General features: G+C 43.8%; 2 protein-coding genes across 5 annotated transcripts; one reads left to right on the top strand and one right to left on the bottom strand.

Annotated features, from left to right (window-relative positions):
* Window positions 1-26,008: 26,008 nt before the first annotated feature.
* LOC115393134 (G protein-activated inward rectifier potassium channel 1-like) lies at window positions 26,009-36,277 on the bottom strand. Of its 2 annotated transcripts, XM_030097982.1 has the most exons (3): window positions 35,609-36,277; window positions 27,019-27,235; window positions 26,009-26,676 (listed from the first exon to the last, which is right to left on the bottom strand). In XM_030097982.1, exons 1-3 carry the CDS (start codon window positions 36,275-36,277, stop codon window positions 26,009-26,011), a joined length of 1,554 nt encoding a protein of 517 aa, XP_029953842.1. The 2 variants fall into 2 exon arrangements, with proteins under 2 accessions (XP_029953842.1, XP_029953843.1); XM_030097983.1 differs by lacking the exons at window positions 26,009-26,676; window positions 27,019-27,235 and adding an exon at window positions 30,080-30,210.
* A 3,151-nt stretch (window positions 36,278-39,428) lies between these two features.
* znf281b (zinc finger protein 281b) lies at window positions 39,429-46,721 on the top strand. 3 transcript variants are annotated; one of them, XM_030097981.1, is made up of 7 exons: window positions 39,429-39,542; window positions 41,513-42,031; window positions 42,910-43,023; window positions 43,393-43,516; window positions 44,007-44,090; window positions 44,191-44,309; window positions 44,467-46,721. In XM_030097981.1, the coding sequence occupies exons 2-7, from the start codon at window positions 41,585-41,587 to the stop codon at window positions 46,084-46,086; spliced, it is 2,508 nt and encodes an 835-aa protein (XP_029953841.1). In that variant the 5' UTR covers window positions 39,429-39,542; window positions 41,513-41,584; the 3' UTR covers window positions 46,087-46,721. The 3 variants fall into 3 exon arrangements, with proteins under 3 accessions (XP_029953841.1, XP_029953839.1, XP_029953840.1); XM_030097979.1 differs by having other exon boundaries at window positions 43,998-44,090; XM_030097980.1 differs by lacking the exon at window positions 39,429-39,542 and adding an exon at window positions 40,356-40,901 and having other exon boundaries at window positions 43,998-44,090.
* Window positions 46,722-71,849: the final 25,128 nt, after the last annotated feature.

Raw genomic sequence — 71,849 nt, 5'->3', positions numbered from 1 at the left:
GTTTTCATCTGAAATCTCATTCCTGCAGGAACGCAGACGACATTTTAAGATCACAGCATCAGTGATTCCATCAGAGTCGGGTTTTTTTGGGTGCATAATGAGCGGTTTAGCCGCCATCTGCTTGCTGGAGATGTAAATAGACGGTACGAGCAGGAGTTAGTCTCTCCCAGCTCTTGGCAGGTGGGTTGTTTTGAGCATCTTGAAGCGCCTGTCACACGTCGCCTGTGGATTTAGGCTGCCTCGGCGTCTCCTGTCCCGACGATGTTGAGATCAGGGCCTTGCGGGGGGGGGGGGGGCGGCGCCATCTGTTGCAGGGCTCCTCGCAGACCGAAGACGCTCTGGGATCGTCGTCGTGCCGCCGCTTGAATTTGGGACGTATCAGACGTCTCGCTGATGCTGACAACGGCCTATTTTAGTGACATTAATGTATTCTGTTTTCATAAACTTTCCGTCACATCGATAGCAGCCTTTGAGCGGTTTTGAGGGTTTGCTGAGCGCCACATGAAATCGTTTCTGTGAAGCGCCTCGTGAAAATACCCCAAGGTAAAAACTGTCACTGCTGCAGGTGGAAGAAAGCGAACAGGACTGAAGAGCGGGACGAGTCAAACAAACGGGGACGCCGGCAAACACTTTGTTGTCGAGCCGTATATAAAAATATATTTTTGGGGCATTTTGATGTTTGTTTGTTTTTTTTTGTTTTTTTTTCTTGACAGAAGCTGGAAATGATAAAAATAAGAACAAAAGCAGAAATTTGTCTCTTTTTTTGTTTTTTCAAATGCTTTTCAGGAAACCTGCACTCGTGTAACAAACAGGTGAAGAAAGACAGAAAAAAGTGCAGAAGCCTCAAATTTTCAAACTTTTTTTAAACCTTACTGCACTGCAAGAGTCTGCCGAATTCTTGTAGATCCTCATGAATATCTTGAAATGTATCAAGCTGCAATATCACAAATTTGATTAAGGCTGTTTAGTTCCAAGAATCATCCACACGTGAGCAAAATGATACGGAGCAGTTTATTTCAAGAAAATGAACTATGTTTTTATCACATGAACTATTTTCCTCTCTGTATTATACAGTGAATAAGGTGATGAGGATTTCAATACCGATGAAGAAATGTGTCTATTACACATCAGAACAACAAGTTACGTTCAGTTCCATCTACATGAGGCCAAATGTTTCATGCTTTTCAAGATGTAAACAGTGTAGTGATGCCGAAGTGAGGCCTAAAATCGTTGAAATTACAGCTCTTTTATTTAAATTTCATCTTTGTTGTGTGTTTCAAAAGGGGAAAGTTCACCAAAATTAACTTCTTAATTATGCGTTGAGCACTACAACAAAGACAAAGGTTTAAGGTCTAGTTATTTATATCTGAGAATGTATTTAATTACTGGTCCATCCCACATGAGATCAAATCACCTGAATGAGAGCCCTGAAGAAGTTACTGGTTTTTTCAGTTACTTTTTGACAGGAGTTGATTTCGGTCCGTTTTTAATGTGTGAAAATGTTTTGTCTGAGCTTTACAGCTGATTGTGTGTAGATCATGAAAGTCCTCATATTTTCCTCAAGTTATAAAGTTAATGCGATTCAGTTTCTTCTCTAATCCGTTCTAACTGAACAGACTCAGACTTTCAGAGGATTCAATCAAGCATCAAATGAACGGACGTTTTCATCGCGGCTGCATCTCTGAGCGAGAATTCTGTCTTCATGTTCGTGTCTTTAATAACTCATGTATTGAAATTATATCTTTTTTTTCTGCTTCACAGCAATTACCAGGCAGAAATAGAGGTAGAGTCAATTCTTCAGTGCTCAGCGTGTTCATGGCTTCCCCTCACCACTGGACACGTTTTCATTATCAGCTCCTGAATGATTCTCCGGTTCTGCTGGACGGCACGGTGAGATTAATCACTTTCACTCCAGAAAAACATGATTAAAGAACACATTTTCTCTGATGACGTCTGGAAATGAGGATTTAATCGAAATCATCAAACTGCCCAACTCTCTGACGCTGACTTTTTCAGAGCCGTGAATTGGATTTTCGAAGCAATTTGGAACCGCTCCATGCACCAGAATGTGTCCATTAGGGCTCGATTCGGTATGACTGCAGGGGAAATGAGCCTCGCCGGAGTGGGAGTGCGGGACGCGACTCCCGGCGCTGAAGAGCCGCGAGGGACCGGCGTTCGGCGGAGGAGACCGGTCGGAGCCAGCCGGGAGGGTCGAGTTATGAAAGCGGCTCTGAAATGGAAGCTGGTGGGCGTCGAGAGCCTCCTCCAACTCCTGCTTATCTAATTGCATGTCGAGAAGTAGGGGGGAGCGAGGGAAAATTAGCTGTGTGCAGGCACGTGTTTTGTGGATGTAAATGTATCTGTGTGTGTGTGTGTGTGTGTGTGTGTGTGTGTGTGTGTGTTTGCGCTTCCCATGCCTGTTGTTAATCCCATCATATGAAATCCATATTATTGCCTCTGTGTTTTGGGGTTTCCAGCGTCAGCTCACGCATCGATGCCAGTTGCTTTGAAGAGGTAATTAGGTTATTTATCCGTCCAGTTTGTGTGTGTTTTTTCTTCTGCTTGAGCGAGTTCCTTCTTCTTCCAGTCCCGGACTGTGAATCCGGGATAATGGGAGAGTTCACACACACACACACACACACACACACACACACAAGCGCACACACACAGGTCAGCGCTGCTGACGTGAGCTTTGTGAGGAGTTGTTAAGCTTTTTCCAGTGCCAAAGCCAGAGCAGATTACTCCACACAATCTGGAGGAATCAGGAATCCATTTTCCGTTCTCGCTCTCTGGTTTGTGGCGAGCTGGAGCCGATCCAAGCTGACTTTGGGAGGAAGTGCCGTGCATCGCCTGGAGCAGGCTGCTCGTCTATCACAGGGCCAACGCAGAAACACACTCTCACACTCATCTAGATCGATTGAGAGACACCAAATAGCATTAAATAGATCGTTTTAGAGGAAAGTAGAGTCCGGCAACAGAAAAACATGCATGCGTCGAGAGGAACATGCAGACTCCAAACTCTCTGAACCCCAAACCGAGAGAGTACAAACCAGAACCAATTCAGTTCACTTACATCTTATTTTTATAGTGCCGACTGGAACGCAGAGAAAAGCCCGGCTACTCCCCTTCAGCGAGGACGGAATGGTCGCTGGTTTAATGGAATAAAACTAAAGTAATTTACCGTTTCAATTTTCACATGGAATTCAAGCTGCGTCTAATTATTACACTCCGAAAGAGCAGCTACAGTAAAAATCCGGCATGAATCAAAGTTGGCAGCAGTGTTCACAGTATGAAACATGTACGCATGAAGTCTGAAAGCTTTAAGATGTTTCTGCGTTTCGGTCTGAGAGCCAAGTGTGAAGGTTGGTCAGATTTAGAGCGGCGAGAAAAAGCTGACTGAAAAAGAAGAGAAATTCTCCTGTTTCTGTGTTTTTCACAGATATCGATCTGGTCCAGTTCATGGTTTTGAGCCAGTGAATAACTCAGCGTCTGATTCAGTTTTCATAGAAAAGTTTTGTGAACTTCACTTTGTGTGAGCGATGTGTCTGGGTCTGCCCTGAGGACTTGGATTAATATATCAAGCGCTCGTAATTTCACTCCAGGATTGATTAATGTTGTCCACGCATTGATTTTCAGAGCTTTTCGATCCAGTTTCCTTTATTCGTCATTTTATGACATTTGTTCATATTTTACCTAAAATGTTAAATAGGTGATAACACATGATCTTAATCAGAGTAATTGCGATAAAATAACATTTATGGTTACACAATTTGGGCCGTTTTTAAGTGTTTCCTGCTGTTCTCGGCTCTCATCAATTTTTTTTTTTACTCACATGTGAATCAACTTCTGTTCCTTACACCGTTGGACTGACTCAATACACCATCTTGTGGTATAAAGTGGTATTACAAGGCTAATCAGGCTGTGACAAGCTTTCAAATCTTTAACAAAATTCTCTTTTTTGATGATTTTCAATGAAAACATGATTAAACCTTCAATTTTAGCATTTTCAATACAGATTTTAATCTTTTTTATTATTATTCATAAAGGAAGTGTTGGGTCCCTTGTTAAGAACAGGAATGTTAATATGCAGTGGAAACAAACACAGAGTGACACATGCATGCGGCGACGGCCTCAGTGTCCGTCGAAAATAAAGCTAAGCAGTTGTGACAAGCATGAAAATGGGAGATGTGCGTACCGCTGGCTGGCAGGTCAGAGAACATCGGCATGTGTGCATGTACTCCTGCACCTCCATATGTATTAGAACCAACATGAATATGAGACATTTAAAGTGAATTCCCCTGGTGAAAGGCAGTGAATGTGTTGACCGGGTTAAGGATGAAAGGTAATTGGCTTCGGGTTGGAAATCAGACCCGTCTTCTATTATTAAAGTTCGGGTTATGAGGAGAGGTTAAGAGAAAACCCTCCTGAGACCGTAAATCCAAACACGCACTGGTGAAGTAGTTCATCTGTGCAATATTAACAATTCTGTATATGCTATGAGCCCTCTGCTGTGATCAGTATGGATGACACACTGTGCACCTGCTGCATTATTAATGAGCGCCGTGTGTGCGCGCGTGTGTGTGTACATGTACTGCACACATGAAAGAGATGAAAGAGGGATTCCGACACATGCCTTTTCCAACCCTCACTCCTCTTTGAGCCAAACTTCAGTAATGAGTGACGTGGAAGGTCAGTCTGACTCCTCCGTTTTCACCCAACCAATTACCCCGGCATGTAAACCATGCAGACGGAGGTGGTGGAAGCAGCCGCGAACGGCTGGTTCAGTCAGTGAAATTAAGGACGGGCTGGAACAAAGCAACGTTCATGTTTCATTCATTACCGCTTGGAGCCGCGGACGGGAAGCAACATGAGATCAGGTGCTCGTCTGTGAGCGCTCGGAGTTCGAGCTGAACGCATGTGCGCCGTGCCCTGGAGAAATCGCACCGCTTCGTGCGCACATGGATGAGCAGTGGTCGACGGGCGCCGTCCCCTGGGAGGAAGGCCTGTGTGTGTTTGTGTGTGTGTGTGTGTACTGTATGTGTTTTGCATGAGTGAGCATTTGCGTGTGTTGCTGCATCCTCAAACATACATGCACGAAGGCAGTTTGTTTACCGCCGCTGCGCTGAGGAACAGATCCATGCCGACTCGGGGATCCCGCCGTGCGAGTGGCCGAGCTCAGCCCCCACATTACGAGCGATACAGACTCTGATTCTTTTGTTTAATTAATCGCCGAAGGATTCATCTGGAACCAAAACTCGACATCAAGGCTTCAAAACCTCCTCCGAGCAAAAACCGCTGGATCAGAATTAACGTCTTAAGTCTTTCTGGCTGTAAAAGCTTAAAATCTGAAGGTTTAACAATTTATAGTTTTCGCTGTTGTGAAGATTGAAAACCAAACAAATCCACCTCAGCTGACTAAGATGGACCGTGCCGATTAATAATTTACCTTCCCTGTGCCCATCCTTGTTAACGTCAAGTCAAGAAAGGGCTGGAATATTAAAAAAACAAAAGCTTGGCATGCTCTCTGCATGTCATTTAACCGTCTGCAATCAGATTTCTCGCACTCACCTCATTATGAAACCACAGGAAGGGACAGCCTCTCCAGTTGAGGGAACCTGGTGGGATTTCTGCTCATGTGTGTCAAATCGCAGCCAAATTCTGCTGATCGTATAACACCTAAGCCACATTCTTGCATAAAACCGATGTCTAACAGGCATTTCTGGAACAGCATGCATGTTACCTGCCACGCATGTTGAATCAGTAATGAAAATGCATGGTCTGACAGCCGTTAATGACTTGATGGAAAGAAAAAAAATCATTTGGCACCACTGTGTGCTGGGTCTTCGGTTTTTTTTCCGGTTTTTCCGGGTTTTTGGGTTTTCAGCTTTGAACCAGTGTTTGGCCACTTTTCCCGCTCAGTGCTTGTTGATCTGAAATGATGTAATGGGACATATAAAGCACTCACTGATACGTCTTTTATGTTTCTTTCTCTTGAATTTATGCGATCCTCTCCCTGTCGGGACATATAAAGTCCTAATAAAGCCTACCCTTATTTATTGCTTGTTGCTGCAGTTTGTTTTTGCTGTGATTTTCCTGAAACTGCAATTATTCTCAGTGTTGCATTGCAGGATGTGTCTGTTTCGTCACCTGCAAGCTGATAGAAAGTTCCGTGTGAATTTTCTAAGTTTCTCAGTGTGTTTCTCGTGGGACGTTCGAGATATCAGTTGCAAATGTTTAAGTCATATATTCGAATGTGTGTCACTGCATTTCTGCATTTCTGTCTCAAGTGTAACAAGAAGGAGGAAACTTAGTTTCTACTGAAAAGGGTTTCCCAAATGGATTTATGGAAACTTCACATATTGTTGGTTTCTGCCCTGGAGCAAATAAAAGTTTAAAATAAAACTCATTTTTCCCCCATTATTATTATTGCTTGTTGTTGAGGTTGTCATCCAAATTGATTAAATTACATTTTTTAAACAAAATGGGCAAAGATTGATGATAGCAGTGAACACGCCACTTTGCAAATAATTTGTCATTCGAGTCAGCGTCACACCATCCTGCACATTTATCATCTGGTGAGCCGTTTCCAGGACAGAAAGCTTTGTTCTGAAGCAGAAGAAGACCAACTGTTGTGATTGCTGCAACCTGCAGAAGAGTGAGGGAAAACACCGGATGGATGCTGGATGCTGGATGCTGGATGCTGCCGCCATCCTCAGCACGTCTTCCTAAACCGTGTCCCAGTTCCTCCCCGTAATCCCTCGGAGTCTCGTACTGTAAACAGTTTCCACCAGAAGCATCTCCTCATCCGGTGAAAAGTGTTGACACGGTGCTTTGTGGATTATGCAGAGTAAAAGAAAAACACCCCTGCCGTTGTGTATTAAGTGTCATTTTCATTGCTGTGAGATGAAACTCCTCTCTGGTGTACTGATATGAGTGCAGTGAAGGGGGGGAGACAGGAAGTGACACCGCCCGTCTTTCAGCTTAATAACAAACTGGTGAGAGAACAGAATGAGCTGCTGTTATGTAATTCCCCTGAAATGAAGCAAAGCGAATGCCTCGGTTTACCTGATCTCCACATATCAGAGTATAACAGACTCACAATAAAATATATCGAATAATAAAGTAATTAATGGTAACTAGAACTGGGGGATTTGGGGGGAATATTTCTTGCAGAAGAGCCGATGATGTCCAGGGTGAGTGAGTGAACGTCTCTGAGGTGCACACTCATCTGTTCTCTTTGCCAACTTCAGCCGAGCCTGCAGGTCCTTCCTGTCCTCCGCAGGGCAGCAGGCGGTCGGGAGGCTTTCTCTGGCCGACCGGTAGAAATCAGACCTCATACACGCATTGAGTCATACATGAAGTTACCGATCTTTGGTTTCGAGCCTCGTCAAACTGCATTGTGTTGCCTATTTATCATATTCTACCTTCTCTCCTCTCTCTGCAGCCCTGAAAGCTCTGACACGTCTGCCCTGTTCTCCACTTTACCGCCTCGCAGAAACACAACTCTGGGCTCACAAACACATCTGACGGAATGAGACAGAAACCACTGTCGGCTGAAATTCTCCCGATTCACTCGAGCGCTCCTCTTTTATCTCCTACATGGCCGGAGCGCGACTGGAAGCTCTCGGCGACGCTACAGAAGAACATGTTTTACTTTAATGGCTCATGCATTTTTAAGCGGCGCCTCTCGTAGCGAGTGCAGGAGTCACCAAATGTATTTGTCTTTTTCTTTTTCTCGGGACTCATCTGCGGCCCGAAGCTCGGCTCAGACGCTACATTCCCCGAAGGGAGGCAGGAAAGCACAGAGCGCTCCGTCCTGTGTCCACTCTGTGCTCCAAGTATTGTGTAAAAAGCACATGTGTCTGTGTTGATATATTCATGCGTCATGTTTTAAAGTGCCGTGCTTTCTTATTTCATTGCACAATTATTCCGATCAGTCCGGTATGTTCAGAGATCAGGTGATAGATGCCAAGTCACCGTCAAAGCAGCTTTTTCTCAAGGATGTCAGAAGGTCTGCGCGCTCCTGCCGGCGTGCTGATCGCTATATTAGCATGCTGCGGCGTGCCGGCGTGGCTCCGGGGGTAATGGATAGCCGACAGAAAACACCAACTGCCTCCTGGCCCGGGGCTGAGAAGCACGACCTTTCATTCTTTTTAGCTGAAACGGGAGAATTTATTTGGACCGGTAACAGAAATGTGCTACGCGAGCAGCTCTGGAAGGTCAGCCGAGGCGCTAAATTCACCGCGGGCAAAAATTCAGAGAGCGTCCCCTGACAGTGGGAGTTTTATTTAGAAAGGGGCTGTTTTGGAAATGAGACAGCGGAGGAACACCTTGGGAAATCAGGAAACACAAAAGGAAGATAACCGTTGGGCTGATTCTGCCGCTGCACATAATAGAAATATAAAATGACAGTGCTGAAGTAGATGAAAAGTTTTGTTGGCGGATCGGTGACGCAGCGTAACGTCCAGACATGAGAGCGGAGGATTTGACAGCCAGGAAGCCAGAAGGAAGCGTTTGTAATTCCCTCTGCGATTGAGGCTCCTTCATTAAAACTTTGTGTGCTGGGTTGATCTGGCCTGACCTTGTAGATCAGAGCTTGAATAAGTCAGCGTGATATAACGTACCTGCAGGCGGTGGAGGGACTCACTGGATTTCTGGAGATACGTGGCTGCAGACTGACTTCGGAGGCTGCCCTCATTTTATTTATTTAGTCCCTCGGACTCCCATTGTTTCTGGGGTTGTGACTCCGTTTGCCTCTGCACTCATAAAAAAAGTTTTCTCAATCGCAAAAAACAAAAAAACCTTCAAAGGCAGCACACCTGAAATACTGTTTTATCCCCCTTCACCAGTTTCTTACAGCTGATGTTTGTTAGTGCTTGTTGTTTTGATCATCTTGGTTCTGAACCAGTTTCTCCAGCAGATGAAAGCGCTGTAATGATTGACGGCTCCTCGGAGCGCAGAAGCCAGCAGGACCGCCACACTGCGGATACGCAGCAGCCGGCGCCGCGCGGGATCTGGTTTCAAATCACATTACAGCAGCGCGATGGCTGAGCTCCCCCTCTGACACGTCTTGACTTTACTTTTAAACCATGTAAACCTACAGCACTGCATGCCAGAGAATGTCATTTTACACTCTGGATCATGGAGCGGTTAGCGCTTTCACCCAGCAGCAGGAATTAGTCTGTTTTCCTAAAGTTATGTGACAGTCTTTAACCTTCAGACGCTGCTGAACGTCTGACCTGCTCTGGGATTGAAGAGCATTTTCTGTGCTTTGAGGATGTGCTTCACTCTGAGTGCGACACTGTTAGCGAAGGTAACCTCCGGTCTGCTCTCTGTACTTAAGTGCTCCAAATCTTGACCTCTGTGACCCCCTTCAGATCAAACATTCACATTTTGATGAAGCTGTGACACAAACCCAACAAAGACTCAAACACCGCCCGAGTTTCTGTGTTTAGAAGGACTGTCCTTCACAAAGAAGCTGCAGATTTCTCTAACACCAGATATGAAACACACTGGCAGCATTCCAGAATCAAGACACACTTTATTTCTTTTCTAAATACAAAATTAAGTTGAATATGTGCACTTTATGACACATAAACATGACACAAGCAGAATTACAGTGTGTGTTATTAGTGCCTGTGTTGGTTTTTACTAAAGAGGTTCAAGCCGACTTTATTCTCTGATATTTTTGATGTTATTCTTTAACTAATCTCCTCCCATATTGCGTGTTTATCCTCTGGCTCCGTTCTCCATTCAGTCACTCCAACGCATACAAACACGGCAGCGATACTGTCGGAGGCGCATCGTCCCTCATTTGAATACTCTTGTTTGCACATGATTTCACTCACGCTGCTGATCATATGCAAAACCCTCTGAAACCCAAAGCGTAATGTGTTTGCTTCAGCGTGCAATCTGACGAAACGTATGCATAAATCAGACCGTTTGTATCAAAACCTCACATTCAGCACCTTCTAGAAATATCTGAACGTTTCTTGTCAGAGAAACACATCTGCACAGAGAAATGCCTAATAAAAAGACAAATACTTAATAATAAAAGTGTAGTTTAATGTTGAATCAGGCAGAGAACGAGTACAAGTTGCTCTTGGCATGAAAAGCCTGGCGTTGTGATGTATCGAGAGCATTTTTACAGTAAGAACAGACTCAAGGTAAAAGTCCTTTGAGGACAAAGAAATCAACAGCAATCCAATCATCCTGCTCATAAAAACAAACACAAATCTTCCCCGTTGTTGCTCCGGAACTTTCACAAGCACTCCATTGTCAGTATGTTTTAATAAAGTTCCTCTGATTTATATTTGATGACGATTCTCGGCGTGATCAATTATTGAAGTATAATTCAAGACTAACAAGTGCTATTTAAAAAGAAATGACATGAATTATGAAAACATAAATGTCATAAATATGTGATAGCAGAATGTACAGTATATTGTGCGGCTGTGTAGGAAGCGCTCACGAGTTTCTCGTCGCGCTCGTGCGGATGTGGCGCACGTGGTTCGGTTACCTGGTCGAATCAAGGACAGTCGCAATGAGCCGAGCAAGTGTGCCAGTTTCTTCGTGGTTACTCTGTTGATTAAATCAGAGTAATCAAATCAATCGAGTAATCAAATCTGGAAATTTTCCCCCAACTGATGGAGCACAAGGTTGAATAAGGAACCACAGACCTGCACAGTACACACAATCTGATTAAACCCCCCCACCCCCCCAAACACAATTTGCCCTCCGTTAATGAAAATGAATGTAACCTGCGTCCACTCGCCGCCGGAGCGGAGGCAAACCGAGGATCCACAGCCGTCTAATCACTTCTGCGATCGCTTAACCTCATTCCCACTCAAGTGTTTAACTGTCAACATCATCTCATTTTTTTGGCCATCGGGGGGGCTTCGGCTTCTACACGCTGGCTAACAAGGAGCCTCGCGCTCGAGAATATCCGCCACCGAAGGAATGAAAGCCGTGGTGAGATCCATCCTAAAAGGTGAAACGCAGCGAGCGTCACCGGCCGACGTGCGTGACACTGTTGACGGCACACCTGCCAGTCATAAGGTGACGACTCCGACTCGCTCCGATTCTCTCGACTCTCTGCTGAGCTGTGAAGCCCTGACGTGAGGGATTACCGCCGAAAATAGAGGCCAATAGGAAACATCCTGCACCTCCTTATGAAACATCATCAGCTTTAATCTGCACGTTTCCACTGGGGTTAAGTTAGTTCTAGATTTTCATAAAAGAATGAATTCTTTATGTTCCAGCAGCCATGAGGATGAAGTTTGCTGTTATTAATGTCTTGAAGCACATGCTTGATGTGAATTCACTCACAGGCCGCTGGCCTTTTCTGGACGCGTTTCCAGACGTCGTCGCTCTCAGAAGATCATGTCAGGCGAATGAATCGCCTCTAAGCACAATATGCGATAGCTTTAACCAAATGGGCCTCACACATTTAGAAACAGTACAGTTCAAAAGGTCACCCCGAGGTAACAAAAAAATAAAAAAGATAAATCACACAACCAACTTTTTAGTGGGTTATCGATTCGTCATGGGAATGATATTCCGAGGAGCAATTTCATCTGCCTGTTTCCCCTCTATGGTACATTAGAGCGTGGCAAGTCTTATCAAGTGCATTTCAGAACAAAGTACTCAGTCTGAATACTGATGAGAGAGAAGGAGGCGCAAGTTTTCCACCCTAAAAGTGGAGCCAAGTCAATTAAAGAGTAAATCCTCTCATTGTGGAAAATCAATTCCAACGGAATACAGTCAGTTCTCACTCGGTGTGCTCCATTTTTGCAAGCTTATGAGCAATTTTTACCTTTGATTCGTGCATTAAAAAAAAAGAAAAAAAAAAAACAAAAGCTCCATGACATGCACATAATGCACGGATGTTGTTGAATTGAACTCCACCAGTAAAACAGTGGGAGCTGCAAACATCTGCAATGAAGTCGATAGGCAATGAGCCACAGCTCATTCCTGCCAATTAGCTGCCTGAATCCAAAGCACATGTTTGATCTCTGAGAGACAATTCAATCTAAAGTAAATGACCTCAGTGACCTTTGTTGCTGCAAATCAAACACTCAGTGCAAGCTTCCTTTCATGCATTCAGGATGATTTTTTTTTTTTCAGTTGTACCTTGTTGGTCATGGTTACACAATCCAACCCATCCAAGCCAGCGTCTGCTCCTGCTAATTACACAAAGCTGCATCTCCGAAACAATTAGCTCACAGTCCGATAGAGCCAGATGGCAAAGGGGCACTCGCTGGAAATGCATGAAAAAGATATTTTCTAACCTAAAACAACATCAAAGCTGCCATAGCGTCTTGTTAAGAGCTCACATGAGAACATATGGCGCACGCCGCCTCTCTTTCTCAAGGGCATTCGAACATATGAACCACACTCCTCGGATAATGATTACCTCGAAACAAGACGTGAAAAATGAAGCAAGCGCCTTTCTTTTTTTCCTGATGCGAGGAGATGACCTGAACTTTGCTGCTGTAAGACATTGGACATTTTTTAGAGAAGGTCATTTGTTTTCCTACATTAAAACCAACGTGATAAAGGAAAATGATCGCACATTGAAAACAGTACGTGGATATTAGGCCCACAAGTAAATTAGTCACAAATGCTCCTTAATGCAAACGGCGGATAAACACTAAAGCCTGCTTTGTAATCACAGATGGCCACAGCTCCTCTCTAACTGGAGACTATTAGTATTCCCTTAAGTACAGGCCTTGTTACTGCGATAGCTGGCAGATGGTCAATGCACAATGTTTACAGGAGGAATGGTGAATAATAAAGATAAGATTAATTCAATTTTCAGGGTTTTTTTTTTAAATGTATTTACTTGTTATTACTCTGGATGTTTATTTTTGCTGCATTCCCTGAAAGAACACTGTGAGTAACAGATTCCTGGTGGGAATCCTGTGTATGTAGATCAGCCTGCGATCGGTTTTCCTGCAGGAGCTCCTGGAAGCGGACGGGAGATGCTGTAATTGCTGTTGTCTGAGTGATTCCCACGGGGGACTTGGCTGGGTAAATAATGCAGAGAAAATTGATTGGAACTACTCGCAATTGATTGGGATACTGGAGCCGGCGTAATAAAGTAGTGAAGTCTTTGCCACTACTGAGCGAGTGGAGGACCTGAGGTTGAAGCTGTTAAACTCTTGACCGAGAGGGGTAACATAATCAAAAAATATGAAGTGTTTCCACACATTTTAAGTGATTTTTTTCCCCCTCTGTTAACATGAATTTTGAACTGAGCCAAAAAATAATCATAAAAAAATCAGATTACTTGTTATTTGTGGTCCCAGCTTTCACCCTGAAAAGCAAATAATCTGCTTGTCAAGTAGGAAGGAGAGTTCAGCATATACACTGCAAATGACTCACTTTCCAGCCTTAGCAGTTTGTCCGCAAACCGTACCGCGATTAACCTCACACAGCGGCTGTAAATCAACCAGGGGTAGCGCTCACGGCCGATGTGCATGCAGCTTTTGAGTCCCGCCTCTCACTGCATCCATTCCCCATGAGACAGGCTGACATTGTGGGCAGTTTAGTTTGGAACATGCTTCATAATTTGTGTGTTTGCCAGACTAGTGAGCTTGTTTGCTCAGCTGCCTTTTTTTTTTTTTCCTTCTTCAAACTGGCAAAGTGCAAGACAACATTTTTTTTTTTTCTGTTGCCAGTTTGGCAGTCAAACATTTGCAGTTGTGACAAGTACAACATGCAAAAACCCTCAGCGATAAGTGAGTGACCTCAATATCACTCTGTTTGTTGTTTTCCTCACTGTCATGTCGGTGACTTTCAACTGAGCTGGTAGAGAAAGACCGAGGCGTCCAGCTGGTCTCATGAAGCTACATTTATATCAGCCATATTTATAACAACGAGACACTGGAAAAACAGATGAACCAACAACCGCAACACACAGAAGACGATTGCACACTCAGACACAGGTGAAACATGTCACTGCAGGGAGAAGCAATCAGATATGAAGAGGGGAGACGAGGAGCGTGAAATAAGAGACGGAGTCCGAATGTCAAAATAAGACAAGAAACAAGATGTGACAGTAATGGCCACTTAAGGTTCAAGTCCTTGAGACGTTGGATCAGTAGATTGAAGAACAGGCTTCATTCTGTTAGATCTCTGCACTCCTGCACAAAGTCAATCAATGTGCCAGTTGTAGCAGTTTTATCAAGTTTTACTTCTTGGATATTTTATCCCAGGCTTTGCATTTAATTCACAGTAATAATTAAATTAAATATGATTCACTTCAGCTGGTCAGCCTCAAAGAAAATCTGCAAACCACCCAGCGCCTCAGGAGTGGAAAGCAGGTCTCCATTTACAGTGTCTGCAGTGGAGGTGGGGAGCTGCTGACCTCAACTAGGGATATTATCAGACAGTGGAAGGAATACTTCGAGGACCGAGGTGGGGGGACGGTACCTCTAGATTGGTAGACTGGGTGGTGGTTCCCCTGTTTAAAAAGGGGGCCCAAAGGGTGTGTTCCAACTATAGGGGATCACACTCCTCAGCCTCCCTGGTGAAGTCTGTTCCAGGGTACTGGAGAGGAGGATTCCACCGATAGTCGAACCTCAGATCCAGGAGGAACAATGCGGTTTTTGTTCTGATTGCAGAACACTGGACCAACTCTATACCCTCCATAGGGTGCTTCAGGGTTCATGGAAGTTCGCCCGACCAGTTCACAATTGTTTTGTGGACTTGGAGAAGGTGTTCGACCGCGTCCCTCGTGGTGTCTTGTGGGAAGTGCTCCAGGAATACGGAGTCCGGGACGCCTTTTTAAGGGCCGTCCGGTCTCTGTATGACCGGAGTCGGAGTCTGGTCCGCATTGCCGGCAGTAAGTCGGACCTGTTCACGGTGCATGTTGGACTCCGGCAGGGCTGCCCTTTGTCACCGGTTCTGTTTATAATCTTTAAGAACAGAATTTCTAGGCACATCCAGGGGCCGGAGGGGGTCAGGTTTGGTAGCCACCGGATTTCGTCTTTGCTTTTTGCAGATGATGCTGTCCTGTTGGCTTCATTGAACTCAGACCTACAGCATGCACTGGGGCAGTTAGCCAAGTGTGAAGCGATGGAGATGAAGATCAGCACCTCCAAATCCGAGGCCGGGGTCCTCGACCGGAAGAAGGTGGTCTGCCCTCTCCAGGTCAGTGGCTCAAGTGGAAGAGTGCTAGTATCTTGGGGTTTTGTTCAAGAGTGGGGGAAGGACGTTCGCACCCTCACCTATGGTTGTGAGCTTTGGGTCATGACCGAAAGGAAAAGATCCCGGATACAAGCAGCTGGAATGAGCTTCCTCCGTAGGGTAGCTGAGCTTGGTTTTTCTTCTGCCAGAGTCCAATGAGATGGTCAGCCGGTCATATTCACCTTATGGTTGTATTATATTTTACACTTGCATGTTGATCCATACACTGTCCGATCACACAAATCGACTTGTGTTTGCTGTTTGTGTGTATTTAGCAGGTTATCAACCGAATCTGAATGTGGAAAAAAACTGAAAGTAGACAAATGCAGTATGGCAGATGCATTGTCACAAAGTTAAATCTGTGTGAAAAAGATAAGCAACTGAATAAATAAAAAAAAAAGATTGCAAAACCCAAGAAAGGGTACAACAGAAAATCTATGAGAAAAAGTTGAAAAGATGTCAGGAGGAAACGCCTCCCACAGCACCAGCATCGCTGCAGTGTCAGTTTTCACCTCCAATTCAAACATAATGGAAAACTTAAATATTGCAGATATTTTCATTGCATTTCAAAACACATTGCACGTTGTAAATTAATCTATTAGCACATACGCTTCTCAGTTTTTTTTTTTTGCACAAGCTGGTACATATAACAGATTTTACATATTCATGGACGTAAATGTCCTTCGTCAGCGGTGTGCATCATTTTCAATGTCTGCCAGCTTCTGTGTGTGCGTGTGTGTGTGTGTGTGTGTGTGTGTGTGTGTGTGTGTGTGTGTGTGTGTGTGTGTGTGTGTGTGTGTGTGTGTGTGTGTGTGGCGGTCTATCACTCTGTTTGCCCTGTGATGTTTGCGATTATACTGGAATTGTATGTTTTTCTTTGCCTTTGTGAAGCACTTTGAATCAACTTGTTTTAGCAAGAAATTAGCTTGCCTTTCCTTAAAATTGTGCATCTCTGGTCAGTAGAAAAATGAATTTGCTGCTTTTTTTTTTTTTGCAGAAAAAGTTGTAATTACACTGAATTTGAACCTTAAGATTCTCGCAGGTCCTTTGCTGTCACTGTTAGTTTGGTTTGAACTCAACGTGAACATATAAAACATGAGGCATGGCGCTCAGGAACACATCCCACTGACATGCATGCGGTGTAGGAATGTACATTAAGTGAGAACCACAGCCTGTTTTTTTAAAATATTTTTTTATTTTTCATAAATCTTTAATGCTTAAAAAAGAACTCGGGTCTGCCTTCAAGCAGAATAAGGTCGCTGGAGGTCAAAACATACATGTTATTTGTTGCAGTTCTGCTCCTCGAAGAAGCACTCAGCTGCATCTCCGACCATCTCCGTCGTATTTTATCTTTAATGGAAAATGTTTCCGGGCATCTGGATGATGAAAGTTTGATTATTCGTCAAATCGAGGCGCTTGAAGCATCCACTGCTCAATCAGCTGTCAGCACAATGCGACCGAGAGGAGTGTGGGCTCCAGTAATCACATTTGTTTGTGTTGGAGGAAGTATAATTTGATAGAATGCACCTGTACAATGCTGGGAAAAGCTGACCGGGTTCAGAATGCTGACAGCAGCGAACAAGTAAATCTGGATGTTCAGTTCAGATAAGAAACTCTCTGTGTTTCTATTGGATCTTACTCATAACGGATGTTTGTTTGCGTGTCTTACAGTAATGTACTTCCAACTAGAAAACAATGATTAAGCGCGATCGAATGAGTCACGGTCGAGACAAACCTCTCCCGTCTGAAAGTTGTGAGGATGATGGAAATCAAGACGAAGAGCCGAGACGCGCTCGTGTCCCAGAAAATATGCAAATAGTCTGAAAATATGCAAATTTTCTGGGACATGAACAAGTCTCCTTTCTCAAGCCTCTCTTTGAAGATTACTAAATTATCCCACATGGTATTTTCTGAATGTGTTACTTAGGTAATCCAGAGGGAGAAGATAAATTAATGTGATGAGGACTGCAAATTGTGTGTGAGCGATGCAAGGCCTTTTGATTGATCAAAGGTTTAAGTGTTTCATGGCTGAGGTGCTCGAGCTTCATTTGTTTTCCCATATCAAAGACAAAAAAAAGAGGAAGACGGGATTGAAACCTTTGTCATCCTCTGAAGGCCTCTCCTCTATTGACGCTGTGCGGGAGCAGAACAGAGTTCAGCGTTACTTGATTAGAAGTAGAACAACATGCACCTTGATTAAAATGAGTTGTCAAGCTTTGCACAGATCAGAAGCAGACAAAGGACCAAACCAAATCCCTGAGTTTGCCACAGAGGAAGCAGCCGCGAATCTGATACCTGAACATGAAAATGGCTTTCAGGCATTGTGGCAGATGTAAAATATTTAGGTCATCTTTCCGTCTCCTGCTCATCGGGAACCAGACGAAGTCGCGCGTTTAAGCCAGAACGTCTTCCCCGTTCCCCTTTCACTTATTAAAAGATCAATCAAATATTTATAATACAGACGCGCTTTTCACGAAGGAGTCAGACGCGCTCATGAATCTTCCGTCTTGTAGCCGTTCGGCTCGGACCATAAATGATTCCGTCTGCTCCGCTGACTCCTCGACAATTCAGCGCTCTTTCTGTTCCTAAAGCAAAGAGAAGCGGCGGCGAAGGCGATTACTCATTCAAAGCAGGGCGCGCTCCCGAGGTGCAGCGCCCGCTAATGTGCGCTGAGCGATTTAGTATTCACAGAGGTAGGACTGTAATTCAGAAGGTTCCAAAAAGTCTTGGTGGGGAAACCCAATTAGGACGCCGAGAAGGGATGTAATCAGATTCTGTCGCTGTGTAATGGAGTGACGGGGCGGGTAATAAGGCGGGCGCGTGGTGAGCCCTCAATCCGAACACATTTCAATCAGGGTCGACCCGGGAAGCACGTCCTGCTGCTTTTAACAGGGAAATTCACACTAACTCATTTACCAAGCTTATCATTTGTTCTACAGATGACGTAATGTTCGAGAAGAACTGAGCAGCTGATCTATGATGGCTTTAGCCCCACACAGCGAGATTATTAAGGGTTTTCTTTGGTAAATATATGATTCACAATATATGACTCTCTGCTTCTTTTCACATGACGGTTGTCGACTGGAATTGGCATCATTTTTACATTTCCATTTCAGAAAAGTTGGTCATTCAGACTGCAACATCTTGAAAACCGTTGCTGTTCAGTCAGAAACTCCAGAAAAACATAGATGGCATGTCAAGCCACTATGTTTTTCATAAAGCAACATTCATGCAGCCAACATTTCATTGTGAACACTGATATTAAATGTCCACTTTATTGAAGGAATGCTTTTAAATTCAAATGAGAGAGCAGCACAAACACTCTGGAAACCTCCATTATTGTTGTTGTTGTTGATTATTACTGCCTGCGACTGTGGCGCACATGTGTGAAACTGTGTTTCAGCAGGTTTCCAGTGAAAACAGACAGCGAACAATAATCATTAAATCTGAGCGTTCACACACATACGAGGAGCCCGTCTGAAGCTGAGGAAGAGAGCTTCAATCAATCCTTTATGGACTTGGAGAGAAATTCCCTCAGAAGATTCTGTATCCACTCCTCAAAGAACGCAGGAAAAACAACAAGTGAACGTCCTTGGTGGTGGATGAATATGTCCAGGTATTCCTTAAATTTTGTTCCATTTGTCAAGTGTTAGCATCACTTCGTTTAATATTTCCACCACAGCATCGCCCCATGAGCTCTATTTACATTCCAACAGGCAGTTCCTCTCTTTATCTGTTGAGGTAATCTAACTTAACGCCACTCAACGCAAACACTCAGCCTGATAATGTGGAGCGTACGTGACTTCCATACTCAAACTGCGAGGAATCAATTCTCTCGCAAAATCGCAAAGTAAATCGAGAAGTGTTTCGATTCTATTAGAAAACATAGGTAGACCCATACCAAAGATTTATTCTGTAGCCAGTGCTACAATTAACAACATATGCTTCACATTTTCCAACATTTGTGGTGATCGATCCTTTTTTCATAGCTTCTCCTCAGTCAGAGACGAAACTTCAACACCGTCATCGACCCTACAACGAACCGCTCCAGCTTTACTTTTAACTCAAGAACTTGGCACTCGAATAATAAAACAGCAGATGAATAGTCTGAGTGATAGCTGGAGGATAAGAGATCCATATATTTTTCCTCCATCCTTTATTTTCTAGTAAATAACTCACTCTCCTGTCTCAGCCTTGAAAACACACTGATCACACTTCCACCTCACGATGGATAAAAACGCAGTCACAGTATAAAATAATTCAGTTTAATGCGTCGTTTCCAGAAGATCCACATTTTAATTAGATTCTAATTAGAAAGAGAGCAGCCAACCTGCAGGGGAAACAATCTCCCCATCAGTTATGGAACTCTGGGAAAGGAGTATTGAGAGATCATGTCCTACGTCACATAGAAATATATAAATACGTATGTATTATAAATAATTTTGGAATATTTTATCAGCTTGTAATCATCCTTCTATTAAACCCGATAAAGACTCCATTCAGCCCTCGGGCTACTGTCAGCACTGATCGCAAAATCATTAGAGTAGAAACAGTCACTCAATAATTCCCCCGATCAAACAGGATTCATAAAAACTTCACATGCTTCAGATTGGATGTGTAAGACTTTTGATTCTATTAATATATCACAAAAAGAAGAAGCAAAAAAACACAAAACCATTATGTCTTTAGGTGATATTGGATCAGTCATTGGATGAAAACATTTTATGCCTCAAATTGAGGAATTATTGCCAACAGGAGCAAAGATAAATCAAAGTTCACAAGCAGAAGCATTAGTCAGGGTTTTTTTCTTTGCAGAGGGCATCTGGTTATAGGCGATAAAGGAGTCAGATCCACATCTCTGAAGGACAAAAAGAAAGTTGCACTCTGGAAGCAATTTTTAATAAAGTGCCTTTTCAATGACCCTCAAAGCAAAAACCCTTTTTTTAACAGAAAAAAATGCAACAAACGAGAAGACTGCAGGGAACCGTGATGATGAAACCCTTTTTTTTTTTTTGCAGATATTTCCAAAGGGAAGAGCGTTTGTTTTCATCTCTGCAAAAAAGGACTGAAACCATCATTATTCCTATTTTAGTCTGCAGCAAGTGGAGAAAACCTGAATTTCTGATCATTTAGTGATTTGATAACTCAACAGTGAAATTTCACTGTTACTGTGCATGCACACCATCGTTTTCAGCGTTCCCGCCGTTGCCGTGTAAACAGACATGGTTTTCAAAATGTCGCGTTGACGTGAAACTTCTCGGAAACGAAAAAACAAAAATCACACGCTTTCACTTGAAACGCTGCAATGATGGGCCCTGACAAGTTCAGACAAACGAAACACGGACAAAGCAACAACCAGAGCACACAGAAGAGTCCCGGTATGTACCGGAGCCACCGGGTGACGACAATCACACACTCTGGCACAGCTCTCTGCTCCTCAAATAAAGGCTGCATAAACTCACAGTGCGCTTTACTCCTGAAGAATGTGCTTCATGTTCTTCTATATGCACTGAGCAGAAAGAAAAAGCTGGAGAGACGCAGAGGACCGACAGGAAGCATGCACCGTGATGATCAAAGGTCCCGTTTGACACCGGTTAATTCTTGTGCAATTCGTAATGATCTTTGCAGCAGCTTTTGAAGATGTGAAGACTCTCCTTGAGCTGCAGCACACTCCAAACTTCAAAACAAAGCAGAAAAAGAAAATTAAAATACATTCCTTTTGAGTTTGTTTATTTAAAAAAAGAAAGAAGGAAAGAAAAAAACTTTCTCTTCATTCATTCTCATCATGTCTGCAAATATATCCCAGATTTTCTGCCAGTAGCTTGTAATGTATACAGTTTTTCTAATGGAGGTCAAAGATCTCACAGTGGTAATTCATCAATTTGAGAATGCTGACTTTATAGGGTTACTGAAGTAAATCGTGCATTCCTCCATCTGGAATTTTAATTGGAAGGACGCCGCAGCAGTTGAAAAAGTGCCTGAACTGATGCACACTGGCTCACGGAGGAAGCAGAGAAAGGAACAACCGATTGAGATTCTGCAGGAGAGCGCTCGGCGCTATTTACCTGGGCTGCCCAGAGCGAGCCCGTGGGCGCTCGCAGATGCCACCGCGAATAAATGAGGCCCCGTGGCCATCGGAGGGAAATGCTTTAAAATGTGGTTGATTTTCTCATTACCATGAGGACAATATCTGATGAATAAAATATCTCGCGCTGCTTGAAAAGTCTCCCGTGAAGCAGTTTAAAATTTGAACGTAAAACATCGCATAATCTGTGACCTTTCTTTGTGTTCAAACCACGCGGCCTTTATGTTTTTTTCTCTTTGTGGCTCCTGTTCTGTTTGGTTTGAAGACTCTCTGTCTGAAAGACTGGAAGTTGAGCTGGATGTGGCGAAGACGAAGATGAGACGGTTGGGACAGGTGATGGAGAGGAAGAGGGAGGATATATTGAGAAAAAGAATGTTGGAGATGATGTTTCAAGGACGGAAGTGAAGGAATCTGATCATCTCTTCAACCTGCAGCTCTTTAGCCTCTCTCTAGTGGCTCCATGATGAAGCTTTCACTAAATTAAAACATATTTTTACTGGATTTTTTTTTTCCTATTTGCACACCGCACCATCATTCATGCCTGGAAACGGCTAAAACATGATAAACCAGAAGTAAAGCTACTGATGAAATGTCAAAAATGAAATCAAACTCTAACTTCATCTCCTTTTCTTAAGCCAATGATAAAATCGTATTAATTATTACATTTAAATTGCACACTTTATAAATGTATTCTCTAAAAAACAGTGATAAATCACAGCTTGATTAAAACGGGCTTCAGCTCAACACTTTCGGTGTTTCGTACCGACGGTTACATGAAGAGAAACTCCCACTCCAGGCCGTTTAAGAGTTTAATGGCCTCTTCGCCGGATTTATTCATAGACGCCGTGTACCTGTAAACGACTGTACCCGTGTCGGGGGGGTTAAAGTATAACTGAGCTCATTCCTCACATCCTCGCAGATGATCTCTCAATTCACTCACCAGAGCGAACCGCGGCGCAGGAAAAGCAACCATTTCCACATTGACTATGCATGAGCATCTGGTCAGTGTGGATGTGTGATCGGATCGCTGCGCTCCTCCTCGGAGCGCCTTGCTGCGTGGCCTCCGTGCACGGGACCAACATGCAGACGCACGGAGTCGCACACACTCCGGCATACAGATGCAACTTTTAAACGTCGAGGCATTGATTCCAGGTCTGGTAAAACACAAATGTGTGCAGAGAAAAAGGACCTTTAAATGGTAAGCAGGTTATTCATCGTCGCATCAGCCCCGCTGCGGTTCAGAGACTCGGAGCTGTGATGGAAACCTTCTTTCAAACAGCTGCATGTTTTTACATAAATCTTATACTTCCATTTGATGAAAAACCTATCCTTGAATATTTCCCCTTGAGTATTGTTAGTGATATTCTTCAGTGCGAGCTCATTTGTGCCCATAATAGAACGCGCCACATCATTTTCAGTTGAAAAGAAAACGCTAATTTATTCCACGATATTCATGTGAGAATTATATAGAATATTTAATATTATTGAAAGCGTCTAAGCTCAACCTGTATTTCTCCTTTCCTCCACTACGCATAGGTGTTAGATGAACTATATACCACAATAATGTCTCTAAATGTGTGAGAGTGTGTGAGTGGACTGATCCAGGGTCTATCTTGCTCAATATCAGCTCTCAGATGAAGGTAATACTGGTGCAGGAGTAATAAATGTCTTTCTGCAGAGCTTCATGGTGACGGATCTGTTAAATTAATACGTGTTATAGCCGGAGCTCATGGCCGTGGTCCTCCAGGACCAGTTAAAGATCAATGAAATCCTCCCCGTCCTGGACGCCGGGGCCGGGCTTTGGGAGTGTGTGACGGGAAGCTTGGGTTTGGCCCCGGGCTTGCTGTTCGGGACGGTTCGCTTCATTATCCCATCGGAAGAAGCTGCTTCACTCTTCCAGCTCCTTCCCTCCTCAGAGTCCAGGAGGATAATCGGAAGATCATTTACACACTTTGCTCTATTAAATTTCAACTCTTCTCCTTAATTTAACAATCCCGAATCATAAATTTGTCGTATTTATTTATTTAGAAGAAGGTCAGTGCATTGTCCCGCCATTTGTCCTTTATTGGCACTCAAATATCACTATATTGAATTAAACTGCAATAAAAGGCTCAGCATGAAAAATACTTTTACTGATGGAGCTTTAATTTGAAAGATGTTTTAAGGTGAAATTTGACATTAAAGAGCTTCCAGGCAGAGCTCTTTCTCGTGATTGCCACTGAAGGTTAAACAGTAGTGTTTTATTGCTAATTCAATTTAAAGTTTCTGATAACACTGGATGGCTTTGGACTGTTCGATGTTCAATGATTGATCACATCTTAAACATCTCAGATCTTTACGTGTCGGAGAGTTAAGGACGTATTATGAAACAGAAGAGTTTAACTTCCTCAAATCGTAACTCTTCTGCTTTAACAAGGATTGTTTCTTTTTATTGCTAATTGAATGTTTCTGTTTATTGGCGCTTTTTCTTTTAATTGGAATAACTTCACAGTAATTAAACTTTAATGTTGATTTATGTCCCAGGAATGACTTCTTTCTTTATAACAAACACAGTGCAGATGAATTAAAATCAGTATACACACAGTGTCACAAGTTCACAGCTGTAAAATCCTTCCCTCCACCCACAAAAGAGCGGCTGAAGGAAAATCGCACTAATCCATTTCCCTTTGCAAACCGTGATGATGGAGAAACGGGCCGAGCGGATTTCCTTTACAGCTGAATCCATCATTACGCGGCGTCGCGTCTGCGTGAGGAATGGCCAATGTTTTGTTTCCCGCCCCGTCATTTATCTGAGTTAATTTTATCTTAAGCTGGACAGAGGTCATTTGGTACCGTCAGCGAGTTACATAATCAAATTTCATCTTTTTTTCTGCTGCTATTCTTTTTGCAGTATGACTAATTATCGCTGGACGTCCTCCGATGTGTAATGTCTGGAAAATGGCCTTCCTCCGGAGCGCTCTCATCTCCACAGTGCGAGTCGAGGCAGAGCGAACCGCTGGTAAACACCGTGATTTATGTTAATTTAATGATTGAAATAATTAGCCGTGGCTGCGGCCAGATGAGGAGGTTAAGGCCTTTGATTTGCAGGAAGCAGGGGAGGGAGAGGAGTCACTTAACCTGCAGGCCAGGGCCGACTCGCTACCGGCGAGTTCTGTCTGCTCTGTCTTCACCTGTGACCCTCCTAAAACTCGCTTCTACGCCGTCTCACCACAGGTCACGTCTGCAGACCCAGGAAAAACTCTGAAAGTGCAAATAAAAAGATAAAAACAAGTGACTTTCTTTTCAAATAGTTTATTATTCAAGCAGTGGCATTATGAAGTTTTTTTTGTCTTACCTTTACACTGGCATTTAAACGCAGATCCCCTGATATCACTGTCCCTGCATTCCCAAATATTTGTTTTACATTTTAATAAAACGGTCCGTGAGCTGAATCTGTGATTGCATTTTGGGTCTCCGAAGCTCCACAGGCCAACGCAAACACTGCGCCCAAAAGTACAAAGAGTCAAAAGTCTAGAGTAGTAAATATACAACTGAGATAAAATTAGTAAATATTCACTACAGTTGATAATGATGGACTTTAACCTGATTTATTTTACACAGTTCGGGTGAATGAAGCTCACACTAAGCCGCATTCTCCATCATTTAGGATGTCAAAATGTCAAAAATGTAAAGTCTTCTTCTCATATTTGGCCACAAATCATTGATAATGCTGGCTTAAGTGTCCCTAGCTGAGGTTTCTAGAAAGGTAAATGATTCATTTATTTATTATCTTTGTGTTTCCACCATGCAGCTGATGGATAAATATTAGACTTTGTGCTAAAAGGCACAACTTTTAAAATATGAACTGTGGACTGTGTGAGAGATATGAGAGTAATACAAAGACAGGGTCCATCTCATCTTACATCATGAGCTTTTTACCCCATTTATGTAATCATTGTCTTTTTTTCATGTAATTTAAAAAAAATGAACACTTTAGCAGCTTACTTTACATTACTGGCTTGTATATTCGACAATAGGCTCCTCACCCGGAACAAATACCAGACGAGGAAACGTGTTTCATCTATCAGAACTTAATCTCTGATGGTTTGCAGTCTTTGCTGGAACAAACGACTTCAAGGAAGCTGGAAGCAGAATAAAGACGCCGCGCGGAAATAATGCCCGGAGGATGTGCTGATTGTGAGTGTATAATAACTGTAGAAAATGTGCTTGTTGACCCAAATAATGTTTGGTTACTGAAATAGGTAGTAAGCTCCCTGCAACCAAATATGACCTCTATTCAAAATTGTGTGTGTTTGTGTGTGTGTGAAGAGTCTTAAAGAGAGATCTTGCTGTCCAAGCTGGACCATCACAGTTCTCAGGCGGCGGTTTAGCAGCCGGTCCAGAGCAGGTCTGTCTTAAAATATACCTGCCACTTTGGTGCCGAGTAAAATCTGAGAAAAAAAGAGTGTCCAACAACGCAAAAAAGTCTCTGACGCAACTCTGTGAACAGAAATCAAAGCAACGGGACGATCAGTGGGGGCACAAATGGTGATCTATCAAAACGTACTCACAGTATGAGCGGATGAATGGCTTTTTGTAGTTGTCCTTTAATAGAGAGCCCGTAAGTTAAATGTAAAATACTGGACGAAATCTGCAGGAAAAACCCTTTAAAAATAAATAGATAAATAAACTAGATCACAGTAGTTTTTATTCTTATGCAATGCCTGTCAGTCTGGAGTCCGTAAGCCAGTCTCAGCGGTCGGCGTTCATTCTGCGCAGTTTGGGTGGCAGGTTGTCCTCCGGCCGGCCCCCCGCCAGAGGCCCGTGTCCCGGTGCCGAAACGCCGCCGCCGCAGACGGCCGCGGGGGGTTTGTGTCTCTCGGGCTCGCCGTCCTCGGCCTCTCCGTCCAGGGACAGCAGCTGGACCTGCTCCTCCGGCTGCCCCTGCCTCACGGCCGGGATGGAGCTGGACCGCAGCCTCTGGATGCTGAGCGGCAGGTCGCCCGTGCTGGACGCCTTGCCCCCGGGCAGGGACGGCGCCGACCGCAGCCCCCTCCACAGGTGCTCCTCCTTGGTGGAGCTCATGCGCTGGAGCTTGCTGGGCAGCCGGGACGGCTGGTCCTCGGCGTGGTCGGCGCAGTCCGCCGACAGCAGCCTGTCCCTGCGCCCGCCGCGCCCGCCGTTGCCCAGCAGGGGGGACGGCGGGGTGGGCGCCACAGGGAGGGGGTTGGGCGACGTCAGCGAGGACTTCTCCTCCTGTTCTTTGACGCTGTAGGGCGGCGTCGGGACCTCGAAGGTGTTGTGGAACTGAGAGTAGTCGACTCGGAAGAAGCCCTCCTCCAGCGACATGACGGGCAGGAAGCGGTGGCCCCACAGGACTTCGTCCTCAGTGTACGACGTTCGGGCCTGGCAGGTCATTCCTGTGGAGAGACAGAAAGAAAGAAAGAAAGTTGAGTTTTGAAAATGGACTGACAGCCTGACAGGATCAGAAATGAGATGTGAGCGATCACTTTGGGGAGAATGGAGGCAGAGACGTGAAATAAGAGATAAACACCGGCTTGCACTATTGAATAATTAAAGACCATGAAATTAAACGTCCTGTTAAATATTTTATTTTTTATTACTGGGAAAATTATTACAAAGCCAGAGGCTAAATCATGCTGAAACAAATCAGGGACAGGAAATCGCATCTGAAGTTATTAGTCAAAAAGAGAAAAAAAGAAACAAGTGGAAGGGAGGAGTAATTAAAAGTGAGCTCCCACCAGTCGTCTCCACGATGCCCTCCAGGATAACGACGATCTCGAACTGCTCGTTCATGAGCGATCGCTGCGACAGATCGAAGAACGGGCTCTTGGTGTTGATCTCGTGGCAGATGGTGAGAGGCGACACCAGGAAGAGCTGGTCCGCCCCCGTCCCGAAGCCCACGTCCAGCTCGCACTGGTCCAGGGGCAGAAACTCCCCCTCCGGGGTCTGTCGAGACTGGAAACACCAACAGGAAGGACACATGGGGTTCAAGTTGAATGGATGAGCCTGCAACTGAAGCTAATTCAACATGTGGAGCTCTGAGAAGGCGATCCAGAGCTCTACATGGTCATCAAGGAACTCAACTCTAGTACTTTACTTCAATTTTATTCATGACAAACGGTGATGGAAAAACTGGGACTTTGGGACACGGGAACCAAAAACATCAATGCAATCGAATCAAAGCTTCCAGATGTGGGAGTCTTTCATTTGTGGTAGCTGGACTGTGTTCCTGTGTTCATATTTTTATGAAGATTAAAGATTCATTTTCATAATAAAGAATTGCAAAGTTGATTCAACTTTAGCTCCAGAAAATCTTGCAACGCAGCAAGAAGTGCTTCCTATCAAGCATCCTGAGGAGGATCCTGAGCATCCAATCAGGATCCAGGGATCATGACACCAACAGAAAACTTATTTGTGCCTGAAGAGTAACCATTTGACCTTTAGAGCAAACTCTGATGGTTCAAAGGTCAAATTAAAGGTCTGGAAACACTTGATTCTCACTTTCCCGTTCGGACGACGTGTGTGGGTAATATTCGAGATGCTGTCATGCACTCATGATCCATCAAACATATATGCACTTAATGAAATGAAACCAATCAAATGAAAAGCTCTTTAAAGAAGATTAATAAACAGGAGATTAATAAGTACACTCAAGAAAATGGAGAGGTACAATCTTATAAGAAATTGAGAGAAAAAGGTTTTTATTTCGCCCAGAGAGCCACAAATTAAAATTTGACTCAACTGTCGCCGCCAATAACCTCAATCGTCCAAACTGAGTTTGGCTCCGCCGTGGTTCGGTTCACGTAGTTTCCTCTAACTTGCATGCAGAGTCGTCTCCCTGTCCCTTTGAGCGAGGAGCCGCTCGGCCCACAGATGGCAAACAGACTGTCATTTGTATTCACAGTGATGCTGAGGACAGAAGGGTGTGACATTTCGCGGGAAGACGTCTGTGCCCACAGATCTCTGGCTCGCCTTCGCGAGGGAAAGTGTCGCCCGCCGTGGCGCGTCAGCGACCGACGCTCCAGAGCCCGAGCCTCTGCTGCGCGTCAGCCGACGTTAGGCCGCGGGCTCGGAGTGACGGGAAAATAAAAGGTGGCGGTTTATAACAAGGCAGCACACACACACAGACTCACAAAAGAAATGCAAAAATGACGGCATGAAAAGCCTCCAGAAGCCCGACGACCTGCTGTTCCTTTTATCTCGCAGCCTACAGGGTTCTGTATATTGCAATGAATAAAAATTCTCACAGCACAGTTCAGTATTTCAACTTTTTTTTTATAAGTTAAAAGTCTGAGAGCTGGAGTCGATACAGTCGTCCTTCAAGATGCCGAGTTCAGAAACTCTCTGCTGCTTCTCTCCTGGTTACTTTAAAATTAAAAGATAAGGTGATCTGAGCTGGGATGCTTTCCAGGACCTTCGGGTCAAACCACTGTGAGATGTTTTTTTTCCCTCCTGATAAGCCTTTAAATGCATTAATCTCATCACTGCGACTCTTCTTCCTGGATCATTTTTCATTGTCTGCCTGGTTCCATAAAGAACCGGTGCAGCCCCCCGTTCTTCGCCTCCACTCTGAATCCCAGCTTATAGGATTAGGTTGTTGGACACTTTGGGGAAACGCTACTCACTTTCTTGCTGGGAGAGTAACGTGACATCGCTCTCCTTCCCTGTAAGATAAACATAAAGCCGCATTCATTCGGCGATTTGCTTAGCTTAGAGGGAATTACTTTGGTTTTCCTTGGCTTGGTTAGTTTAGTGGCAACAAAATCCCTTTAGAAACACCTTTGAGGCTCAACACCTAATACCATAAATATTCAACAAATGCTCGCCTTTATTTTGAAAGTCTAGCTGACTTTAGGCTTTGATAAATGATCGCTGGCTGTAAATTAATCATTGACTTGTTTATTATTTTAAATACCAGAATCTTTGATTTACTTAGAGTAGCTTCAACAGTAAATCATGATTTTTAAAAGTTTAAAATAAAAATTATTGCCTTCAAATCAGAGAAATGGAGAAACACATGAATTCAACAGGGAGAACATGCAATCTCTCCTACAGAAAATCATCCCTGCGAGGCGAGAGTGCCAACCACCACGTCCTCCAGCCGTGAGGACATAATCTGTTCAGTGTGACAAACACCGTTAAGAACCAGCGGCAGTGTGAATCGTTATGTCTTATGTTCGTATGTCGACATACTGTGTGTGTGTGTGTGTGTGTGTGTGTGTGTGTGTGTGTGTGAAAGACGAAGAGATCCCCCGTTTCACCGTCGTCATATTTGTGTCGGGTGAACAACAGAATGTGGTAATTCCCATCTCCATTTCAGTCTGGGTGAAAGCTGCTTCCTCTCCCCCGTCATTCAGTGGCTCTCTCATGCATGAGGCATCCAACAGGTGTAAAACATGTGATTTTCACTTTTTTGTCATTCTTTTTTATGGTCTCTCTAAGGTGAAAGATGGCATGAAAACCCCTCATTAAAGCCCAACACAGTGACGAATTAATCTACTGATGTTGCCTGATCACTGAATAATAAATTGCGGGTGGAGATAATGCAACCAGGTGTCCCGTTTGTCTCAGCGTCGCAGTGAGACTGGAAACCAATTTCCTGGGAAGTCAAATTTAAGACATTCTAAAAGTGGGGCGGCTGATTTTTTTTTTTAGATAAGACCAGCACTGCAGCGTTACAACAAAACGTTACCTCAGGAGGAGAAACCTGCGTGTGGCACGCAGTGATTTCCACCGGGCAGAAGCCCCCGTGTGTTCTCTGACTGTTGCTAAACAGTCGGTGCCACAGGGGGCGGAAATTAATGGCGTTTGGAAGAGGTCCTGATATGGAAGGAGTGCTTAATTCAAACAGCCACCTGAGGTTCAGGCTGAGTGAAAGCAGGCCCCTCTCCCGAGGTGACTCACTTCCTCTTCAGCGACAGCTACCGCGTCTGCGAAACGTGCATGGAAGAGTATTGTCTTTGTGCGTTTGTGTCTTTTAAACAACTGAGTGCATTGTGATGTTCTCCCATTGAGCCTTGAGCATCAATCAGGCACTCGCAGAGGGATCAGAGCTGCCGCTCCCGGTGGATCCTGCCACACACCAAGGCTGATTCAAACCTATTTCTTTGCGCCGGTTGGCTCATTTCTCCTTCATATGTAGCAGCCAGTCATGCCGGCGTGCCTGTTTCGCCAGCCGTCTGCATGCGAGCCCTTATCGCCGATCTCTTGCTGCGGATCGACCTACTGAGATGAGCTTCTGTTGACAATGACGGGCGCCGCCCAGCTGTCACTGTCTTCCTCTGAACGCTCCTCCGGTCCCGTTCGCCACATTGCTGCTGCTTCACGCTCCGTCCTTCGTCGCCTTTTTCTTCTCGGCCCAGACGGCCGAGCACTGCCAGCGATCCCGATGCAAGACGTGTTTCTTTTCAGATTGAAATCCATAAGTGCTGTAGGGGTCAGTGCTCTCTTCGCATCCTATTGGATTATTAATGAAAGCTGCATTAATATTAATAGAAAATTCAAGGACTTTTATCTCTTTTAAGGATAATACGCTATATGAATGTGGAGTGCTCAGTCCTGTAACAGAAAACTGGTGCTGCGAATAGTTCAATCTGTTGGATCCATCCATCTTCACTTCATTTTGCGTCAGTTTTCTAGTTGTGTTTGGCCAAAAGAAGAACACTGACCAAAAAAACAAACTCACTCAAGCACATATCCACATGTAAATCCAGTCTGGAATCACCAGTTAACCAATGTAATTGCTAATAAGTGACAGTGCTGACCACTGTGCTCCCAGTACCAATCAAACTGAACGGTTTTAATGAGTTCTTATTATCTTACAACCCCAGTAATTTGGGACAGGACCTTCACCTCATTGCAGAAATAACGGCTGGTTCATAAGTATGTTGTTAAGAGAACAAGAAGCACCGAATGGCATATTTTTTATGTTGAAAGAGGTTTAAGAAGTAACTGATCGACTTTCTTAGAGAGAAACTGGTCCTCTGGCTCAGATGAAATAATAATGTTGCTGCAGTGATGGATTCAGTTCAAGTCTGTGGAGTGAATCTCGATGAATCTTGACTGTAACCTTTAACCCTGGCCGATAATCCCAGCTGCCTGCATTGCCTCTGCCTTAATCAGTCTGCCCACTAGAGGTCACCAGAGGTCTGACAGTCTGGATCCAGTCAAAACAGCAAAGAACACAATCATTCAGTTCAACTGACAGCTAAACAAAACTCAGACTTTAACACCAAACTTCTTTAAGGCAACTTAATTTTTATCTAGTTTTTGCTGCATTATTGTTTTTGGATTAAAACATTCAAATAGAGCATTACTGATTCAGTTTGAATTTGTGTTTTTCTGTCACGATTCAACTCCTGTTTCTTCGGCAACAGCTCATCTGTGCTTCAGTGTTTCCAGCTGTCTGTCAGGCGTAAGATTACGAGTACTGATTCATCCCTCTTGGGTGCAAAGAAGTCTCACCTGTATAAATGCTGCAAGGTAAAGAAGGAGTCTGAAGGGTCTGTTTATTATTTTCTTTACAAAATATTTCACACACTGTTATTTTGGGAAACTTGTGCAGATCAAGGCCGGCTCTCGTATCTAACGCGCACAGGCGCACTGGCAGCGTGAATATCCTCTGCTTTCCACATCAATATGTAAAACTGTGAGTGGAGGGAGGGGAAAAAAAAAGTAGAAGAGTTCAAACACTGCACCAAAAAAATATGCTTCATCATAATGTGCTTATTCCAGTTACTGAGCACGAGCACAACAACTTCACTTTGTCCAAAAAAATCTGGAGTTTCCAGGCCCTGCTAGAATTTACAGCCCGTGCGTATCCTTGACTGTTCCGGTAATTGATTGCCGCCGCCATGTCACAGCGCATTTACACGGCTCCATCATTTGGATTTACTGCGGCATGCTTCATTTGTCCATTAAGCGTCTGTGGGCAGCCCGGCTGACAGTGACCTTGAGCTGCGCTATACCTGAGCACCGGCCGGGGCATTGTCTCCCCGGTGTGGGTGTAGTACTACGGGGGTGATGTAGTCGATTTTTACTCCACAATGCGCCGCGGCGCAGTCTGACACCACGGCGACGTGGCTTTATGGGCTCTGAAACGTCAGTGCAGCAACGGCACGGCGTTATGCTGCGCGGTTTTAAACAGTGACTGTAAAATTTTACAGTCTGCGGCGTTTATGTTGAGACAGGAGTCAGGAAGATGATTAATACCGCCGTAGGAAATCTTTCTGATGTGTTTTGTCGAGTGTGATTGATGATGCTGAATGTGACGCCGTTTAGCAGGTTACTGGGACGTCCTGGACGTTTGACCTTCCAACAGCTCGAACGCAGCCGCGGCTCAGAAATGTAAGTAAATGATCATTTAGAGAATAATGATTTGCTGGCAGAAATCCCAGATTGAGATCATTTAATCAACTTATCTCTGATAAATTGCCAAAGACTGTTAAAAAAAAAAAAAAAAAAAACTGAAAAACAGATGGAGTGGAGGCACTTAAAACAACAAATGTTGCTCCAGTGGTTTGATGTTGCTCCATTCACTGAAAACTGAAAGTTGAAATGGAGACAGAGCGAGGGGATCATGTGCTTGAAGTGAGTACGGGAACTCCGTTACTGTTAGCAGGTTGGCTGTACTTCACGTTGTTGGAGCTGCTGTCATAATCAATCTGTGGCGACTCCATGTACCGTTCAGTCAAATTCAACTACAGCAATACAGAAGACACAGACAGACGCACTCTGGAGACAGATGTGACGTTGGCCTAAGCAGCACAGCGTGCCCTGCAGCTGTTTTTTACACAGACCAGAGCACATTAGAAGCAGACATTGCAGTGCTAAACTATCTGAATCCTCTGCTCAGAGACGATTTGATGATCCTGCATCTCTGTGGTGATTCCTCTGTGATGCCTTGTTGATTAAATGCAATATTGCTTTTTTTCTCCTCCACAGGCTATTAATTATGCAACTGGTGACAATGCAGCAAACTGAGAACTGAAACATTATACATCATTTCCTCGCTGTGTTTTATGTGCAAGGCGCTTCCCCGCTTTATGTCTAATGTCTGGATGGCATTTCACTGTTTCCTCCTTTTACTCCCAATCCAGGGATTTTTCAAAGAGAGGGAAGATCAGCTGAACCACATTTAGCCCTTTTCCACCACACATTCTTTATCTCGTGTCAAGTGGTGATTATAGTCTGATTGCTGCACTTGATAAAGTTTTTTTCAAATGACATGATTGTTCATGGCTGTTGGGATTCATATGTAAGGAAAAGGATGAGTCTTTTTGTAAGTCTTCAAAACGAGAGGAAACGATAACAGAGAAAAGGCATCCTGATTTTTTTTTTTTTTTTTTTTTTTTTGCTGGAAGCTTTTTGAGGCATGGGAGGCAAGCCCCTCGTACTTTTTAAAACCACAGCTCCAATCCATTGAGAGAAACTTGAGATTAAGCGTTGCTTCAGAGGCTATCATATGGCCGGCTAAAACCTAAATGTAAACCAAAGCATTAGGAGTAACCTCCACTGGTGGCTCTCCCTGCAGCTCCAGAAAGTGAACTGTCACTTCAGATCATCCCGGTCGTCTGCAAAAGACAAAAGCAGCGCTAACTCCTGCTGTCACCACAAACCACGGGCGCCCTTTTGACTTGCACAGCGGAGAACAGGGCCGCAGCAAAGCAACGCGGGACAGAAATGTGATGGATCGAAAAGATGGCAGTTTACTGTAAAAAAAAAAGGAAAAGAAAATAAACTCTTTGGCCGTTCCAAGCAGGTGTAGCCTGCAATGAGCCGTTTGACACTGCACTTTTGTTCTTCTTCGCTCACGAAGTTGTGTGACACAAAATGTTTTCCTCCTCCTCTTCTATCGACGCCAGCAGCTGTCTCAGCTCGTCTTTGATCCTCGGGATTTATTTAAGTACAGAACCCAGCGTGTGCTTCGCCAAAAAAAAAGCTACATCCCTGTCAGCTCAGAGTGGCTCAGATAAGAGACATTTTATCTGGAGGAAAGATTGGCCCCGGGAATTACAGTCATCACTGCCTGAGAAGTTCAGGAATTGGTTCAATTGATCTTTTGATCAATACACATAGTTTCCCACCTATTGACCCCCGGGGGCCCGTTCATCTCGTTCGTGGGCTGCTGGAGCGGAGGCTGGAGTCAGATCTACGGCCCACTGACGGCCATTCTGCTGACGGAGGGGGGACAGATTGTGATGACCCTGGCTGTCTCAGTCAGCACACTCAGCAGCACAGGAGCGAGAACAGAAACCACAAGGCAGCGTTCAGGACAGATCCCGCTCTGGACCAGAGGCCTCGCAAGGAAAATGTAGATCTGCATCAGAACAACGTGGTAACATGAGGTGAATGGCAGGTTAATGGCAGGAACAAAGTGCTTGATTATGATCGGACTTTTAAATGTCCCCATTATGCAAATGCTTGTCATTTGTTTTAAACATTGATAAAAGGTTTGGTAAAGCATCTTAAGCTCCCAGTAAGTGCATCAAACTGATAAATTTCATCCAAACATGTAAAAAAAATATGAAATAGGGTTTATGAACACTGCTACAGCTTATTCTAAGCCACAAATTGTGAAATATGTGTAACTTCACACCATATTTATGACATATGTTAGTGTGCTGCAAAGTGTGTAGTATTTAGTACTGGCTGCACTTTCTCCAGGTACTCTTGTCTCATCTCACAATCCAAACACATGTGCTAGACTTTAATTATGAACTCTAAACTCTCCATAAGTGTGATTCTCGCTCTCGTTTTCAGTGTGTGTGTGTGTGTGTGTGTGTAGTGACCTGACCAGACTGAGCTCTCCTCATGGAACTGCATGGATCTATCTCATAAAATTGCCCAACAGTCGGTGGACATATAATGGTATCATTACTGACTTCAAAAAGTCACGACAGCAAAAAAAGAAAAAGAAAAGTGATGGTGAACCCTGCAGGGTACAAACTATTTCAGTTGGCACCATGTCTGGAATGATTTGTGAAGCCTTTGTAGTGTTTACAAAGGAATCACTTTGTATGCATCAACAGCAAAAGTTATTTCACTTTGTATTAAAAAGTTATTTAAATTTGCATATGACTGCAAACTGAATTTCCAAGATAAGTGTGGACCATACCCCGCTATCTTATGGTTATTACGGCCATAAATCCGCAGGGAATAAAGTCAATTTTGGAGAAGAATAGAAATTCCAAAACATAATTAACTGTTTCAATTGACTTCCTGGCAGTTTGCCCAAACTCCGCCTCAATAAGGACACTTCAGTGCGCAGAGATGGCGCAGAAGGGAACAGTGCGCCGTGCGCAACCGGACACATAACCTGTAGCCTACCTTGATGAGTTTGCACCTGATCTGCGCGGACACCATGTGGCTGTTCCGCAGGTTCCCCACGCGGAACATGAGGCACAGCTTGCCGTCCCGCTGCGAGACGACCGCGTCCTGGCTGAACATCAGCGTCTCCGCGCGCTTCTTGGGCTGCGACATCTTGATGAACATGCAGCCGATGAGGAAGGCGTCCACGATGGAGCCCAGCAGCGACTGGAAGAGGAAGAGGATGATGCCCTCGGGGCACTTCTCCGTGATGTAGCGCGAGCCGTAGCCGATGGTGGCCTCCGTCTCGATGAAGAACAGGAAGGCGGAGGGAAAGTTGTAGACGTTGGCGACGCACGGCGTGTAGGACGCGTCGTGGCCGCCGTGGCTCAGGTCGCCCCGGATGTAGGCGATCACCCACCACATCGAGGCCATGACCAGCCACGCCACCGTGTAGGTGAGGATGAAGATGAGCAGGTTCCACCTCCACTTGAGGTCCACCAGCGTGGTGAAGAGGTCGGAGATGTACCTGCTGGTCTCCCCGCCAAGGTTACCGTGCTGCACGTTGCAGCGGCCGTTCTTCTCCACGAAGCGCTGCCGCTTTTTCTTCACCGGGGCAGAGAAAGTCATGCTCCGGTTGGTGTTCACCACCTGGTAGTCCTCGCCGAATTTCCTCCGTATGGCAGACATCGTTTCAAAACTGTCTCCTTTCTTCTTCTTCTTCTTTTTTTGCGCAACTTTGGCACTTCCAAATCCCCCCACAGAACGACGCGCAACAACATTCACACCGGCACCATCCCGTGCCACAGAGACGCTCCTCTCGCCTGTGAATTAACCGTAATTGAGGAGAGATTCTGCGCAACGCATGGCTCAGACTCGGTCCTTTACGCAGGGAAGTGTCCTCCAAGCGCCAACTTTCTGCGCGCCTCTCATCCGCGCGAGTGCAAAAAGCTGCGCTTATTAAAAGAAAATGAAATGATAAACAAAGATGCGCTCAAATGCCGACGTGTCCTCTGCAGATCCAGTGTAATGTCTCCCTCTGTTCAGTGAAATGTGAGTGAGGACGGCAGGCTGCGGCGCGCGCTGCTGCCTGGAGGAGTGACTACAAACTGAAGACTGTGCAAGAACTGCAGCAAGGATGGTCACTTTCCCCGCACGGGGGGGGCGGGGGGAGACAGAGACAGGAGGGGGAGCTTTGGCTTATACCAAATCAGATGCATCAGCAAAAAAAATATTATTCAAGTTCGCCTTCAGGAATGTTTGAAGTCTTTGGCTTATAATGTTTGGTTTAGAGGATAGTTTCTTTAACGCCAAATGATCGATCCATCAATCAGGAGGACAAAACCCTGTCCCATCTGTAAAACTGGGCAGTGAGGCTGCTGGTGTCATGTTGGTGTCATGAAGCCGTCTATCGGTGACGGTTTAGTTCCCCCTAGCGTTGCTGCAGTAGAAGTGAAGCTGAGGCAAGGTCAATAATCTGCAGTTCCACATTGAGGACACGAGGAAACTGGATAACTGGATGGGGACACCGGACAGAGGGTGGAGGAGAGGTTAGATTTTTGTGAAGTGGAGTTTGCATGTTCTCGTCTCCAGAAACATTTCATGTGATGTACAATATGTATGATGAAAATGTCTTTATTTTTGCAGAACTAAACAATTTCTCCCAAAAATGACTACAATCTCAGCACAAAACCAATTTCAATGATACTTTAAGGTGCAAAATACAGAGAATATTCAAAAAATAACTTCACCTATAGATGTTATTTTGACTCACCCTGACAGCATGGCTTTGAGGATGATGCTAGTTAAGATATCACCAATATCTCAGTGTTGTGTTGTGTCCACTCCTCTGAGGATTTGTTTGTAATCAATGCTTCCTTTGACATTTGCAGTTTCCTTGGAGTTTTTTTTTTTTTTTTGGTGCCAGAATGGAGCAGTTTTGTTTGCATCCCTGCCTTTGCCATGCAGATGCAGATAAATCTGTGTAGAAATTGGGTTAGGTGGAAATAAATTGGTGTGTGGAGCCACTGCTGCATTACTTATCAAAGCGTCTCCTCTGTGTACCTTTACAATACATCATGTCTGACATTATTAAAGGTAAACAGGTGAGGACTCCAGTACAACAGGAGAAGGCTTGACTGAACAATAAGTGGTTTTCTTTTTTATAAATTAGGACACAGACTGAACTGGACAGTGGTGACAAAGGGAAATGTGGATGTTTGAACAAAAAACATCTTTCAGAGTGAACCCACATTGCAAGATTCGTTTTCATCAGACAAACACTTCCACTCATTCCTCTATATTTCATCAGCAGTAGCAAAAACACATTTTCAGCTCTTCCTTCACTCTCGACTGCACTGACATATGAATTTGTCATAACTATAACTTCTAGACTGTTTATGATTTCAATTTCGAGGAAATGGAAAAACTGTCAGGAAGTGGTTTGATAGAACTTTACACACTGGTGGTCAATACACAGGGTAGACCTACAGTCACAGACGAGCACGCCAAACAGCTGTGGCATTGACTTCTCAGTACAGAACATAATATCACTGAAGAACTGTCAAGTATTGAAAGGTGATGTGGAAAAAGCTGCATCATTGCACATTTTATGACAGCTGAAATCATAAAAAGATTGTTATTTGAACAGTGAATTGTGTGAATAAGATTAAATTCGACTTTGCAACCATAAAAATGGCTTGATTTTCTCTCTCTCACACACACGTACACACATACACACACAAGGTTTGAATGCTTTCAGCCAGGACGGACAGATGTAGTTAGATCCCTTCAATCAATTATACTCTCAGAGCAAAGGTCGTTATCTCACTAATTCAAAAGCGATAAATCATTATTTTATTGCTTTAATTTTGCCTAGATCAAATTTCAGCTCATCTCATGAAAGCATGTCATAAAGCAGGTACCGTAATCCCCGACAGTTAACAAAATCCTGCTTAATTAAGTTAGACAGAGATTAAAGATGAGATGAACTGCAGTCTGCTCTTCTGCGTCGCCCGTAAACAGTGAACACAGTCAGCAGCACCTAATTTCTTTTACTACTTTTTTATATTGAATATCCAAAGAAAAAATACATCAGTGCAAAATGAAAAGCTCTCAACAACCGCGGTGCAAACAGACAAAACATCCAACCTAATCAACCACAAATGAAGTGTTTCTAGATTCAGTTAAAGACCACGCATTCACAAAACAATGTTTTCTGTGAAAAATATAAAAAAGTGGATTTAAAAAATAAACCAGGAAAGCTTCTTTAACCCTTCTTATATAAAATTTAAGCAAGTAATAAGATGGAGGAGTTTGTACTTGGACAACTTTATTTTTATTTTCATTTTTGCAAACGCGCCACATGAATTTTACAATCCTCTTTCTTTTTTTTTTTACCTGGGACACAAGAAGATTGCCTTGAAGAAAGGTATTTATACATTTTACAGTATTCTCACATTTTTGTGAGCGTTCTCTTATGAGAAACTATTCCAATGAATGATCGAAAGATTCAGATAAAGACATTTTCTTGCGTTTATGTATATATATATATATATATATATATATATATATATATATATATATATATATATATATATATATATATATATGACGAAATTATATTTATTTTTTTAAACAAAAAACATCTAAAAATTCTTTATATATATGGATTGTGTTGTTTTATGTATGCATGTGATGTGTATGTATTTGTATGTTTAGCTGAAGTGTGTAAGTGTGTGTGGGTGCGCGCGCGTGTGGGTGCGTGCGTGCGTGCACGCACAGCCTTCGCCTGTCTCCTCTCACGACCCGTCCGCTGCACCCACAATTCCCTGCGCCGGGACAAGATGGAAGAGAGCAGCGACCGCCGGAGAACAATGTTTTGGCAATAAAACCCCGAAGCGGCGAATACGACGAGAATACAGGCACGTTCGAAGCCCATTGCGGTCATGTGTAGGTGAGTGGGGAGCCAGACGAGCCCTTCCCGGCGTCGAACGCCTCGGCCTTTGTCGAGATTTGCGCTTGGGCGCAGACGGGGAGATGCACCGCCGAGCAGCATCATTGTTTCTGTTGCACGGGCCGTAATGCGGGTTTTCAGTCGGGGGGCAGCTAGCTGCTAACCAGCTAGCTCGTGGCTGGCTGATTGTTATAAACACAGCTGCCTGGAAGGCGTCCGTTCGGTTCGGCCGCCGGATCCGGATCCGCCTGGACCCCGGTGTCCCGGGGCATGCATTTGCTGGCTGGATGTGCTCGTGAGCGCGGCGTGGTTGTAATCGGAGCTAAAGTTAGCTATCAATAAATAGAGCGCCAGCGCAGCTCGCAGACAGATTTGATTTCACGGCGTCATCAAAGCTGGGCAATCGGAGAATGAGCCGCTGAGCGCACTTAAAAGAAAACCCCGTGATAAACATCTCCATATGGGCTCTTTAACCCAATTCTGCCTCCGATATTTTTTAACTTTACAACATTTCTCATTAATCGCCGCTCAGTGATGAAGGTTAATGGCATCAAATCATGGGTCGTGTGTAGCATTAGCTGGGTAACATGCTAAAACCTCCAAACGAATATAGCGACAATTAATTGGATCTACGCTTATTCCTGTCTGTGCTGGATTCGCTGTTGATGTGCGCTTATTTGAAAGGCCTATTGTGGGTTTTCGGGGCTTCTCGGGAGGATTGTTGTGATTGAAGACGCACAGATGCAGTTGATTGTTTCGCATTGTGGCTAGTCGGTTAGCTAACTATGCTAACTAGCTGGCTAACTATTATGCATCACAAAAGCTCCTCCGCTCTCTTCAATGCGGTGTCACGTAGCCAAATGGTCAGCTGGTCTAGACTAAACAATAAATTCTCACTCCGCTTGCTCCTCGGCACTTATTTCGAAACACGTCCCGGTCTGCTTCTAAATCACTGAAAGACGTCTCCACGGATTTGACCTAAATATCGTTTGTTTTAGCCAAGTGTATTGAACCGATTAATCTGCCAATATTGCGCCCAACGCCCCCCAGCTCTCGCATTGCCGACGAGATATTAGTCCAAAAACAGGGAGTGTTGATTATCCAGAATGCACCAAGACTGCAGAAACAATAATACTGATGATCAGGACATAAGATGTTATATTTTGGCTGCATTCCAAGTCACATGTGGTCTTAAATGTATAAGAATACCCGGGGTGGATTATTTAATCGTTCACTTGTAACCTTTGACGTTTTCCCACGGCTTCTTTTAAGATCACCCTTGGACATAAAGCACACTCCACATATTATTCACCCTGGATGTGTGTTTGGTGTCAAAACACACATTGTCTGGAATAACAGGTTAATAAACAGCTCTTATTCTGTGTTGTAAACAAATAGTAAAAATTCAATTCAGCTTTATTTGTATTGTGCCAAAAACAACACAGCAGTCATTTCAAGGCACTTTGACAGAGGAAAAACCTAATAATTCCACATGAGCAAGCATAAGAGACAGTGGAAAGAAGAAAAAAAAACCTATTTAAAGGTTCTTTTTAGCTGAACTCAGTTTTTTTCAACACTTATACGGAACAATGTGACAGATTGTTAGTAGTCATCAAGGACACAGGATGAACTCTACATTATAATTGCTTGTAAACTGTATTTGGCAACTTTTTTGTGTCTTTTCTGGAATCTGCCAGTTATTTTTGTAATGAAACGTGTCGGCTGTGGATCAGTGTGTAGAGCAGGTCTTCCTCACCTGCTGAAGTTCATGGTTTGAGCTCTCTCCCTTGCAGCCAATGTCATTGGTGGGTGCATCAATGGGAAAATGTGATTGAAGTTATTTTTATGAATTTAAGCAGTAATCCTTTTGTTCGTGATCGATTCTTTTCACATGTTTGAAAATGTGACTGAATTATAAAACTTGCAATCATCAGTACTTCATACAGCTTTCTGTGTGTTCTGTCTTTCAGGACATTCTCCTCCTGCACTCCTCTTTAGATTAAGAACCCTCCATCTCCCCTGCACAAAGTCAGACCCTCACCATGAGTATTATCCAAGACAAGATAGGCAATGAGTTTTTGCGCAACGGAGGCATGGATCCCAATTTTGCACCAGGTATGCTTATGTTCAGCCACCTGCCACCAGTCACCAGCTTCACACGGCTCACCTCCCAGTCCGTCATGGGCGAGCTTCCCCAGGAGATGATCCTGAAGAAAGAGCGCGACTCGCCGCCGGAGCACCAGGCGGCGGCGGCCGGAAACACGGGGGGCTTCCTTCACAGCATGGGTATCAAACAGGAGCGGCTAAATGAACTGGATTACCGCATGCCCCTCTACGGCGGAGGAGTAGGGGTGAACTGTGCTGGAGGGGGCGCAGGGAAGAGTGGGACGGACATGCAAGATATGTCGTTTGGCAACCACCACCAAAATCACCAGAACATGCTTCTGCATGACCTCAGCCTCAGCAACGTCCGCTCGCTTGGAGAGCCGGTGAGGAGCCATTCTGGTTCAGATTGAACCTGGTTTTTTTTGTTCTTTATTTCTGCCTTCAGTGCTTCAGCAGCTGATGTGGACATCTGTCTCTTGAGTGTGTTGAGTTTTGACATCTACACGTTTGTTAAACCGATTAATTAAAGTCCAGATTATGACACATGAACTACGTGCGATGAATGACGGTGTTTCCTTTTTATAAATACCTCAAAAAATATTGTGGATATTAAGACATTGTAAAGGTTATTATTACTGTTGCCTTTAATCTAAGGCTTCTCCTCTGTCTGTGATCATAGCTTGTACTGGTCGTTTTGTGAATTTCCCTCCACCTTACCAAGAACTCAGGTTACAGCCCCTTAACCGGGCTCTTTTTTGAGCTGCATGATGGTTCTCTTTCAAATTTGGCAATTTTCCTTTAGATGGCAGCATTACTTTCTGTGTGACTCACACATCCAGATTACTGGGAAATTAATTCAAGGAATTGCTGCTTAGTTATTTCAATTGAAAAGGTGGAACAGCTAAAGAGAAATTCCCATTTTGACAGAAAATCTAGAAATATCAGGCTTGATTTGGGAATTCTTGTGAAGATGGTGTGGTTGAATATTTAGTTGTCCAAACCTCTCAGGAGAACCTGCAAGAGTTGGTCGAGATTATTTGTAACTGAATGAAGGAGATTGATGCGATTGATACGACTCCTGCAAACAGTGACAGTTTGTGGTGTCGTCCGCCGCCTGCTGTCTTCAGATTGTTTAATATACAGGCCGAGGCGTTCTAGAAAGATAAGAAGCGTGGGGCTGCCTGAATGAGGGGTTACTGTGAATCAGTTTGAGAAGGTGTTGTTGATTTCAGCTTTGAATCTGCATTTTTTTTGCTCTCAGATTCCTCAAAGAGCAGGCAAAGAGCCAAAAGAGTCGTCGGGGAGAAGAGGTCGCAGGAGCAATGGGGATGGACAGGGAGGCAAAGCTCGACGGAAACGCAGCGACGCTGCCAAGGTCAGTCTGTTTTACACCTCCATCTGTTGTTTTGCTCAAAATCATACCTAAGATTAGTATTTTTTTTTTTTTTTAAACACCACATCAAAAGTGATTTGCGGTGCACTACGTGTGCGCTGTCGTGAGGTGTGAACTTCTCTAGAATCGTGTCTGCTCCTCCCAGCAGTTTCACTTCAGCTTCTTCTGTACTGCTGTAATTTCAGTGATTAAACGCGGATTAGCTTCAACCGCTGTACGATCGGCTCAGATTTAGCTGCGACTCCAAAAGACCGTGACGTGCACCACGCAGTAAAACTCACCAGGTATAGACAACGGTTCATCCTTCCTCGACTCGTGCGCTCATCACTCTCCTCGTCTCCTCCTCGTCAGGCCATGATGCTGGATCCAGACGGAGCCTGTCTGTCCCCCAACTCCAAACCACATATCTGTGAGCACTGCAACGCCGCCTTCCGCAGCTCCTACCATCTGCGCAGACACGTGCTCATACACACAGGTGAGAGACTTTCGCTGCAGACACACGGCACCGGACTGCCTGCAGAGCAGTCTGATGAGCGAGGAAACACACCAAAGGACATGAATAGAGAATAAGACTGATGAATAATGTACACAACATTCTTCCCTTCACCAGGAGTGCATGAGAGCTGATTTAAATCCAGACGATCGCTGAAGTCGGGGATGAGTCAGGGATTACTCATGTATTTCTGGACGTCTTAGTCACTGCCTTTGCCAGGAATTCCTCTCTTGGCGTTTTGATCTTGAGCTCATAAACAATTCCAAGCTAAATTAATTTTCAGCTGCAATTATTTTCAATTGGTTTCAATGTTGCCCTCATTTGATGGGAGAGATGTTTCAGTTCAATCACAGATCCTCATTAGTCAAGCAGTGTTGTGGTTAGCAGTGTTTTCCTGTCATTCACTGAGATTGTGATCGCACTGGTTTTTAATTAATGTGGCGAGCGGCTGGTTTTATTCTTGATCGCACAGGTGAGAGGCCTTTTCGGTGCAGTCAGTGTAACATGAGCTTCATCCAGAAGTACCTGCTCCAGCGGCACGAGAAGATCCACAGCGGTGAGTCTGGAGCCGGTGTGTTCACTTGCGCCGGTGTAACGGCGTGTCGCGTCAGGTTTTTCTTGGAGCGACGCCCTGACACTGTCGCTGCTGTCTGCAGGAGAGAAGCCTTTTAGCTGCGACCAGTGTAACATGCGCTTTATCCAGAAGTACCACATGGAGCGGCACAAGAGGACACACAGCGGCGAGAAGCCGTATCGCTGCGACACCTGCCAACAAGTACGCCACTTTGTCTCTCCGCTGTATCTGCTTTTTAACTCTCTTATAAAGTCCCGAACCAGGGGTTAGTTGTCTTGCAAGAGGTCGTGGAAATTTTGGTCTTATTTGTAGAAGTATCGGGAAAGTGATCTGAGCCTCTCCCGTCTTTCTCTTTCAGTTCTTCTCAAGAACAGACCGGTTACTGAAGCACAAACGGACGTGTGGAGAAGCCATAAAGAAGGGCCTAGACCCCAGCATGCTGGAGCTCAGCGAGGCAGAGCTAGGCCAGGGCAGCTATTCACTCACTCAGGGAAACTCTACCACCTCCGGACGCAAGAGGGCAAAGTCCAAAAACGGCGAGGGCGGCGAGCGGAAGAGGAAGAAGAACGCCGCAGCGGCGGCGGCCTCGTCTTCCAGCGGGATGGCCGGTGAGCTGGGCCTCCAGGACTTTGGCATGGAGCACCCGTCGGGCTCTGACCCCAGCATGCAGGGCCGCACCCCCAAGCTGGTCTTTAAAAAAGCTGGCCGCAAGGGGCTGGACAAGGGCCTCCTCTCTCTGGAAGACGACGGACAGAAGTTGTTGGGCCAGAAGCCCGGGTCCATGGATCACGTGGAGGCTTCGGGCCTGGACAACATGGCCCTCCTCCAGGGGCCCGGGGGCAGCAAGCCGGGCCCCGCCACCAGCAGCAACTACGACGATGCAATGCAGTTTGTGAAAAAGCGGCGCTACCTCCACGCGGTTAACAGTGACTACGGAGCCGGCTCGCTGCACATGGCGTCCCAGGGCAACAGTGTAATCCAGGGCTCGCTGGGCCCGGAGCCCACGCTGGCCATGCTGGACTCCTCGCCGCTGGAGCTCAAGCACGACAAGTCGGGCATCCCGGAAGAGGTGCTGCAAAGCCTGCTCGATCACTATAGCCATAAGCCGGAAGGAACACACCACCACGATGTGACTTTTGACCTGTCAGACCACCCCCACCACGTAGACCTCCAGCCCGCGGCCCCGGTCACCCCGGAGCTGGAGGACGACTCGCCCAACGGCGGCGACAAGACGGCGGTCATGCACGAATATTCAAAGTACCTCCTGCAGGCCCTGGAGCGCACCAGCCATAGCGGACCCTTCCCCAGCCTGGGCCCCACGGGGCCGTTCCCCCTCCTGTCCAGCAGCTCCAGCCCCACGGGCCCCCTCTTCGCCGACAAGCACGTGTACACCACGTCGCCGCTGGACTGCGGCTACCCGCCCGCCGTCTCCTCCCCGCTGCCCATCGCCGCCCCCTCCTCCACCTCCTCCTCGTCGTCCTCCAAATCCCACTACGGCATGCTGGTGGGCTCGCCCTCGCAGGCGGGGTACCACCTCGGCCTGGAGCCCACCGCCCACCAGCAGCTGACTCCGTCTCAGGAGCTGACCGAGCAGCTGGAGAAGCAGCACTCCTCCCCTGGCGCCTTCAACCTACCTCCCCAGGACCTGACTGTGCAGGCAGAGAGCTCCAAGGGGCAGCAGCCCAAGGCCGGGGCGGGCGCCGCGCCCAGCAACGGCTCCACCTACCCCGACCTGTCCCCGCTGAACCCCCAGAAAGAAACCACGTACCAGATCGAGAACTTCGCCCAAGCCTTCGGCTCCCAGTTCAAGTCGGGCCGGCGAACCCCTCTGAGCTACGGCGGCGATCCTGCGGCCGAGGTCGACCACCGAATACGGACTCCAGTGTCAGAATTCTCAGGGTATACCAGTTTGTTAGCTGACGTCAGCGAGCCGGTGAGTACAGGATCGAAAACCCCGACAAGCCAAAGTTTCAGATAAGGGTCAAACGAGGTGAAATCCAATCAGGGGCTGTTCTGTTACTGTCCATGCGGTCCCTGCGCCCATCCCAATTTTGTTCTTGTAGCAAAAGTTTTTGTTTTTGAAACACTGCCATTAAATGTTAATACAAAATGACCAGGGAGGGTCTTTCATGGCCTCAAATGCAATTTTTTTTAAAAATATTCTCATTTTTATGTAGATGCTTACTTTTTTTGTTTAAGAGTAGTGATTTTGATATGAACGTACCGTAGAGTTAAATGTAATTTAAAACATTTAGAGGGTAGCTATGAACTTGCTTGTTTTTTTTTTTTTTTCCTTCCTTTTTCTGTACCCTTGTGTTCTATCAATCATACCATTGTAAAGTAATAACGATGTTGATGATTTCAATAATAACATTTGTGGCAGGGAAAGGCCCAGAATTCAAATGGCAAAAAAAAAAAAAAAAAGTATATATTGTCTGTTACAAGAAACGTATAAACTCAGGAAAATAGGCAAAATTGTGTAATAAGACTTTGTATGATGAGATGCAATTAGCACAGTTTTTACAGGTGTACTTTGAGACTACAAAGCTTTGTTTGGTGTTTTTTTTTAATTTTTTTTTTGGTTTTTCTTTTAAAAAAAAAAAAAAAAAAAAACGAAAAAAATTGTCAGAACAACAAATTACAATACACGACCCTGTCCGGTTTTTACTGTGTAGTTTTGTCGAGATTACGGTACTGTTGTGTCGATGTGAAGACACCCCACACTTCTCCTGTGAGCCACGTGTACACGACTTTGTAGAAATTGTAGCAGGTGCCCTCGCGGGACGGGACGTTGCGGGAAGCGAAGAGGACGTTTTTGCTCAACCCCCAAAAAAAGAGAGAGAAAAAAAAAAAACCCCAACCAGCCGCCACGTTGTCAGTATCAGCCGGCGAAACCCTCGGAGCCGCACGCCTCCCGTCGAAGCCCGGCTTGTCAGGGCCGTCTGTTTCAGAAATTCAACGACCGCCGCTCAGTGTTCGGCTCATCGCGCTGTTGCTGAAGTCTTTCTATTTTAATTTTTTTTTTTTTTTTTTTTTAAACAAGTCACCACTTTTCAGCTTCACTCCTTGCTGTTCCTTTTTTGTGTCGACGGAATCAAACAAGCACTTTTTTGAAAACAAATCATCATCGGAAACAACAACAACCCATTCAATTTGCAGATGTGATATGTGATGATTATGTTAATGATTATTAATATTATTTTAAGAGGAGAAAACTGTGAATGGGAGCTGGGAGGGAGGGAGGGGGGATTGTGGGAGGGAGGGAGGGAGGGAGGGAGGGGGCGGGGCTATTTGATGGACTTTGATAGGAGTTGACTAGGCATGACCATGGGCATTTAAATGTATTTTGTTGCTTCTTCTCGAGGGTAGACGACGGGACGGGGAGGGGCGGGTCGGGTCGGGAGGGATTGTTTTCTTACGGTTTTTCGGGTGATGTTGTAAAAAGATGATTTTTGCCATAATTTTGTTATACAATATTTTGAGAGTACCTCTTTGTATTTAAGTGTTTTTGAGAGATGGGCTGACATGCTGGAACCCTTTTTATCTTTAAACCTGCGGGCGCGTCCCCTTGCGTTCCCCCAACCCCCTTTATTTATTCTCCTCTAGCCACAACAGAACTCAAGTAGCAGATATTTTTAGGCAAGTAATCACCGGACCTACCCTTCATCCCCTCTCTTTTATTGTTTTATTGTTTTTTTTTTTTTTTTAACTGGTTTCCCTGATACTCCCACTGTTTCAGACACACGGTCAAGTTGCATCCACTGCCCCTCTCCAAAATGCAGCCCTGCACTCACAAGAATAAACAATGGCCTTCTTTGTCTTCCGTGGCTAAAGCCATTCTTTCCCGGCAGCCAGGGTTGATATTTAATTTAGTTGATTTCCTGTGAGCCGTACCCCCCCCCCCCTTTTCCCCAAACTCCCCGCCCCCTTTCCTTTTCCCATGTCTGTGAGCTCCACAGCCAAGAGACTTTGAAGCTGCTCAGATCACAGGGAACAAAGACTGATCAGCCACTTCACTCCAAACACACTATGCTTTTAAACGGAGAGGAAAAAGAGCGGACGAGACGGAGGAGGAAAAAAAAAAAGAAAAGAAAAGACAAAAAGATTGACCTAAATATACCTCATATCACTAAAGCGTAAGAAAGCAGGGACACGCGTTTCATGTATGTAGTGGAAATATTTGTAGTATAGGTTCGACATATTGTATAATCATTTAACACTGCCTGTGTTTACAATTATAGAGCAAATGACTCATCAAAATGCAAAATGTATTTCTTTTTTTTTTTTTCTGTAAAAACATCCAAGCCAAGCAGTGTTGCATTATAGATGCCTCATAGAACATTCATTTTCTCATGTTATATCCCTTATTTTTGTTATTGCCATAATGTGTTTTGATATGATCTCTAGAAGGATATTGTTTACAAAAATGTACAAAAACACTAAAAATGTGTGTTCTCAATTTTTTTGAGTTTTACTTTTCTCCAGTATGCATGATAAAGACATTTTTCTTACGGCTTTTTTTTTTTTTTTTTTTTTTTTTCTGTCACCTCAATACCAAATTTTGTAGCAGAGGCCTCCCCATTCCTTTGTCTTCTTTGTTCTAGACCCCTTGTGATATGATTTCCCAGGCTGTACCTGTTATTGAGATGATGAACGGATTAGAGAAGCCAATAAAAAGTTTTTGTTACAAAAAATGTTTTTTTTTTTAAATTCATGCACACACAGACACTCCTTGATAGTGACAACCAGCATTTTGTATATGAATATGGATTTTTGGTGTCTTCTGTCATATCACACAGTGACATTTCAATAATTTAGATTCATTTAGTGTGTTCATTTATTTCATTAATCGTATATTCAGTTTCATAATAAATCACTGAATGAAACTTAAAGTTCCACTAAGAGGGGATCCAAATTCTTTGACGTATTTAAACACATTTTTAGCCGTTTTGCCTTGTAATTAGTTACTTTTAAAATATTTAACTTGGTTACTAACTCATTAACTTTTTGGAAGAAGTAACTATAACCAATTACTTTTTAAAGGTAACTTGCCCATCACTGTGTTTAAGTGACGAACTTAACATATCTCTGCTCTGTTTACATCCAGAGCTTTAATGGCTTTTGTTGGATTGCGACATTCAAACAAGTCTGTGCAACTTAAATGCCTTTATTAATATAATTTATGTGCTGTTTGATTGTACTCAGTTCTGTTTCAGTATGTTGAGACACCTCAGAGCTGCAGAATGAGGAAACCCTGACCGAAAACAAGTTTACTCCAAGTTCATTTTATGAAGTCTGTACCGGTGGTAGTGAACTTCTAAGGTGTTAGTACTTCTTGGGACTAAATTTTCCACTTTAATTCTATCAAAACTTCACTGTCAGTACACTTTATGTGTAGGAGCAGAACAAGGTAATGATTCTTGCACAGCATATTCATTTTCTTTATCAATTCAAATTAAAATTAAAATCAATATCTTGGACAGGAAAGTATAAAAACAACTGTTTTAAGCACACATGAAAACAGATTAAAAAAAAATCAAACGAAACCACAGACATTCATTGGAATTACAGTAATGACAGTATGAATCAAATCTGTCAGAATTGCTTTTAAGTAAAACTCAAATGTTTGTGTTTTTCTGTGGGTGAATGACACTGAAAGATCAAGTTAAACTTTTTCACTCTTCAGCTGTTCTCTTGAGCTGATAGGGCATTACTTGATTCTCAAGTTAATTTGGTGAGACAGGGCAAAGTGGGGATGGGTCTGTAGTTGAAATCTGAGTCATCAACCTCTCTGTGGTGAAAGCTGCAGGTTCCGGTCCAGGAGACAGATGCTGCATTCAAAAACAGTACTGCAGCCAACCAACAGGGGGCAGCCCAGGTTTTATTTTGAGTTTCAAGTCTTATACATTTATTTGGAAGCTATGCTTTTATTTTTTAAACACTGAGGAAGTACGAGCACGATGCCATGGGACCGTGACCTTGTGTGTGTGTGTCTGAAAACTGCTCAGCAGCATCACACTATTCAAAGCTATTCTACTCCACTGAGAAGTGACTGTACTACTAAATGCTTTGTGTCATAATAAATGCTGTGTCACTGCAGACTTTAATACTTTTATGAGGCAAATAAAAAGTTGCTCATGAATGTTAACAAGAAACATGTGGTGTTTAGTCTTCATAATAGAAAAATAATAACATGTTATTATTGCTTATATGAGCGACATAATTTATTTTTCAAACAGGGGTAGTTTGTGACTTTATTGCTGGTGAAGTGGGCACGATAAGAAGCATGGGTGTGGAAGGGTGAGGTGGATGGACTTTGCTTCCCCTGGGTGAGTGAATCCAGTTTAACAGTCTGTCATGTGATTTCTCCTTTCAAACTGCATGGATCATCATGTCAGAGCAAGAACCTCTGCCACCAGAGGATGGAGCTGTCGTCCATAAAATACCTCAGAACAACCCCCTCCACTTGAAATATTGCCCTGATACTGCATCAGCGTTGTGTACTGAGTAGAATTCTTTACTTTGAACAGAATTCTTTCTTGATGGTCTGTCACTCTTCTGTGTGAAACAGACCAGACACTTCAACTGAATTTAAAATGTGATTCCTGGTTCAAACAGAGTGCTGGCTGTATTTTGCTATCTGATTGTCAAGAAATACGTATTAAACTCACTCTGATCCCAGATAACTATAAACTCAGAATGACCACAGTCTTTTTGTAATCTTGACTCTGTTATTAACTTTAGATTCTTTTGTCTGTTTCCTGGTTTTGTTTTCCTTTTTTTCATGCGTTAGTCCCCTTTGTGGAAACATCCAATCCTGTAACAAAGAGAAGAAATGTGACAAATGATCATACCTTCATAAAGAGTCACAGTCCATCAGACCTGGGCGTCATAAGGCCTGGGGACCATGAGGGACCCTTTAGCCCTGCTTGACCGGCCCTCGGAGTGTGACTGGAAAAGCCCGGATCAAATGAAAATAACTGTATATGATACATTTAGTACTGGCAAGCTATTACTGGCTTCATTACATGTAAAAAGATGTAATGGCTACGACTTAAGTCTCAGGCCTCAATAGTGGTGCTATAGTGGTGCTATTGTTTCATGAGTCCTTCAATGAAATCAGTGATGGACTGATTTTGGAATAAGAAGTCTGTCTGCTGTTTCACAAAATCCACACAGTGTTACCCGTCATAGTTTCTTTATTTCAAACTGGCTTCAAAGTTTGCTGATTCACTTGACTCATACACTCCCTGCAATTTATTTATCACAACACAAATTGCTACAGACCATATAAAAATTGACCTCAGGCTGTGATTGGCCCACTTTGCCTGTGGTAAACCACTCTGTGACCCAGTGCTTTACTTATTTACTTGTGATTTTTCGCTGTTCATCACCTTTTTACTTTTCATGGGAATGTATTGAAAATAATCCCACAACCTGGAAGAGAGACTTCCACGAGAAGCTTGGTCCCCTGACTCCATGTGACCAATTAAATAAGACACACAGCCACACACATTAGCAGAAAAAGAAGATACCTCCAATTTTTTTCGGATTCCAGAAAACACAGAATGTGATGTTGTTTTTCTTGTGCAAGCACATGCAATCGGTGGATTTGTCGGTAAATGGTGACTGGCAGACTTGAAGAAGGAATAAATTTACAGGTACGCATCATCAGTAGTGTTCCTCTGGGTCATAGGGTGTTTCGGCCTTTAACACTACACCCTCTCCAGAGGCGGCCAGCTGCAGGATGATCAGTCATGAGATTGCGTCCCAAGTCCAATTAGTCACGAGTCACCTTGGCTGTCCGCATGCCTCCTGTCTCACTACTTAGGGGCCCAGCTGTGGTCATTCCTCTTCAGCCAGAGCCACTGGCTACTCGTTTCGGCTGCCTCTGACGCAGCCTTAACAGCTGTGCGCTGGCTGTGGCCCCTGACTCCCAGGTCCGCCAGAAGTTTTATGGTGGATGTTCCCATGAAGCCTCTGAACCCAACTTCCACTGGGCGAATTTCAGTATTCCAGCCACGATTTCGAGCTTCTGCGGCCAGCTCGGAATACCGCAGATGCTTCCGCTCATATGCCTCCTCCATGGAGTCCTCCCAGGGTACCGTGAGCTCAAATATGTACACCTTCTTTAAAGAAGGGGACCAGAGCACCAGGTCAGGCCTCAACGTGGTAGTGGCGATCTCTGAGGGGAACACCAGCCAACATCTGCCAGCATCTTCCAGTCACGTGCTGGGCTTCTAGCTTCTCTCTGATGGTGTGGAGTTGCCCCTGCCAGCAGTGGCCCCTTGATGGATGAAAGCAGTTCCCCATGGGGTTTTAGATGTTGACACTAGTAGGGCTACAATGCTGGATCGTTTTCTCTCCAGTGTGGAAGCAAGGCACTTCAAGACGTGGTTGTGCCGCCAAGTATACCGTCTGTGGGTGAGGCTAGTTCTACACCCTGTGAGTATGTTACCCCTTTCCCACTGCAACTAGCGGGTCGACCTGTGTTTTTTAAACACGGGTCGACCCGCTAACAATCGGCATTTGACTCCTTTCCCACTGCCTGCAGACCCGGGTCTTTTCCGCCTTCAGGCCAGCTGCGTGGCTGCGTTTTCCAGCCCAGATGATGTCACCACGTCGAAGACATCATCAGTGTGACGGTGCACAGATATGTGGACAATGGAGGAAAACATGGATGTAGCGGACACAGTGATCAACATTTTCCCGTATTTTGTTCTTTTTTCGCTGTTAAGAAATGCCCAGAGGCAGCGCACATTGAACCATATTCGTGCGCACATGACAAGACGGCAGGTGGAATTTCTAGCTGAAATGGCAGAGAGGCGCAGAAGCCACAGACGGAGGAGACAAGCCCACATAGCCGTTATCATGGCTAGTATTGACGCTACTGCTCCGGCTGTTCGCCGTATGTGGGCCCGGGATAGGGCACACAATTCCTGGTGCACAATAGAGCGTTTCAACGATGGCCAATGGAAAGCCCACTTCCGAATTTCTCAGGCGACATTTGAGTATTTGGTCGAACTTCTGGCTCCTATAGTAACGCGGCAAACAACAAACTTTTGGAGACCCATTGGACCACGCCGGAGAGTCGCCATAGCCCTGTGGTGGTTAGCGACCCTGGGAGAGTACCGAATGATTTCCTGCCTGTTTGGTGTTGGACTGTTGACCGTGTGCAAGCTGTTGAGGCAGGTCACGAGAGCTTTGACACGTTCTATCAACGTTTCATTTCCCTACCGGCTGGACAACGTCTGGACGAAGCAATTGCCGGCTTTCACGGACACAGCTATCCTCAGTGTGCTCGATCCATCGATGGAACACATATTCAAATTATCGCTCCCCGGGAAAACGCCGCAGACTACTACAACAGAAAAGGATGGCATTCCATTGTCCTGCAGGCTGTTGTGGACCACAACTTCTCTTAAAAATAACGTTTTGCATAGAACAAACTACAGATAAAGATTGTCGTTAGGTTTTGTGTGTGTGCTTATATAAATATATGTGTGTGTGTATGTGTGTCTATAAATGTGTGTGTGTGTGTGTGTGTGTGTGTGTGTGTGTGTGTGTGTGTGTGTGTGCGTTTGTTTATGTTCACATTAGGGTCGGTGTGACACCTCATTTATATTTATGCGTTATGCTTATCACTGGTTTTTGGTCATCTTTTCAGTTTCACAGATGTCTTCATAGGCTGGCCTGGACGCTCCCATGATGCCCGAGTGCTGGCCAACTCAAAGCTCTTCATTACTGCTGATGAGCAGCAAGACGGCTACCATTTCCCCAAAGAGGTAAGTGAGTGTTTACTGCACAGTTGTCCATGCCGTAGGGGAAGTTACATTAAACCTGACCATGCCTATGTTATACATTATCATTATAGAAATCGCTTGTGGTGGATGGCGTGCAACTCATCGGAGATGCTGCCTACCCCCTGAGGAAATGGCTGATGAAAGGATTCATGCAGCATCATCGGCTCTCTCAAGAACAGGCAGATTACAAGCACACCCTCAGCTCAGCCAGGATGGTCGTGGAGAACGCGTTTGGGCAACTGAAGGGACGCTGGAGATGCCTGATGAAGCGGAATGACATCGACGTTACTGCCTTGCCAACCGCTGTAGCAGCCTGCTGCATACTGCATAACATCTGTGAAATACAGAGAGACAGTTTTTTGCCTGAGTGGGACACAGATGTGGGGGAGAACTTGTGTCGACCAGATCCTGTGATGATGGAGGGAGAGAGGCCACACACTGCCCAACTCACCGGGAATTCAACAGCAGCTAATTTCACAGGCGTGCTGTCAGACTAAACGCTTGGCTTTTCCCAGTTAAGATATGATGCCACATTATAGCCATAACCTGGCCCCTCCGAATGGACAAGTTTGTATTACTTTGTTGCAGCTGTAATAAACTCATTGAAGTTCATGACTGATGTTTTCATTATAAATACACACAAAATTGCGAACATATAATACAAATATGTACTTTGTCCGTGCACCTCTACAAAACCAGTTGATCACAGCTAAATCAAGAGAACAGCCACAAATTACATGTTCCTTATAAATGTTATCAGTAGTCTGACCTTAAGTTGGCACATTTGAATGCACTGGGATTTATACTCCTTGGTGTAGTTGTTTTCTTTAGACTCCTGTGCAAAAAAACAAAAAAATAAAAAAAAAATAAAAAAATACATAAGCACATACTCCATACTCTACACAGGTCTATCACTTGATTATTAGTGCTATGTGTACCGTGTAAGAATGTTGTGAAGGATGACCACGTAATTTCATAATATAATAGTCTAGTGAGGAGAAAGGTGCTATTATTGCACAGGATAAAAAGTCAATATCAAGAGAAAATGACTGAAAGTTGTTCACAGGGTGTCCAGAGGGGCTGAAACTGTGTATGCCTTGCACATTGTTTTTGTGTTTTAATGGGATTTGTGAAGTAAAGGTGCACAACAACTTCTGTATTTAAAAGTTTTGTTTGTTATTTTGCCACAGCTCACAATGCAAGTTAAATCGTCTACAAAAAAACCAAAAAAGATAAAACTCCATACACATTTTCAGTCCACTCATGTCCTTTGTCACAGCTGCCTGTACGTGTGGTTCTCGTCTGGCATTGTGGGTGTACTGGTCCAAGCTAGACCATCCAGGTAGGAGTTCTCGTAACCACCGGATGACCCGGCCCATACAGAGGCATGGCAGCAGGGCCCGGGAGCCTGGAGAGAAGCATGCTGAAGAGAACCCGCTGGTTCTCTCTGTCCTTTCTTGAAATTCTCCCCTGGCTCTAATGCAGCTCTTTCTGCTGCTCCTTCTGACTGTCCACGAACGCTTGGAAACGAGCGTCCTCCCGCAAAACTGCCTGTTGGTCCATCTCCCTCAGCTCCGCCATGACAGCAGCAAGCATGGTGGACGCCTGATCAGTTCTTGTCCTCCTGCGTTTCCGGGGTAGGACAGAAGAGCCTGAAAAAAGAAAAAAGAAAAAAAACTGTGAAGACATTTATTGGTTGAAACTCATCACAAGGCACAAAAAATACACATCACAAGGCACAAAAAATAAACAATGGGTGTTAAAACTTACCGCTCGTTTCCCACCCCGAGGTCTCGGGCACATTTTCGGACCTTGTCGTCGTCTCTGTTGGGCCAGAACCGCCCCCATCTTCTTCCTGGGTCGACTGTCTCTGCTCCGTGTCCCTCTCCGACGCGGCTACAGACTCTGTGTTGTCGGCCGCCGGGCTCCTCGGAGCGGAGGACGACATGAGGGTCACAGACGCAGACATGGAGCTGGACAGCACCACGAGGTTAGCGAGGGAAGAATTCCCATATATGTTCAGGCAGAGGTCATAGAACTTCCATTCCACCCGTCCCATCCCGCTCCTGTTCCTCTTGTCTGTTATAAACAGATCTTTCTTCTTAACCCCCTTTAATTTGTTGATAATTTGCCGCGGTGTTTTCACTATGCCTCTTGCGCTCAACTTTGCGGCGATGTTGGCGTATATGGTCGTGTCTCTGACGGTCCCCGTCACCTGCCGGCACACCTCTTCTTCGCCACGGATCAACAGGAGCGCTGTCACTTCGCTGTCCAGCCAGTGCAGGGCCATCTTCAGGAAAAATGTCTCAAACTGTGTCCAAAGGCGAAAAAAAAAAAAAAAGTTCTCCTCTTCTCACTCTGAGCACTTTGTGTGGGGGCTTGGCGCACAGGAAGCACGCAGGATCTTTACCAAACCACTGGTGGAAATTAGTTGGTGTTGGAAGGACATCGTACGTAGCTCTGATGGCGAAGCTCAGGTTCCTTGCATCCACGGCCCATACATCCCTCCAACTCAACTTCCTCCTTTCGACTCCTTCCCACAGACCCTGTTTACCAAGGGCAACTGCCTGGGTCCATCTTGTCGCCTCCTCCTGACGCCCCACTTCCTCCACCACCATCTACCTCGGTGCTGGCGCAGTGGCACTTCTCCAAGCTGGACGGCTGGCTGTTAATCCAAGACCTCCTCTTCCTTGCTGAACATTCCCCATAATGTCAGCATGTCTAAGAGCTGCTGTTGCCTCTTCCACCGCTCTTGCTGGTGTCCACTTACGCCCAGTAGCCAAATCAACAATAGTGACTCCTATTGAGATTGAGTCGGATAAACTTTGCTCGCATTCTGTTCATTCATTTATACTGAGTGTCACTAATATAGTCTAATGGGACCACATTTTTATTTCCAGAGGAGAAGATATGAATTCTAGTGTTGCAGTACTCAAGACTGGTCTGGAAACCATAATTTCAAGGTCTTCTTCTTGGCTCTTTCTCGGCCCCTTGAAGTCCTGGTTCTGTCCTGCTCTTGGTGGGCTTTGGTCTTGGTCTTTACACCATCTCTGGCCCCTAGAGTCATGGTGTTGACTGTTTCTGGTCTTCACCACTACCTCCTTTTACTATGAGCACAATGATTCGGCGACTGACCGAGCAGCTCTCTCTTGAAGAGGTTCTGGTCCAGCTTTTAGGACGTGATGAAGAGGGCACTGAAACTGAACCAGAGAAAGAGGAGGGTGTCTCGGAAGTGGAGGACAACACAGATTTTGATCCAGACTTTGAGGAGAATGACCAGTCAACAGAGGGAGAGGGAGAGGCACCTGAAGAACTGGCAGTTATTTTATGTGTAGAAAATTCTATCATAAATATGATCTCTACAACCACACAGGCATTTTCCTCTCAGAGGTTACACTATATGTTCTATATGTCCCAAATAATAGCTTCGATTTGATTAATTTCTTGTAAGAATTCAGATTGATACCTTAACCTTCCCAGAGAAAAAACAACCAACAAAACCTCCACATCTTTTAACATCTACTGTGGGACCTCACTTGATATAAAGGTTGTTAGAAATGTTCCTGATCTTGGTGAGGTGAGATCAAATGGGGCTCCAGAGCCTGTTACTGCTCTCCCTAATGGACATTATGTACTCTCTCTGGCTGTGTAACAGCAGGGCAGGGTGGGGTTGTACATAACCATTATCGTGAGTGACTTTGGACCCGCAGTCAGTGAGAGAGGCAGTTATTGCTCAGCGATCGCACCTTTGTTGACTTTCCTCATGACGACATGCTCATAAAACCTGCTGGTGGGTGTTTGTTTGCCGGAGTCGGTCGCTCACCTCCTTCGAAGCAGCCGTGACAATGAGATGAACCCCGCATTGACTTGGCGTCGTTCAGTGGTTTGAGGTGATAACCATCTGAAAATGAAATGCCACAATACTGATTTCTCCTCATCAACCAAAACTGAAGCTATTTTCTGAATGACAGCATCTTAGCTGTTTTCACTTAACCCATTTACAGAATTTTTAAAAGTGAATTATTTTTTTAATTCACACCACTAGTATTTTACTTGAAAAGACCTTTTGATCTTTGGACACTGCTTCTTGACAGCAGTAAAATTAAGGATTATCAGCAATGCATTGAATTAATGATCACCAAAGTAAAGAAGATGACAGGATTAATCATTGGTTAAAGATCATTAAAGAATAACTTATTAAAAGTGTAAAAAACAATTTAAAGGATAAAATTAAACTGAAGCTCACGTGTACATGAAGAGTTCTGCCTTTATTCCCTATTGATCCCAACAGCTATTAATAAATATTATATTATTAAATGTGAAAAAACTTGAAGAATTCTAGATTTCAAACAAAAACTGCTGTTCAGAGGTCAGGGGTTTGTTTTGAGGCTGGTACTTTGAAATCCATGAAACAGAGTTTAGCCAAACTCAAATTTGGCCTCACAAAATCTTTACATATGAAAAAAATGTCAGAAATCATTTGAGAGATTTTTCATTGACGAGCACACGTGAGTCGAAGCGTTAATGTTCGGACATTGCTTTGTTTTAACAAGCGCACCTTGAGTCAGAGCTGACCCGTTTCAAGGTTACAAGGAAGTGAGATAAACGACATGTCGCATTGATCCAGATGTCTCATTTTGGCTCAGTGTCGGCCTCCAGATAAGCTGATTGCTGTAGATGGTAATTAAACTTTGAAATATTGCAGTTGGAACATTTCCTGCTTCCTGCTTACAGCAAGCTCAATTCCCAGCTGTGGTTTTACAGTTTTTTTTTTCGATTGCTAAAACATGTTTTTCAAAACTGTACTTTTTTTTTTCAAAACTGCACACACAAAACTCCAAACATCACACACAAATTGCTAAACCCTTACATCTCCTTGCAAAACAACTCTGCCATCAAATCTCGTAACATGTTCACAAAATGGAACTTGTGTTTTAATTTGGTAAACACAGCCATATTTTCATAACACACACACACCATTCACTTAATAAACACAACTGAGCTTTATGTTGAACACTACCAAGCATGTAGAGAACACTGTAGAGCAAAACTGAAAACACAGTGGTAGAAATGGAACACACTGAATTAATGACAATAATGCCCCCTTCTCTCATAGACAAACAAAACATCACAAATTTTCAGACAAAACATTTTATTTTTAAATGGCCCATGGGGCATCATGCCTCTGATTTCTGTCTGGCCAAACGGCCTCATCAACATCGCAGGCGATAGGGGCGTTATCGGGGGTGGGGGAGGGTGGGCAGTGCCCACCCATGGGCAATCTCTGCCCACCCAAGGAAAACTGGATGTTGATGACAGTACGGCACCGCATGTGATATCCCATACATATGTGTCGCGATTAGCAGACGTACTTGTATAATTGTAGTGTCCGCTCAGTGCCCTCCCCACCACCCCCACCCCCGGTTCCAACAGTCTGACTTCCCACGCCAGAAGCCTGAATGAGGACCCTAAGCTGGAATTTGAGCTTTGGCCCCTCCAGTAAGACAAATGCCCACCCACACCTGGCATCCCAGTAACACCACTGGCAGGCAATGACCTCAAGGTCCAAGCAGCGCTTGAAGAACCCCCCCCCCCCCCCCCCACTGTTCAACACAGTGTGAATGGGTTCTTGTTGCGTGGATACGGTCACTGTTGACGTGAAGACATTCCCCTGGAAGACTTTGCTTCATAAACGACTGCAATAAATTCATAAAGGATGAATGTAATCTTTGCTCTCCTGGCCACTGTTGTTCCTATCTGCAACATAAAGTCTGAAGGTATGGAGCTAAAAATAAACTCAGCGTTACCTAAGTGACACTGAAACGAGCAAACCTCCTATTTTTAATGTGACAAAATCAGCCTTATGTTTTATTTTTTGCTTGTGCAAATTCTCCGACATGTCTTTAGAAATGGAGCCAAGTGTTTGCGCAGCGTTACTCACTCATGTGTTTTATACTGCATGGTCATTAAAATTTGTGCCTGTGAATGATCACCTTGATTCAATTTAATATCCTGTTATCTTTCCACAGGTACAAAGAACCACGCATTGATGTCACGTTACCGACCAGCACATTTTATTCCCTACTTTTCCAGACTTTTTTCATTTCATAAGCTTGTTATCCAAGGCCTTGCATCTTCAGATCAAAACCTCCAGTTTGAGTTTGGAGCATCTGCAAGATGTTTTTGTGGTTTCTGTGCATGTATGTGTTATCTTCAGGTTCTCTGTCGTCCTACCACGATTCTAAGACTTGTATTTAAAGCTGGCTCACTCTATATTTGTGTGAGTATGTATGTCTGATGGACCAGCGCCTTGTCCCGAGCGTACCACCTTCTCCCAGTCAGCAGGGATGAGCTCCAGTGCTCTACATCACTCTATTGGATGAATGAATGAAGGAGATGGATGAATGGATGGATTTCAGAACAAATTCAATCAGCAAATTGATCTTGTAGCTCATTTTTTCATTAAAAAACGATTAGACATAATTTGTAAAAATCTTCTTCCTTATTCCTCCTGACGCTCTTCAGTCTGTGGCATACTTGATAACACTTAACTAAGTCACAGATATGAACGTGTGTCATGGAAGATTGAAATATAGATAAGCCCACAGAAGGTGTGTCTCTCAGTCTCATTTTCTGGGAAGTAAAAGCAGTTGGAGGAGTGGCTAAAGATTAAAACCGTCAGGATCCTCTTAATCCAAAGCTTTAGTGCACTTTGACTTGTACCACTCACATCCAGCGCTGGTTTTCTCTTGTTGTTTGTCCATCGAGATTCTCTTCCAATGGCTCTGAAAACCACTGTCCTGGCTGTCCTTTGGATGGTAGCCGTCATTTTTGGTGAGTGTTCTACTTTTGTTATTATCTTAACTATAATGATCCTTCTTCGGTGAAGATTTTAGATGGAAGCAGTCATTTTATCACATGTCGTTATCTGAACGTAGTAAAGCAGAGGAATGATTTTATCTTTTCATTTTCAACTGTGGCTTTTGTTGGAATGAAATCCAGTGACATATGTTTGTTTATTTGTTTCTGATGTTGAGCAAAATATATCTCTCCAACGATAGAAAACAACCACTGGAATCTTGGACAAAAAGTTTTATCAACCACCAATTTCTTTATCGGTGAAAATAGTCCCAAGGTGTAATTTTTGCCTTCATCTCAGAACCCGAGTAGCCAGATGTTGTTTTTCTTTTTTCTTTCTTACTTTTCTTCAACATCAAAATCTTATTAAACTAAACTCAGAATCTACACACAATTGTCCTGGATCACAGGTTAACCATTAATATTGAGTTTTGTCTTGCTTAGCTTGTGTCTGACTGTACGTAGTGTGTAGATATGAACAATCTGACCCTCCCTTGTTATGGCCGTCCTTTTATCACCTTCGATTCAAAGAAGCCTTTGTTCTCTTTGTGGTCCTTTTATTCCCTCACATATCTGAATTAATAATTGACTTTACCTCTGATCTTGACGATCACCTTCATCTCCATTTGACATGTTACCTCTTTACTAAAAACCGTCTCCAATTCTTGTTTTCACTGACGAGCCCAGATCCACTTCCTGGTCACCGTCCATGCTCTATCTTTAAAGGGGCTGTATCATGCTTTTTTAGCTAGTCCAAACCCTAGAAATGGCATTAACATGGTAATAGTTTATTTTTGGCGCTAAGGAAAAGTCACTTTGTGTGAAATAAAAGATTTTCTGGGGCTAATTCTGAAACCCGGAAGAGAAAACGCTCCGTTTCACTGAAAATCCCGCCTCTCCCCCTGTGGACTTTGACTGACAGCTACTTCAACCAATCAGCGCTTCAAAACAAATACGCTAGCTAGCTTTAGCTCTTTAACTCTAGTTTCTCCACACGCAAAAACGTGTTTTCCTGTGAGAAACTCACCAAGCGCAGACCCTTCAGACCCTTCAGACTCTTGCTCTTGCTTGACTGTTGCTTTCAGACGATGGTCAAAGTTTATCCTCGAAATCGGAGTTACAAAAAGCAGCAACGCTGATTGCCGAGGGCCTGCGGGAGGGGGGCTCAGGGGAGCCATCTTCACAGTGTGACGTGAACTTGGGAAAACGGAGCGTTTTCACGGGTGCGGGAGGGGCTGCCTCTCTGAGCAGCACAAACACTGGGAAAGCTTAAACACGCAGGCACAAAGGAAAAAAAAACGCTTTGGGGGTGTTTTTGGTGAGTACATAACTATATAACAAGGTTAAAACATACAAAAAGTGAATTTTGCATGATACAGCCCCTTTAAACATGGCGATCATAACTGGAATGAAAGTGTTGCAAAATCTTTTGGTTTCCTCAGTTTCATCAAACTTAGGTTTTAAATTCTGCTAGTGAGATCCAAACATGAAGGCTTTGTGCTCCACAGTTTCAATGTCAGTGACGAAACTAAATTTAAAATAAAAATCCTGTTTCACAAAGTGAACCACAGCCAGACCTGTTTTAGGTGAGCAGGGAAAAATATGGCAAAACCTTGTACTTTACCGCCTCCCTGTTATTTTTGTTGCCACATTTTCTGCACTTTTTTTTCAATTTTCATCTCAACGTGAAGCACTGCTTATTCAGCCATAAATGATATTGCACAATGCATATTGATGTTGTCTCTCATGAAGCTACTGCTTTATGTTGTCATTTACTAACTGTTCTTCACTTTACTGTTCTTTAAATTATAACAGCAACTACAGAAGCTACAAATTCAACAGTCGGACCACTACCTTCTAATTCAACACTCGAACCACCACCTTCAAATTCAACACTCGAACCACCACCTTCAAATTCAACAGCCGGACCACCACCTTCAAATTCAACACTCGAACCACCACCTTCAAATTCAACACTCGAACCACCACCTTCAAATTCAACAGCCGGACCACCACTTACTAATTCAACAGTCGCACCACCACCACCACTTACTAATTCAACAGTCGCCCCACCACCACCACCTGCTACTAATTCAACAGTCGCCCCATCACCACCACCTGCTAATTCAACAGATCCACAGGGAAATTCAACAGCTGATCCTCCGACTACACAGCTTCCAGGTAATTTCACCAAAACCTGTTTTTGTGTACACAGATATCTGAAGTGCTCTCATTACTCACGGTGTCTGTGATTCTTTGACTTCAAAGATCCCTGTACTCCAAACCCATGTGGAGATGGAAGCAGGTGCGAGGCTCGAGCTAACCAGACACATGTGTGTTTATGTCGGCCTGGGGAGACATACAATAATGACGCCAACACTTGTGACCCTGGTAAGCAATTATTTTCATCCCTCCACTGTGAGATTGCTACACACTGAGAAGTTGGTGATCTCTCCATCTGCCCAGTCCCTTGTGAGATGGTGATCAAGCAGCCAAACTAATGATAACTGAGGTCCTGCCTCTGATTTCTTTAAAAACACACATGCAAACATTTGAAAGTCCCAGGATGATCTCTTTAGATTGTGATGTGAATGTAATGCAGCAGACGTTGTATACCTCATATCATTGTACATTTTTTCACACACACACACTCACACACACAAGCACACGTTAGATGTAGAGTTGATCTCGCCTGATTGATCTAAATAGGTAAATGTAGGCTTGTTTTTTATCTTTACCTTTCAGCTCGGGTTTTCCCAGGACGAGTTCAAACAAATGAGTCATATTCAGATGTACTGGCAATAAAAACATCTCCAGAATTTGCTCGAGTTTCCCAGAGGATTATTGCTGATGTAAGTCAACATTTAACTCTTTTTGCATCCTCGTGAAGACATGCTTTTGTAGATTTCTGTACAGATCAATGTTATACTGGTATCAACTTTGTCCAAAACTACATTTCAGTTATCAAAGCTTATGACTGTGGATTCAGATGAACACATTTGATCTTCTTTCCAAAACGTAGATGGAGATAAGACTTCAAGGTCTTAGTGGCGCTGTTCCGGTGGTGCTTGAACTCCAGTAAGTTTTATTTTTAATTACATTTATTCTTTTTATCTAACTCATATTTCACAACACTTTATATTTGCAAATCAGTTTTATGTTTTGAATTTTTATTCACTTTTTTTTATCTATCATTTAACCACAGGCCAAGTGCTCCCGTGTCAAGAACTGTCGGGCGAACCGTCATAGCAGTTGTGGAAATCACCTTCCCAGCAAACTCAGACGTTACCAGTCAAACATTAACAGACGCTTTGGCAGCACAATGTGATGACTGCACTGTGACACAAACTGTCACCCGTAAGTTCATGTTCTGTATCTTGCACACTGTTAGTTTCAAGATTTCATTTAGTTTCATCGTGAGAAAACAGGTCAATGACTTACTGTCTTGTATCTGTCAGAGTCTTACCTAAAGTGCCATGTTAAGGTTGTCTCTGCACCTACTGGATAGGAAAAGGTTTTTTTTGTTCATTTGTTTTTTTTTAAAGAAGACAACAACATCCATGTTGCCAGTTGCAGTGTCTCCATAACCCTGCCTATATGTCACCAGACACTAAAAGGGAAACTGAACGTCATATCTTCATTTATGCCATTTATCGCTATTTGAATGTGACAAAATGTAATTCTGGAAAAGGCAGTAGTCTGACATTCTTTATGTCGGACTACTGCTGGTCCAGTTTAATATCACACCTTCACCTCATAGTTCACACTTCATGTCATATCAGTTCATGTGATTATTTGTTTCTCAGCTGTGCTTTTTTTTAGAACTGATCCCATTTTTGATATTTAGATAGAACTGATATCTTTTTCTTTCCACTTCATTTAAAGTTACAGACCTGTGTGATGCCAACCCCTGTGATACAACCTCTTCAACGTGTAACGAAACTAACGGAGAATTCACCTGCCAATGCCAGTCTGGCTTCATACCATCCACCTTCACTAATAGACTATGCATCGGTAAGGAAATCTGGAAAACAACAATGCCAAAGTGTGTGCATGTTATTGTTTGTATTAGTTAAACTACAAATCTAATTTTTCTGTGTGTCTTGTTGCAGCTGCGTGTCCTAATGGGCAACAACTAACAGATAACCGCTGTGATCCGTAAGAGCATCTGTCCCTCTGTCTGTCTGTTGTGATGAACTTAACACAAAAACACCAATATTTAGAGTGAATGCCCTTAGAAATTCCATGTGTTTTTTTGTCTTTCAGTTGCTCCTTTGGTTACACTGGTTTTAACTGTGGGGATGGTAAGTATGAAAGACACACTTTTTACCAACAAGGCACCAACAGTTTCACACTTTCAACCTTCTGAAAGCTTTCCAGAAATAATAAGAAAACAAATCCTGTCAATCTAAAACATATTGAAGAGTATGAATGCAACTCCCTGTGTGGCAACATTATTTCCCCACAATTTGATTTAATTTCCAAATTTTACATTGTTGTCAGAACAAAATCTGTCGTCTCCTCTTTTCACCGATGCTGATTCACAAGGCATCTATTGAAGCAGGTTAAACTCTGCTCATTCAAGTTTTGTGTGACTCCAACATGCTGATATAGTATCACTTTTGTGCCTCCTCCGTTTGGTGCCAGGAGGCTTCAGAGGGGATTAGGTAGTGGTCAAACTCTGGGTTCAGGATGAAGTCTTTTTTTTCTATGATATTTTAAATGTATTCTGTGGTTCATGGCAGATGAATTCCACTTACAGTATATATGTAGTGCCTTTTCACTGCTCCAGCAGTCTCCATAACTATTTACATTGTTAATCTCAGCCACCCATCCACCACCCATGGGAAACAGAGTCGTAGCTTCTTGCTCAAGGACACCTCAGTATAACGATACGGGGAGATGGGGAACATTCCTGCAGCCACATGAGCATGATGGCGTAAATATTTAAAGATGACTAAAGTGGAGAATGAAACACGTTTTCATGACAGTATCTATGTCTTGAAGTTAGATCAAAATGGTAAAAGAGGGTTTATTACCAAACAGTAAGGGTTGACAGTTACAGGTTATTGACACTTGGAGAAACATTTGAAAATCTTCTAGCTTCCTAAGAGCGATTGGTATCTTGAAATGTGTCTTTGAAATGTTCCTTCTTGTACATTTTCACATCATTTAAATCTTACTATATTGTCAACAAAAGAAGTGCAACCTCAAGAATTCCTAAGGTTGTGGAGTGGAAGTGATTCGGATTGATGAATAGATATATTGTCTCAAATCTATTCTTACTAACACTCTTTCACCTGTTTTGTTAGGGTGGCAACTCTATCTGGTAATCGCTGCCTCTGTGCTTGGAGGATTGTTGCTGATATCCATCATCCTTGTTGCAGTGTTTGCCTCCAAGTGAGTCTCTTGCCATTTAATTGCCATGCTACCCTTCCTCATGTCACAGGTTAAGATGTATATACAGTAATACAGTACTAAAAACATAGTAACAGTATGAATATATTTTTATCTTGTTAGGAGCTCCAAGAAATCCAAGAAGAGCAAAGCTCCACAGTCTAGAAACACCACTGAAAACACACTACTGGGCAACAGCAACTTTGATTTCACCCAGAGAGCAACAGGTGATAGATCAGCCAATGGCTTTGGAAGTATTGGCAATGATCAGGCGCCCCGAATCCCCCGGGCCACAACCAACAACGGCTGGGGCAGCACCAACCTGGAGATGACCCAGAGCAACAGCCGACAAAACCTGGTTCCTCCGACTCGTCCCCAGAACAACCCTTATGGCGGGAATCGACCTCAGGTCAACCCCTACGCTCAAAGCAAAGGAAACACCAATGCTGCCTACATGCACTAACCCCAGAATCACAGCGGTTCCCAGTGACTTTATACCTCAGTTCAAAAATGTTCTGATCATCTTCATTTTGAAATTTTTTCCAAGTATTGCACATTGTTGGTGCCTGTTTTTCGTGAGAGTTGTATAAATCAAATATCTGCTAAATTAAGAACTGTTTTTAATTGACAAGTGTAAACTTTGGCATCGAAGAGGAAATTTCAGAACATTTATCTCCATATGATGACAATGTCTGATATCACAATTACTCAAAAAACAAAACAAAAACATTAATCTGTATTCAACCTGAAACTCACATTTGTATAAAAATTAAAACAACAAACAGGGTATTGAGGAGTTTATCTTGCATTGAGTTAATTTCCAGTGTTGTGAACCAAATGGGTTTCTTGTGATAACCTCAGAGCGTAATAACTATAATCTATGTAAAGTGTTTTTGACATTGAGGTAGTCTTTGTACAGCTGAGACTGCATTTTGTTTTTTGACCACATCTTTGTCTGAATCATCTTAAGCTATACCAATGAGAGAAGTTAATAAAATGTTTTTTTATAAATTTTTCTCGCCTTGTATTTCTTGTCACAATGAATACAATTACAATGTACAGGATTTTACACTGGTATTTATTTTAGTATTAAAAAAAAAAAACAACTTCAAGGTTTACAAGGGATCATTTTTAGTTTATCTGTGTCCTAATTACTTTTTTTTTTATTATCAGGCATCATTGAGAATTTGTCATCCATCTGTCTTTTGTGACATTTTATCTAATTTGGGGTCTTGGCAGCTGGAGCTGCCAAGACTATTGGAGCCGACTATTGGACGTTGGGAGGTCACATCTGGACAGCGCCATCATAAGGCAAACATATACAGACAGATAATCACACACACACACACACACACACACACACACACACACACACACACACACACACACACACAAGGAAGCATTCTCAATCATCTGTCAAAAAAATAAATGTATCGCTGTTGGTGCGGCGGTGGCTCAGTTGGGAGAGACGGCTTATCTCAGCAGCAAAATATAAACTGAAGTAGAGGTGCCGCATTGACGACATTGCTGACAATTGACGACTGACAACTTTTCAATTTACTTTAAGTATTAGAATTAAAATGAATCACACAGTAGGTTGGCTCAATGTCCAGGTCTACATTTCAATGAGAAACATAATATGGGGCTGTGCTACCCTGTTAGATAACATATAATCTACAGAATTATAAAGTAGAAGGTGAAATGTGTCATAGAAGGTAAACATCAGGACACCAAAATTTAAAATAAACAGATGTTGTTCCTGGTCAGTATTATTGACATTTGAATAGGTAATAGACTTAAAATAATGTTAATTAATTGGATTACTAACAAATTACTTACATAGTGCATTGCCTTGGTTGAGCTGGGATTAGACTGTCGAGACAGAACACCAGACTGGAGAGGCTCACAGGAGACATCCAAGAGACATAAACAAGTCTTCAATTCACTCAGAAAGAAGTGGATGTGATCAACTTTCAAAACATCAAACTCTTTGTAGGTCAGTTCAAATACCATTTTATCATTATAGCAATATCAGAAACTTGGTTAAATATTGATTGATTGATTGATTGATTGAACTCTGTGACTTTCTAAACAAATTCACCCTGACATTTTTCAAACATTGACATTCTTTTAATCAATGGTTGGAGGCCACCAGAAGACAGATGAATTCATAAACATGCTACACATTCTGAATCTATTTTGAAAAAATCACCTGCCCCAGCAGGGTCACTTGAGCACCAACCCATTGTGTACACTTCCTTCCTGTAAACCAGGTTCGAGATTTATTGCTGATCTCTTGTTCTGTTCATTATTGCATTTGGTTTAAAATCTGTTTTTATTTAAGTTGTTTTATTTCTGTTGACCTTCAGTTTTTAATTTTTTGTTTTATTCATGTTCAACTTCAGTTTAGCTTTTCTGGTTTTGATTTATCAATCAGTTTTCGGGTTTAGTTTATTTCAAATGATTGTCACTGTTCTGTGTACCTTGTCCTTCCACCTTTTGTCAACTGACAGTCTGCCCTCTCCCCCTCTTAAGACAGGAGCTACCAGGCCCAAGAAGTGACCGACGGTTTTCGTTGGTGGTGGTCCCCTCACTTGGTGCAGTGGTGTGTCTCGTCTTCTTTTGTGTGGTCATTTTCACTGAATGACCTTCAGTTTTCTTTTTGCGTTTGTCGCTTCTTGGTGACCTTCCCTTCAGGGCGGCTCATCGTGTAGTTGAGTGATCAACAGACCTCAGTCAAAATGAGACCCTTGAGCTGGTGCACCCTTTCCTTCAAGTGAAACTGATCGCACTCACTTTCAGATTTTAGTGTTTACTGGTTTTATTGTTGTTGAGAATAATAAATAAATAATAAAGAAATGCAGATGTAAAGATCCAGAGATGTTACAGTCTATCAAACCTTAAGGCCCAGTTCTTCAAAGGTCATCATTTTTTTTCGAAACAAGCACATCTGGATATGGTATGTGCATCTAACTCAAAGCAATCTGCTCACAGCACATCTGGTGAAGTCTTTGTCACACACCGTGCCTCTGCAGCCATATGGGGGCGCTCGGGACCTGTTTTGTTTCTGTGCATCTGCCCCTGTTCCTGCACACGCCCCTGCGCATGCCACCAGGTGTGTGTGTCCTTTGTGCATGCCCTGCCTCACCTGTTGTCTCTGTCTGCTTCTCCTCATGTTCTCCTGGCCAGTCACCTTCCTCATGTTCTCATCATCCTAATGTGCTGCACCGTGTCCCCCCTATTTAGGCTCTGCTCACCTCACTTGTCTTTGTCAACTCGACTCATCCCTGTGTTCCTCGTGCATGCGAGAAATAAGAGTTACAACTCATCCTGTGCTGCCTGCGACTGGATTCTTCCATCTGCACCGTGACAGAATGAGCCGACCACCACTGGACCCAGCGGGCTGTGAGTTTGTGGTAGACCATGTGCTGAACCATGGTTTGAGCATGAGGGAGGCTGGCTTGAGGGTCCAGCCCAATCTTAGCCGATTCACAGTTGGTGCCAATCTAAAAAACATTCAGGATGGAGAACAGGTACTAGTTTATACTTTACTATAAATCTATTTGTCTTGTGTACTGTAAAACAACACAGCATTTGTGTATATGTATTTGTGTACTTTATACATTGTGTACTGTGTATACCGTGTACTGGAATACAATACTGCATTTCAATATAACACAGTATGCTCACAGTCGTTATATTTTGCAGGACTGAAAGACAACCTCACAGTGGGGGCAAAAGACGTGTTTTCACACCAGAGCAGGAGACCCTAATTGAGAACATGGTTCGTGAAAACAATGCAATTACCCTAAGACAAATTAAACAGGAGATCTTGGCAGATAATGCAGCTTTCAATACGATCCAGAATGTCAGCCTGTCTACACTGGACCATGTCCTCAAGAGGAATTCATTAGCTATGAAACAGGTCTACAGGGCGCCGTTCGAAAGAAACACAGACCACGTGAAGGAACTACGAGTTTGTGCCTGTAAGTCCCATGTTACAGTAAGCAAAGACATCCAGGTATTGTAGCCTACCTGTGATGTACAGTAATATATATTTTTCCTTTTCTACAGTATCTTTTGACCTCTCTGTCCATACAGTAACTTGGATTCTCTGTTTTTGTTTTAGCGAATCCAGGAGCTTGATACGGAATGAACTATATGAATATATTTTCATAGATGAGGCTGGGTTTAATCTGGTCAAGAGGAGGTGCAGGGGATGAAATACAAGCCAGCATGGCATTGTTGGGGGTCCCCAGCCAGCGTGGTGGGAACATAACCATGTGTGCAGCAAGAAATCACCATGGTGTCCTGCACCACCATCTACAGCTTGGTGCCTTGCTGCTGGCCTTCCTTGATGACCTCAACTTGTTCCACCAGATCACATTGATGATTCACAAAGAATTACAGTTTTTTTTTATTGCTAAAACACAAAAAGCAAAAATTAGGCAAAATTTTCACAACCTTTTAGTTCTGTCCCCAATTTTATTTTACTTACTTACTTTACTCAATTTGTTACTACTTTAGATTTCCTTATCATATTAGAACTCTAACTTTCCTTCTTTACATTCCGATGTCAATTTCACATCACTTTGTTGTCAAAACACAGCACATAATTTTTCAGGTTTGCACACACTTCTCACATGAAATCTCAAAGCATCAATCCACAACACACAAATATGTAAATCTCTGAACTTTCGGGTCTGGTGAGCAATTTGCAATCAAGGACTGCAGCATATAAGGAGGCTTGACCCTCCGTTTTGTTTGATGAGCAATGGAGAACAGAGACAACAGTTAGAGAAGAAGAGGGGTACGAATGCGTGGAAGAGGAGAACGAGGGGGAGGAGGAAGAGGTGGAAGAGGAGGACAACAAGGAGAAGCAAGATAAGGAAGAAGGAGAATCCAAATCTCCAAAGAGATTCGTGCCACTGTATTGGACCATGTGCTCAACCATGGGTTGAGTATGAGGGAAGCTGGCCAGAGTGTCCAGCCAAACCTCAGCCACTTCACAGCGTCGACCATCATTAGGACGTTCAGGATGGAGAGCAGGTATGAAATCTATTTTCCGTGTGTATTGTAATACTACATTCAATAGAATACAGCACTATTTCCCAAATAGAGTTGTGGGAGGCATTTGTAGATCGCAGTCATGTCGGTTGGGTCCCTTTATTCTTCCTACATTTTGTGATTAATTATCATTATAATTTCAAAAAATTTAAGTAAAGTGTCATTTTTTTCCCCCCAGGTACTGTAATTTCATGAAGAAATAAAAGAAAAATCCCAAAAATTCCATTAAATACAGTATTACAGAACAAATATGTACAGTAAAAAGTAATTAAAAAAGCAACTCTACAAGCTCACAACCCAGCACAAAGTGATGCGTTGTGAGCTTGTAGATCTGTAGATCTTTGTTCATTCATTTGGGTCTTGGGCTAGTGTCTACAGTAATCTCTGTTTTGGGTCACTAGCTGAAAAGTTTGGGAACCAGTGGACTGCAAGGTGCTCACTCTCTCTCTCTTGAGTGGTCTGTCATCCGACAGGTCCGGCATCAGTTAAGTATTCTTCAGTCGTATCTCTTCTGCGCCATGCTTTTCATTCAACAAATGAAGAGCAATGTGCTCACAGTATTTACATTTTTCAGGGTTGCCAGTGAACCTCATCGTGGAGGAAGACCCTCAATTGT

Source organism: Salarias fasciatus, chromosome 8, assembly GCF_902148845.1.
Source record: "Salarias fasciatus chromosome 8, fSalaFa1.1, whole genome shotgun sequence".
In the NCBI taxonomy this organism is placed as follows: domain Eukaryota; kingdom Metazoa; phylum Chordata; class Actinopteri; order Blenniiformes; family Blenniidae; genus Salarias; species Salarias fasciatus.
Note: the sequence above shows the minus strand (reverse complement) of the source record. Positions and strands in the feature narration are given on the sequence as shown.

What these genes read in the sequence shown, in the direction of transcription:
- LOC115393134 (XM_030097982.1), bottom strand. Translation starts at nt 36,277, where the DNA reads ATGTCTGCCATACGGAGGAAATTCGGCGAGGACTACCAGGTGGTGAAC. An exon ending in TCAGGTGCAAACTCATCAAG is followed by an intron (nt 27,236 to 35,608) that starts GTAGGCTACAGG and finishes TGGTGTTTCCAG; the next exon opens with TCTCGACAGACCCCGGAGGG. An exon ending in GGGCATCGTGGAGACGACTG is followed by an intron (nt 26,677 to 27,018) that starts GTGGGAGCTCAC and finishes GTCTCTCCACAG; the next exon opens with GAATGACCTGCCAGGCCCGA.
- znf281b (XM_030097979.1), top strand. Translation starts at nt 41,585, where the DNA reads ATGAGTATTATCCAAGACAAGATAGGCAATGAGTTTTTGCGCAACGGA. An exon ending in TCCGCTCGCTTGGAGAGCCG is followed by an intron (nt 42,032 to 42,909) that starts GTGAGGAGCCAT and finishes TTTTGCTCTCAG; the next exon opens with ATTCCTCAAAGAGCAGGCAA. An exon ending in AACGCAGCGACGCTGCCAAG is followed by an intron (nt 43,024 to 43,392) that starts GTCAGTCTGTTT and finishes CCTCCTCGTCAG; the next exon opens with GCCATGATGCTGGATCCAGA.